Source organism: Triturus cristatus, chromosome 8 (assembly GCF_964204655.1).
Source record: "Triturus cristatus chromosome 8, aTriCri1.1, whole genome shotgun sequence".
Classification (NCBI taxonomy): domain Eukaryota; kingdom Metazoa; phylum Chordata; class Amphibia; order Caudata; family Salamandridae; genus Triturus; species Triturus cristatus.
Genome location: NC_140591.1, coordinates 744,395,998 through 744,468,086, shown reverse-complemented (window position 1 = coordinate 744,468,086; position 72,089 = coordinate 744,395,998).

The window sequence follows — 72,089 nt, the reverse complement described above, 5'->3', positions numbered from 1 at the left end:
AAGCAAGACTTCAATTGAGGACTACAAAGCCCGACATGCACTATTAATTCAAATACACGCCCACTAAGGGCGAGGCATGTATTTAAACACAATTGGAGTTTCCTGCGCGTCGCACTGCCTATGAGGAAGAGGTTGTACCTCGAAACGCGTCAGGCAAGAAGCAGCTCGGGATGTCTATGCCGGTTCTCCATGTAAATAAACCCCTGGTTTTCATCTGCAAGTGAGTGCGTCTTTGCTCGATGGGCATCTTTGGTGAAAATATATTACACGGCAGGCCCTGCCGTGAAAGACAGCACCATCTTCAATGTGAATAAGAGGCTGTGACTGGGAACTGTTCCGATATGTCAGACAGCTTTGCGGATGAGGAGAATTTTAACCGGAGACAAACTGGGACCCACGAGGGTGAATAAAGAATCATTTTAATGTGTGTGACTACGCAGAACTTGCAAAGAGAAAAGCAAGACTTCAATTGAGGACTACAAAGCCCGACATGCACTATTAATTCAAATACACGCCCACTAAGGGCGAGGCATGTATTTAAACACAATTGGAGTTTCCTGCGCGTCGCACTGCCTATGAGGAAGAGGTTGTACCTCGAAACGCGTCAGGCAAGAAGCAGCTCGGGATGTCTATGCCGGTTCTCCATGTAAATAAACCCCTGGTTTTCATCTGCAAGTGAGTGCGTCTTTGCTCGATGGGCATCTTTGGTGAAAATATATTACACGGCAGGCCCTGCCGTGAAAGACAGCACCATCTTCAATGTGAATAAGAGGCTGTGACTGGGAACTGTTCCGATATGTCAGACAGCTTTGCGGATGAGGAGAATTTTAACCGGAGACAAACTGGGACCCACGAGGGTGAATAAAGAATCATTTTAATGTGTGTGACTACGCAGAACTTGCAAAGAGAAAAGCAAGACTTCAATTGAGGACTACAAAGCCCGACATGCACTATTAATTCAAATACACGCCCACTAAGGGCGAGGCATGTATTTAAACACAATTGGAGTTTCCTGCGCGTCGCACTGCCTATGAGGAAGAGGTTGTACCTCGAAACGCGTCAGGCAAGAAGCAGCTCGGGATGTCTATGCCGGTTCTCCATGTAAATAAACCCCTGGTTTTCATCTGCAAGTGAGTGCGTCTTTGCTCGATGGGCATCTTTGGTGAAAATATATTACACGGCAGGCCCTGCCGTGAAAGACAGCACCATCTTCAATGTGAATAAGAGGCTGTGACTGGGAACTGTTCCGATATGTCAGACAGCTTTGCGGATGAGGAGAATTTTAACCGGAGACAAACTGGGACCCACGAGGGTGAATAAAGAATCATTTTAATGTGTGTGACTACGCAGAACTTGCAAAGAGAAAAGCAAGACTTCAATTGAGGACTACAAAGCCCGACATGCACTATTAATTCAAATACACGCCCACTAAGGGCGAGGCATGTATTTAAACACAATTGGAGTTTCCTGCGCGTCGCACTGCCTATGAGGAAGAGGTTGTACCTCGAAACGCGTCAGGCAAGAAGCAGCTCGGGATGTCTATGCCGGTTCTCCATGTAAATAAACCCCTGGTTTTCATCTGCAAGTGAGTGCGTCTTTGCTCGATGGGCATCTTTGGTGAAAATATATTACACGGCAGGCCCTGCCGTGAAAGACAGCACCATCTTCAATGTGAATAAGAGGCTGTGACTGGGAACTGTTCCGATATGTCAGACAGCTTTGCGGATGAGGAGAATTTTAACCGGAGACAAACTGGGACCCACGAGGGTGAATAAAGAATCATTTTAATGTGTGTGACTACGCAGAACTTGCAAAGAGAAAAGCAAGACTTCAATTGAGGACTACAAAGCCCGACATGCACTATTAATTCAAATACACGCCCACTAAGGGCGAGGCATGTATTTAAACACAATTGGAGTTTCCTGCGCGTCGCACTGCCTATGAGGAAGAGGTTGTACCTCGAAACGCGTCAGGCAAGAAGCAGCTCGGGATGTCTATGCCGGTTCTCCATGTAAATAAACCCCTGGTTTTCATCTGCAAGTGAGTGCGTCTTTGCTCGATGGGCATCTTTGGTGAAAATATATTACACGGCAGGCCCTGCCGTGAAAGACAGCACCATCTTCAATGTGAATAAGAGGCTGTGACTGGGAACTGTTCCGATATGTCAGACAGCTTTGCGGATGAGGAGAATTTTAACCGGAGACAAACTGGGACCCACGAGGGTGAATAAAGAATCATTTTAATGTGTGTGACTACGCAGAACTTGCAAAGAGAAAAGCAAGACTTCAATTGAGGACTACAAAGCCCGACATGCACTATTAATTCAAATACACGCCCACTAAGGGCGAGGCATGTATTTAAACACAATTGGAGTTTCCTGCGCGTCGCACTGCCTATGAGGAAGAGGTTGTACCTCGAAACGCGTCAGGCAAGAAGCAGCTCGGGATGTCTATGCCGGTTCTCCATGTAAATAAACCCCTGGTTTTCATCTGCAAGTGAGTGCGTCTTTGCTCGATGGGCATCTTTGGTGAAAATATATTACACGGCAGGCCCTGCCGTGAAAGACAGCACCATCTTCAATGTGAATAAGAGGCTGTGACTGGGAACTGTTCCGATATGTCAGACAGCTTTGCGGATGAGGAGAATTTTAACCGGAGACAAACTGGGACCCACGAGGGTGAATAAAGAATCATTTTAATGTGTGTGACTACGCAGAACTTGCAAAGAGAAAAGCAAGACTTCAATTGAGGACTACAAAGCCCGACATGCACTATTAATTCAAATACACGCCCACTAAGGGCGAGGCATGTATTTAAACACAATTGGAGTTTCCTGCGCGTCGCACTGCCTATGAGGAAGAGGTTGTACCTCGAAACGCGTCAGGCAAGAAGCAGCTCGGGATGTCTATGCCGGTTCTCCATGTAAATAAACCCCTGGTTTTCATCTGCAAGTGAGTGCGTCTTTGCTCGATGGGCATCTTTGGTGAAAATATATTACACGGCAGGCCCTGCCGTGAAAGACAGCACCATCTTCAATGTGAATAAGAGGCTGTGACTGGGAACTGTTCCGATATGTCAGACAGCTTTGCGGATGAGGAGAATTTTAACCGGAGACAAACTGGGACCCACGAGGGTGAATAAAGAATCATTTTAATGTGTGTGACTACGCAGAACTTGCAAAGAGAAAAGCAAGACTTCAATTGAGGACTACAAAGCCCGACATGCACTATTAATTCAAATACACGCCCACTAAGGGCGAGGCATGTATTTAAACACAATTGGAGTTTCCTGCGCGTCGCACTGCCTATGAGGAAGAGGTTGTACCTCGAAACGCGTCAGGCAAGAAGCAGCTCGGGATGTCTATGCCGGTTCTCCATGTAAATAAACCCCTGGTTTTCATCTGCAAGTGAGTGCGTCTTTGCTCGATGGGCATCTTTGGTGAAAATATATTACACGGCAGGCCCTGCCGTGAAAGACAGCACCATCTTCAATGTGAATAAGAGGCTGTGACTGGGAACTGTTCCGATATGTCAGACAGCTTTGCGGATGAGGAGAATTTTAACCGGAGACAAACTGGGACCCACGAGGGTGAATAAAGAATCATTTTAATGTGTGTGACTACGCAGAACTTGCAAAGAGAAAAGCAAGACTTCAATTGAGGACTACAAAGCCCGACATGCACTATTAATTCAAATACACGCCCACTAAGGGCGAGGCATGTATTTAAACACAATTGGAGTTTCCTGCGCGTCGCACTGCCTATGAGGAAGAGGTTGTACCTCGAAACGCGTCAGGCAAGAAGCAGCTCGGGATGTCTATGCCGGTTCTCCATGTAAATAAACCCCTGGTTTTCATCTGCAAGTGAGTGCGTCTTTGCTCGATGGGCATCTTTGGTGAAATATATATATATATATATATATATATATATATATATATATATATATATATATATATATATATATATATATATATGCAGGGCACGGAATAAACTCTTGAAACACAGAATCTGGGTTCGCCTCGTCTTTCCTGAAACAGACGGATTGTGGGCGAGTATTGGAGATATTTACCGAGTGGCTTCCTCGGTATTGGCGAAACCCCTCCTTCGAATTTTGGGTCAAGCGGCAAGAAGCTACCATTCCGACTCTTTTGGCGGGATAAGTACAGTCTTCAGGAAGGAGAAACCGCGGTACCCCCGGGCGGCAGAAACAAGCACCTACGGCAACGCGACAAGGAGCTGGAATCGGAAGGAGCCAGCCCCGGAAGCAAAGCAGTGGTAGGAGCCTACGCAGTGCCCGGTGAAGGAGTGTGCGGCGTTTAAAGGCAAGTGACATTCAATCAGGCACCTTTAAACACCACGAATATTTGCCCCAAGTAATATAGCACCATGTACGCTGATACACTACGTAGCAGAGAGGCTGCAGCGTGTGATATGTTTAATGACTCACCGAGCAGTGAACTTGCACCAAGACTTGTGGCTCGGAGTACATTGGACGACAGTACAGATGTATGTGAACTCTTCAAAAAATTGGAAAAACTGATGAAATCAGAACAAGCTAAATGGTGGGAGCATAAATCCCTCAGCAGATATCTCGAAGTTGGACGTATACCTAGGGGGCTTCGCATTATGCTTGCCCCTAGCTATGAAAATCCTGACCCCAAAATGCTCTCAGAGTGGGCTGAGTGCAACCTAGAATCCTCACGTAGATTGGTTGTTCTCCTCGTGAAATATGCAGAGAGTGACCGTGAAAAAATCCAGAATGAGATTGACTTACTCAATATGGAAATCAACAAAATAGAGGTGACAGCCCTTATCACTAAGTACAGAGAGGATATGATGGGCAGGCTTGCACGAGAGGAAGAGATTATCAAGAAAAGGAAAACATACAAATTTCAGAGGGACAAACTTGACTACGAACATGGTCAGGTGTTCACGTTCTCTAGGAAATACGACAGCGTGAAAGCAAAGAACAAAAGGGTAGCGTTACCAACATCAGTTCCTAGTGGCGCATCCAATGACCTGGTTCCCTCAACTTCAATCTCTGACTTGAGTTCGGCCATTGATAGCGAGTCCGACAACGAAATAATGAGGGCTCAGAGGTCGGGGTTTCAAAAATTCTCCCTGGGGCAGGAGTTGGACTGTCTACGCCAAGACAGAAGACAAACTCTACGCCCTCGTGTTCAAAATGCCAAGGACGTCTCGGACGCAACTTGAAAAGAAGGGAAAGGCGAAAAAAATGTAAACAACGCAGGCAAAAAATACTACAACAGGAAAGCAAAGAAACAGTGGGTTCGCAAGTAATTAAAAACAATGATGACCAAACTATTATTAATCTTTCTAACATCCTTCTAACCGAAAGTGAGAGATCTACACTGTCCTTAGGTTTGTCCTTTAGTCCTAGGAGTGACTTCAACTATACAGAATGTCGCATCGATATGTTCAAATTCGTACGCAAATTGAAACTGTGTAAGTTCCATCTATTACAACCCGCCAGAAACAGACAGGTTGAGGCTTCCGATAAAATCTCACAAGCCTTAACGGTGGGTGACATGGATTTGATGCAGGATTTATATGACCTGCAACAAGAGACTGGCAATTGTACATCATCATTCAGCCAAGAAATAGTGGGACAAGATGTTTGGGCGTTAACAACATTCAAACCCAAATCAACATTTTGCCCCATCATGATTAGGGACAACATTGATCTATTTCATGATAAGGTTGTACAGGAACTGAAATCCCTGTATAAAAAACAGGGGGCCATCAAAAGGAAGTACACTGCACAGGACAATCAATACTATTGCTTGATAAAAAAACTTCAAAACAATAAGGACATTATTATCAGACAATCCGACAAGGGTGGTAACATCGTTCTTTGGCCACGTAGTATGTACATGGCAGAAGCCCTTAGCCAACTAAATGTGACTGATTGTTACAGAAGGAGCGATATGATCACGGTTAAAGCCTTTTGGAAATTGTTCTACTCAAACTTACTGGCATGGAAGAGTAAAGGGTTACTAACATTGGACGAATTCCATTTTCTTAGAAATGATAACCCTGTCATGCCCGTTCTGTACTTTATACCAAAGGTTCACAAGAATGCCCTTGTACCACCCGGGAGGCCAATCATATCAGCCCGTAACAGTATTTTAGAGAATGCAAGCAAGTATGTAGATTTCTTTCTACAAGACTTTATGAGACAGTTACCCTCATTCATTCTAGATACTTGTGACCTCTTGCGCAAGTTGGAAGATGTTGTATGGCATGACAATTATTTGCTCATCTCTCTTGATGTCTCCTCGCTATATACTAGCATTAACCATAGAGACGGACTAAAAGCTGTTGAGTTTTACCTGAGTAAACGCCCTATATGTTTTACTGAGCACAGCAAAATGCTGATGTCAATCATTTCCATGTGCTAGAGAACAATTTATTTTTATTCCAGAAAACTATTTACCAACAGATTAGAGGCGTGGCGATGGGGGCCTGTTTCTCCCCAAGTTATGCCTGTTTGCATATGGGACTTTGGGAGGAACAGGTCCTCATGGCATCCTTTGAAGAAACTGTTTGTAACCACATAGTTCGTTGGTATAGGTACATTGACGATCTCTTGACTATTTGGAAGGGCCCGGAGATTGGGGCTCTCCAATTCATTGATGACATCAATAGCAATAACTTGAATCTTAAATTTTCAGGTCAAATTAGTTGTGACAGCATTTGTTTCCTTGATGTTGAACTTTTTATCCTTGACAACCACCTGCACTCTAGACTCCATAGAAAGACGACTGCTGGAAATTCTCTCTTACATGCTAAGAGCCACCACCCTGCACACCTGATTCACAGTCTCCCCTTTGGGGAGATGCTGCGCATCAGATAATATGCACCACTGACTTAGACTGTTTTAAGGCACAGGCAGAATGCCGAGAAAGGTTTCTGAGACGGGGGTATACCATGGAAATGATAGACATAGCCATATCTAAAGCCAACAATCAGGGCAGGACACAGGCATTAGCTAAAAAATCATCTAGTGTTCCTATTATTGAACCAGGTACCTCAGAACCTCCTAGATTAATCCTGACATATAGTCAACAACAGCATACCATAAGAAGGATTGTTACTAGGAATTGGGCGTTTGTCAAAAGTGACTTAGTTTTGGGGGATACTCTGTGTCGGTCACCCAATTTGACCTTCAGAAAGGCACGCTCGATGAGGGATTCACTGGTTAAAAGCAGCCCTGAGTTGATAGATAACACCACGTGGTTATCCACTAGCAAAGGCTTCATAAAATGTGCTAGTTGTAAAGCATGTAAGCATGGAGTAAATAAAACAGAATACACTACTCCATGGAATGGCAGGAAGACCAGGATTGATAAAAACTCACTTGCAAAACAGAATTTGTTATTTATGTACTTGAATGTCGATGTGGCTTACGCTACGTGGGCAGCACAAAATTACAGGCACATAAAAGAATTTTGCAGCATATTCGAGCTATTAATCATGGTGATCCTACTTATCCAGTAGCTCGCCACTTTGATGAAACACACTCTAGGAGATCTAGTGAATTACAGTATTTTTTGATTGCCTCAGTTCCTCCCCTAAGGAGAGGTGGGAATCGCGATTCCCTGTTAAGAAAACAAGAAACAAGATATATAATCGAGTTGGACAGCAAGATCCCCAACGGATTGAATTCTAGTGAGGACTTCTTTACTCACTTATGATATACTGAATTAGTTAATATTTAATCCAGCTGTCTATGTAACATTTAAATCACTAGCGCTCTCTCTCTTTTTAAACCTATGAAAGTATGAGATTTCTTTTTCTCTTTTTTTACACACACAACTTTATTACTCTTGTTATTTATAGCACATTTTTGCACAATAGGTTTTTTTTACACCATTGAAGATGACACCGGGTAGATTACAGACTCAGTGTGCTTTTAGTATTCGCTATGTGCAATAACCCACTGTGGTAGTTAAATAATAAATATGTAGCAAGTTTTACTTATGTGTCAATAAGGTTATACACAGATGGTTTTAACCCATGTTACAATGTGTATTAGGATTTTATAAAATGTGAGTGTTTATATAAACCCTGTTTTTTAATCCTTTTTAACCATATATGACTTTTTAATGAATATATCTATATATTTATTTATATATTTATTGACCATGAGTTTTTTGGTATTCAGACCATAATACTTGCATTTTTTGCACATAACGCCACTTTGCACATTTAGTACTGTTACAATGTTATAAATACTGAATTGTAAATTACGATTTTGAATTTGTACAGTTGAAAGGGAATTATGCAGCATTAGGCTGATATGTTATCTATGTCTATGACTTTGACACGGCAGAGTCTGCCGTTCCCTTCCCGCGCATTGTCACTTTAAATGGTGTAACGTTAATCATGTGGTGTATCATGTGACCAAGGCTCTTTGGGAGCTGAAACGCGTAATGGCGGCGGTGCAGGGCACGGAATAAACTCTTGAAACACAGAATCTGGGTTCGCCTCGTCTTTCCTGAAACAGACGGATTGTGGGCGAGTATTGGATATATATATATATATATATATATATATATATATATATATATATATATATATATATATATATATATATATATATATATATATATATCCATATACATTTGAATGTTGTTAATTTGGCATCTGGGGGAGCCTTTCTGTTAAAGATCATTCTATAAATAAAACCCTAAGCCTCATTCTAAAAAGATAGCCTTTGATGTGTTTTATTTTATAAAGTGAAACCCCTTTTTGAGGTGGTGTTGTGTTCTATGTCTCCTGTCGTGTCTTGTTTGAGCCACAGTGTGGGGGTAGTACTATTTGAAGATAAGGCGAGGCAAGACAAGCACTAATATGGTCCTGCATATCTAGGCATTTGTACAGGATTAGGCCTAGTGATATAGTGGAGCTGACTACATGTGGGGTGCAGCTGACGGCTGTTAGCTATTTGAGCCATTCCTAAATGGGCGCATTATGATTGTGGGGGCCGAGAAGAGGAATTCTATTTTGAGTGAATTTAGCAAAAGGTAGTTGTGTGATAACCATCATTGTTTTTTAAGAGTACAAGGTTGAGTGTAGTAATGTCTTCCGGTGAAGAACTTTTCATACACAGTTGGGTATCATCAGCACACATATGATATTGAATGTTCGACCATTTAAAAATTTCTGTGAGAGGCTCCAGATACAGGAAGAAAAGAGTAGGTGATAGTGTGGATCCATGTGGGACTCCAATTGAAGCAGGAATACTGTTGGAAAGGTTATTATTAACTTTGAATCTTTAAATTCTATCTTGAAGAAGTTAGATAATCTAATGTAACATTGTACCTGATAACCCCATCCTTATTTCTAGTAGGTCAAATAATTTGTCATGTTTGACTGTAACAAATGCTGAGGAGAGATCCAACAGTATAAGTAGGAAAGGTTCATTCTGGTCTAGTAGTCTTAGGGCATCGTCCACAATGTGTGTTTCGGCGGTTTCTGTACTGTGACCCGATCTGAAGCCAGACTGGTATTGGTCAAGGGGTTGAAAATGATCAATGCGATTACAGAGTTGAGTATGTACATATTTCTCGAGTAGTTTGGCTAGAGTCATGATAGTAGAAATAGGTATGTAGTCTTTAGGCTCAGATACATTTGCCTTAGGTTTCTTTGGTATGGGGATGACTTGACCAATCTTGAGGCAATCTGGAATGAGGCCTTGCTTGAGGGATTCATGTTCATTCTTCGACCAGAGCGGGAAAATGGATGAGGTAAGCTCTTTAAAGAGTTTCGTGGGCATAGGATAATTGAGATGATTTTATCGTTTTAATGTAGTTAATATGTTAAGCAGCTCAAGATCATCTGGAAGTCTGAAGGTATTACATGAAGCATCATTTTTTGGAGTAAACGCAAATGGAGCCATCATAGGAGAGCTCATCCATGGTGAACCAGAGGCTGGGGAGTAGAGAGCTTGATTCTGCAAGTCTGTAAGGAGAGTTGCAAATCTAATTCAGTCTTTCTTGTTTTTTTCAGTGAAATGGGCTCAGAACTCCACACTGCTTGGGATTGCATTTTTAAGTGTCAAGAGTTGATTAGAGTGTTGGTTTGATTGTTGTTTGATGATTTCAAATAGTTTTTATGTCTATTTTTGGCCTTGTCAAGTTGCGATCTAAAGTGATCAGATTTAGAGCTGCGTATATGTTTGTTGTAGGCATTTTGAGTCTTCCCTTGTAGTTTGAGGTTAGCTAGGGAAGGAGAAGTGCATTATCTTTCAGTGAGCATAAGATTACGTCATTCTTCGTTAAGGGCGCTGTTGAACTAAGGTTTAGAATACTTGCTAGGAATTCTTTTGAGGTGTAGAGGAGCAAGTGCAGTGAAGATATCCGTCATTTGAATGGGTGTAATGGTCAGTGAGATCGTACAAGTTTGTCATTTTGTGGGGCGGTTGAAGAAGAATATTGCTCATATTGGTAAGATCATTTATGTTGATGTTTCTCAGATCTCTATTCCATTGTTTTGTTTTTTGAGGTTGACCTTGTCTGATCAGTATTTTTTCCATGAAGTCTAATAAGATTAACAGGTGATCCTACCAGTCACAACGTGCTATCTCGTCAAGTTGAAAGATGTTATCTTTGGCTGTGATAAGATCTAGGGTGGAACCTTTGAGATGCGTAGGCTTGTTGCAGAATTGGGTAAGAGTCAGTTTGTATAGGAAAGTCTTGAAGGTGTTTACTAATGGATCATTTTAATTGTTCCAATGCAGTTTGAAATCCCCAAGGTAGATATGGTTGTGAGATTAATCCGCGTTCACTGATATGGTCCCCATTATTTGTTTAGTGAACACATGGTTATCTCCTGGGGATGGTAAATATTGTGGAGTGTATATATTATTTTGTCAAAGTTCAAATTTTATAGTGTGATTACTTAAAATCATTACAATAAACGAAGAATAAAAATATCACGACATGCACAACAAAAAATAGTCACTAAACCATAACAATGATGTTCATGAGGTAGTAACAAACGACATACAATTATTAAAATGTGAACAGTATAAAAATAAGTGATGCACATGTAGGTCTTAAGCTAAAGTGCAGAGTACTGTGCCACAGGCGTGTGTTCTTCTAAGTGCAAATATCTTCATTATGATTCCTGAACAAACATGTATGTCTTTCTGAGTGCAAATAGCATTATGAGTATTCATAAACAGAAGCCGTCAGTGTTCGCTGTTTAATGAAGCTCAAGCAGCAGAATTGATCTAAAGCTGTTGCAATAACTCAAACCATTTGTTTAAAGTGCTGAAGTGCCTCGAAGAATTGGGCCTATAAGGTATAAGCAGCCCACAATGATTCTTTTATCTTTCTTTGTCTAAAAGCTTTAAAACAGAAATGTCAGTACATTTGGTTTATATAGATACAAATATTGATCTTTCTTCAAAGCCCTGCTGTAAGGTCATCCAATTATTGATTAAACCTGGGACCCTTAATTATGGGATGTATAAAGTTCAGCAGTATTTAGTCTAACCCGTTCCAGAAGCTATTCTTTCGGCTAACTCTCTATTATTCTCTAAGTCTGCTGGTCGGAGTTCAGCAAAGTATTTTACGCCCTGACAGGACAAGATTATTGAGGAGCCTTCCATCCAACTAATTACAGATTGCCTGCATGTGCGGATGTTTAACTCATTAAAAACTGATTTTAAAAGCAATTTCATCAAATCCTTAACTGCGGGGCATGCACACAAGTGAGTTATTGTTTGCTTGGAGTACCACATAATCAACAGTGAGCTGCTTGTTGTTTACTTTTCCATGATGGCTGTAGGTCCTTCGAGTCGTGCATTCCTAAACGATAATGAATAAAGCTCTTTTTTATCTCAATGCTAAAATGCGCTGCTAGATAAGCTTGAGGCTTTATTTGTGTATAGGAATTCATCACTGTCCATGCATGACGTCGTTTGGACAATATTTTTTTGTCTTCCAAGAGAGATTTCTTCTTTGCAGAATCTTTGCTGGACTTGTTAAAGGTTGCCTGTTCTACCATGCTGTCCCATACTGGTAGAATGTCAAGTTCAACCCTAAGATTTTCTTAAGTAAGCTCCCCATGTATTTGATGTTTCTTGATCCATCTGGCTTTTGATCTCTTCCCAGCATAGACTGCTCAATGAGCCGGGCTCTGATGATCGAAATTTATGGCACAGCTTCCAGAAGGAGTTCATGCCTCGGAATTTCTGATTCTTGAGGCCGTATTCCAGCCGTACCAGTGCAGGGGATGCGGACTTAGGGAGATTGAAGACGGCATTGTTCACCTTGGTCTATAGCTCGTTTAATATTTCAGACTCCTTTCCACACCATGTGTCTAGGCCGTATGACAGAGTGCGTAAAGTTTGAGCTGCCATCACTTTTAAGAGGTGGTTGTAGGCCGGACAGCCCAGATTTTTATTCAATAATCTGTAAGCGAAGATTAGTGATTGGGCTTTAGCTCTTAGGTCAGTTTTTTGTTCCTTATGGGTTGTTCCCCGTCCCAGTGTTATGCCAAGATATTCATAGGACACTTGTTCTTCAACTTGCACCCCCTTTAACAAGCCATTTGAACTTGTTTTTTTTGGGATCCACTAGGCGTACAACCTTATTTTTCTTTTTGTTCAACTCGAGGTTTTCCTGGTCGAGGTAAATTGCTAGGTTGGTTATTGCTCTTTGCAGGCCAATCGGGCTTTGACTCAACACCATTATGTCGTCTGCGTACTGTAAAAAAGGAATTGGCTCTTTGGCCAAATTTGACGGTTGACACTTGGCGATTGCATGTATTCAGTTATGTCCACAAGAAACAGGTTAAATAGGCTCGGAACCAGGACGGAGCTTTGTTTTAGGCCGTGCTGTGTTTTTATACTGGCTGTTACTCTACTCCCGTCGCCTAGTTTCACTCTTTCCCAGGTTTTGCTGTGTAGGGCGATCATTGCATCCAATAATTTGATCAGTAACCCCCAGTTTTTTGGTCTTTCCCAGAGTTGGTTTCTGGTCACTCTGTCTGATTTCAGGTTGATGAAGCATGCATATAGTCGGGTTTTTCTTTTTGCTGCTTTTGCTGTTAAAAGTGCCAGGATTGCCAGATTTGTGATAGTTCCCATCCCTGACCTAAAGCCTGTTTGAAACTTTTGAATTATACTCTTTTCGTCTATCCAATCTCGAAGATGGACTAGGAGACATGATTCGTACAATTTGGCCTCTACATCGATCAAGAATATCAATCTGTAGTTTTCTGGCTTGCTGTGGTTTCCTTGTTTAACTATTGGATGAATTATGTTCCCTTTCCAGGAGTTAGGGAGCTTGTTCTGAATATAAATGTAGTTAAAAAGGGGCCAAAGACAGTCTGCCCAAAAATCTGTGGCTTGCTTGAAAAGAGCGTTGGGAAGCCTGTTTGGTCCCGCTTCCCCCTCCGTTTTAAGTTTTTTATTATTCCTCTTAGTTGTTTGGTGTCGGTTAGGTTGTTTTGTTCATTGTTACTTATCTCTTGTTCTTTTTGATTACAGTCTTCCTGAGGCTGTGGGGTAATTTTTTCTGCTTCAAGCCTCTGTCCTCGTGGTGATTCTGAGGCCATTGTCGCTTTAGCACACTTTTATGCTCCACAGTGTTATACTTGTTTTGTACGTGTTGTATCCAGGTCTCTTCCCCAATTCCTGCTTCTTGTTGGAGTCTTGATCTCTTAGTCAAAATATTTATGATTCCCAAGAATTGCCTACTTCTTGGCAAATTGCTTGACCACAGTATTATTTTCCAGATGGTTTCTTTGTACTCTGTTTTTGCTTCCCTTAATTTTATCTTGTATTTTTTCCGCATTTCCTTAATATTTCCATTGTCTGTTTTTTTTTCCCATTCTCGCTGCCACTGCATGAAGTCGTACCTCTCTTGCGATCATTCTTTTTTGATCTCGCAGTTCAATGTTAAACCATGGCTCCCCCTGGTTTCTATTTTCTTTTGGCGTCCGGGATGACTGGGAATTTTTTAATAAGGACGTGGCCCAGGCGTTCCCAGTTTTTTACTATATTTTCTTCTTTTTGCATCCCTGTTTGATTTACGTAATCCTGGATTGTATCCATTATTATCTTTGTATCTGATCCTCGCCACTTTAGTTTCCTAAGGCTGTACTTCTCTGGGCATGGAGTAAGGATTTAAATTTTTGTACCTGAACCAGTATGATGTTAATGTTCGTGATCTGCAGGAAGTGGTTGCTTTCTGGGCATGGTCAGACTTGAAATGAATATATTATTGGGACAAGGTTACTGCTGGTGATGGTGAAGTCTATGGTTGATTGACTTTTTCCACTCAAGTGCATGATAACCGCTGGTCTATCTCCGTTACGTTGCTGTTCAAGATAGTCAGGCCTTGAGATTTCAACTCACAAGTTATTATTTGGTTTCCCGGGTCCTCCTGCTTCTTTCTATTATTCTGTTTATTTGTTATGAGGTTGCTATTAAAATCTCCTGAGATGATCAGATAGTTTTGTTCATGTGTCCTTTGCAGCATCTTGATCAGGTTCACTAATGTTAGGAATTTTTCCTTCTGCGTCTTTTTCTCAGGATGGATATAGACGTTAATTAATATTAGTTGCCAGCTTGACGTGTTAAAGTGAAGCTTACCAGTAAGTTTTAAAACTTGCAACCAGTTTCCCCCCGCATCTAGTTCTTCTGTAGATCAACTATATTTTGTTGTTGCCTAAATTGATAATCCTCCTCTAGAGTGCCCAAAGTTTGAGAATCTTTCTGCGAAAATGTGATGTTCTATGTATCCCGGAATTGGAACTTGGTTCATGTTCCATGTTTCTTGGAGCAAGATGAGATCTTCTTTTTGCAAGAAGGACAGGGTTTCATGGTCTTGGCCCATTTCTCTGAAGCCCTGGACATTCCATGAGCAGATTTTGATTGTGTCCAGACCCAGTCCTCCCGAATCACGGTTATTCCTAGGGCCATTCTTAGATGTGTACCCATTGTTCCTGCCTGGATGCACCCCCATGGTGTCTTCTGGACTAATCCTTAGGTTTTCATCAGATATGTTTTTTGCTTAGGGCCATTGGCACTCAGGACCAGTCCGAACTGTTGCCTGTCTGATGTTCAGCAATGGATGGACTTGCTGTTACGTTGTCCTGGGTTGTATTGTTTTGATGAGTTGGTTGTACTGCCCCTAGTATGTCCGTTAGTATTTCAGGAAGTTTGGCTAATTTATCAATTATTTTGCCGCAACCGCAGTTGAACTCATGTTGAGAGTTGCTTATTTGTGGTTCTGTGCTTCCCCTGCTTTTAAGGAGAGTCGTGATTAGGTCCAGTTTGATATTTATGCCTGCGATGTGTTCTGCAATTAGGTTTATAAGGTCGATCTGCACCTCCATTTTGTCCGATTAAAAATTCAATACCTTTATTGCTTGCTCTAAAGTACCTAGCAGGGATTTACTCCATGGGATGGTTGGTATCTCTTGGGGGGACTTTTCTGATGTCCCCGACTCTAGTTCTATCCAGCTTACCGATGAAATTGTTATTGGAGATGACAGGCTTATCTGGTTTGTTTTAGTTGAAAAGTGTCCACCTTTTGATTTTTTTCTCTTGTGGTCGTTTCTGTGGATCGGGCTTAGGGGGGTGGAGGCTGCCCCCCCGCTCCACCAGATACCCGTCCCGTTGAGGTGGCAGTTGGAGGTAGTTTTTCTTGGATTACTGCTTCTGGTGTGTCTTGTTTTAGCGTGTTAATTTTCATGGTTTGGAGGTGGTTGGCGTCATTAGATAAAGAGAATGAGCAGGTCCAAGCATCGTCAGAAGGGGCTGCCTGTTTGATAACATTCTCTAATGGGTCTTCCGTGAGCTCGTTTTTATTCCCCGAGTTAGATCTTCTTCTGATTTTTTTATTTTGAATTGCTGTGGGAGCGTTCTGGTGCACCTGTGCCGTTGTAGTTAACTGTCTCCCTTCTGAAATTACTGATGTTGTTCCCTGTGGGGTTGGATTCTCTTTTTGAACTTTACTTCTATCCGACTGAATAAGAAGAGAACTTGTTTTAATGGAAGTAGAAGTACTCAGTTCAGGTGTTCCTGGATTGAGATGGCTTTTTTGTCCATTTTATTTGGAATTATTGGGCTCGGTAGACCTGGTGTCTCTTCTGTTGGAGAATAGAGTGCAGCCATTGGGTCCTTTAAAAAGAAAGATTTCCGTTTTCCGGTTTTGCTGCCAAAGTTAAAAAGTGTTGGTTCTGGTGTTGGTGCCAAAACAAGCCTCTCTCTCAGCCCGGACGTCTTCCTTTTTTTGCTTGATGAGGCAGTTAGTACCATTAAGGAAGTGTTTTTTTTTTTTTCTTGTTGCCGCCTGGTGAATTTTTACCGACCTCATGTTCCCTGTGTAGGTTGTTTTCCCTTTAATTTGGCTTGTTTGGTTTTGGTTTTGTAGTCACTTGGTCCTTGTGTATCCTTGTGTGTCCTTGTGTGTAGTATGTTTTAGTATTTTTGGAGGTGTACACTTCCTCTGTTGCGGATCACGTTTTGGAGCCCCCTCTGGGCTCTCTAGCCTGCTGTCCCCTCATAGAGCACTCCCTGTGAAGTGCAGAGTTGAGTTGAGGGGTTGCTCCTCGTGGTTCCCGGGTTTCCTTGCACTGGGGGGGTGAGAGGGCACCCAAGCTGGAACACAGCAGGTGCCCTGCAAACCACACCTAGACCTAGCTGGACTGCATCTGCTGGGAACTGGGCTCGCGCTCAGCGACTGGTAGCTACTACCACTGCAGCTTGGGCCCCCCCGCTGTCCCACCTCTTCTTCCTCGCCCTGTCTTGTCTGCTGTTGCGGCCTCAGCAGGGTCTGGGGTTTAACCAAGGAGTGACAGGAGTGTCAGGAGACCAGATACCGGGAGGTAGCCAGGTAGTGAAAAGAGTAGCAGTGAAGGAGAGGGTGCGCTGGCAAATCAAGCAAATCAGGCGGCAAAACAGGCAGCAACACATGGCACCTGGTTCCTGTCCCGGGACAAGGAAGAAGCAGTCTAGGCAGAGGCAGGCCAGCATCGTCCAGACCAGCACTGCGACAGTCACAAGAGCAATCTGATGCCGCCTCCCACTGGCGCTACTCTCTATAAGTTAAGTTAAGCTACGGGCTTTGAGCTGGGGCTGAGCCTGTTTAGTGTTCAGTGCTCCCAGCCAGTCGAGTGCTCCCAGCCGGTCGAGGGTGCCTGGGCCTCGGCGGGAGGTGCCTCAGTTGAGATTTAACTGTTGCAGGAGCGCAGCCTGGGTTTTGGGACTCACCTGTGTCTCGTCGCCAATTGTGGCCAATCTGCTGCCCAAGCCGCTGCCCAAGCCGCTGCCCAAGCCACCAAGCTGAGCTCCGCGACCTCCACGGGCTCTGCAGGCTCCGTGTAGGCTCAGGTCTGCTCAGTTCTGCTCCCTCACCACCACGGCCACTCTGTCCATGCGCCTCTCAGTCGGCAGCCGTCAGCCGGTGCTGACTCTCGCACTCTCGCACAGGTTCTGCTTCCAGTCTGCTTCCGGTCTCAGCAAGTCTTTAATTTGTCATTGTTCCAGATGTTGATTTCCAGATGTTCGTATATGAGGACATTGGAGCCGAGTTAATCTGTCTCAAGCAAAGACTAGATCGATGGATGCAAGCAACTCCACCTCCAGTTTTTGCTAATCTGTGCATTTTAATTATGTTGTAGTCTGGGGGAACTAGAATGCCCAGGATTAGTGTGGAGGTTTTCTTGAGCCAAGTTTCAGTAAGGATCAGGAGGTGTAGATCATGTGACAGGATCATGTCTGCAATATCAGATGTGTGTCTTACCACTGATCTAGAATTAAAAAACATTAATTTGATGTGAGATTTGATGACAACGCTTTCGAGGTGTGATGTTTAAACCGGAAGAAAGTTTTCCTTGTTCAAAGTTCTGAGGCACCACCAGCTTTTTAAAGAAGGAAATCCCTTAACTGCAAGAATTTGAAGAAGTCCCGATGGCCGATGTTAAATCTTTCTCCCACCTTCCCAGGCAATCATCCTGTAGAACCCTTAGGAGCTGATCATTACCAACCAGAGGGGTGTATCTGCTAAACCTACCCATCCCCATTTTTTTCTGGACACCTGCCCAGTTACAGAATGCAGCAATTAGAATCTTGAACAGTGTTCTTTTAGAATAGCTTGGTTCATACATTTTTAGAAGGCAGCCATTAGCCCGTAATCCAATCAAAATCTCGAAGGTTGACATGACATAGCTGGGATCATTTTCTTCCCTCGCTCTGATTCCAAAGAGAGGCCAGTAGTATTGCAGAAATGCGGCGAGGTAATATAGTTAGGGAACCCCAGGCCACCTCTATCCCTAGGGAGGGACAAAAATGCATTGGAAATTCTGGTTCTACCATATGACCAGATAAATCTAGCCACCTCTCTCTCAATTTGCCTGAACCAATCGATATGTATTTCCATAGGGATCATGTGAATATATACAGTAGTTTGGGTATCATCATCATTTTAATCAAGTTGCATCTACCAACTATGGACAACTTTAAATTATCCCATCGCCGCATGTCATTCTTAATTTTCCCTATTATAGGAGTCAAGTTTATATCTGCAATATTCTCCACATTTGCCATGATGTGTATTCCTAAATAAACTGCTTCCTCCATGATCCTACTGTCAGAGGAAGTAGTAACTCTACTTATTAAGATCTGAGTTTTTGCCTTATTTAGTGAGAAACTCAATTGAATCCCAAAAGTTTCCGCAATGGTTTCAACTGCGGACAGTGCTCTATCAGGGTCAGAGGTGATTATCGCCACGTCATCGGCATATTCCAATAGTTTTGTATCCCAACCCTGTAAACTTATAGGGACAATATCAGGGGAAGCCTCCAACAGTCTGAGAAGGGGATCTATATATAGTGTGAATAGCAGGGGGGAGGAAGGACACCCCTGCCTAGTTCCTCTGCCAATTGGAAATTCTCAGACTCTTACCCCATTATCTGCAATCGCGCTGTAGGGTTAATGTATAAAACCTGTACTGCTCCAACAAAGGAAGCCCATAGGCCATTGGCTTCCAAGATCCTCCATAGATAACTCCAAGACACCCTATTGAAGGCCTTACTGGCATCCAAGAAGGCCGCCCCTAGAGGTTTTGAGAGAGCCTCGGTTGCATCGAAAAGAGAAATTAAACACCTAACATGAACAGCAGTCCCCCTCCCCTAGATAAAACTATGCTGCCATTCTGATACTAGGTGGTGCATTACCTTATTCAATCCGGTAGCAAAAATCTTTGAATATAATTTTGTATCACTGTTTAAAAGTGTTATAGGACTATAAGAGCCCAGAGTGATAGGATCCTTATCTTTCTTCAAGAGGATGACAATGTTGGCGGTGCCCCATGAGACTGGTGGTGCAACCCCATCCCTAACCTCTTTAAATAATTTAAGTATTTCCTGGGAGATCTCGCTAATCAAGGTTTTATAAAACTCGAGTGGTATACAGTCAGTGCCTGTGGTCTTACCCAATGGGAGAGCTTGGAGTGCCAGGTGAAGATCTTCCTGAGAGATTTCCAACCCCAACAGGAGGCCCTCCTTTTGGGAGCCCCTCCCATTTGGAACAAATTCGCACAGTTCGTCATGCATATGCAGACCCCCTACAGGTGAGGGTGTATATAATTCCTCATAGAACTCCCTAAAAGCCTCCCTGATATCTGCAGGATCTGACACTTCTTTTCTCTGTATATTTCTGACCTGCTTGATATGCCCTGCTGCCACCTGTTGGCTGGCCCTGATTGCTAATAATCGTCCGACATTTTCACTGTACTCATAACATTGCAACCTCTTGGGAAGATATCTACCATGGCAAAACCAAAGGAAATGATGGACGGAGTGTTGAACATTGCAAGCACTCACCCCCAGTCAACTGATCTGGGTTTAATCCACCACCGTTCTTTAGCCCACTCTGCCACCCCAGTTCAGACATGGCTATATCCAAATCAGTCTGACCCTGTGCCTCATGGGAACAGTCCAGCCCGAACTGCCAAGCCATGTCTTCCCTGGACCGGAAACAAGCTTCCTATGACCGGTTTCTGGCGTTTCAGCCGTCTTCAGCCAGGCTTGCTTGAATCCAGTGGCAAAGTGAGCAAGGGACTCACGTCTGAGCATACCCTGCCAACTTATGGCGAACAAAGCAAAACCAAAGGAAATGATGGCTGGAGTGTTGAACATTGCAAACACTCACCCCCAGTCAACTGATCTGGGTTTAATCCACCACCGTTCTTTAGCCCACTCTGCCACCCCAGTTCAGACATGGCCATGTGCAAATCAGTCTGACCCTGTGCCTCATGGGAACAGTCCAGCCCGAACTGCCAAGCCATGTCTTCCCTGGACCGGAAACAAGCTTCCTAGGACCGGTTTCTGGCATTTCAGCCGTCTTCAGCCAGGCTTGCTTGAATCCAGTGGCAAAGTGAGCAAGGGACTCACGTCTGAGCATACCCTACCAACTTATGGCGAACAAAGCAAAATCAAAGTAAATGATGGACGGAGTGTTGAACATTGCAAGCACTCACCCCCAGTCAACTGATCTGGGGGTTTAATTCACCACCGTTCTTTATCCCACTCTGCCACCCCAGTTCAGACATGGCCATATGCAAATCAGTCTGACCCTGTGCCTCATGGGAACAGTCCAGCCCGAACTGCCAAGCCATGTCTTCCCTGGACCGGAAACAAGATTCCTAGGACCGGTTTCTGGCATTTCAGCCGTCTTCAGCCAGGCTTGCTTGAATCCAGTGGCAAAGTGAGCAAGGGACTGGGTGTGAGTGTTTGATTGGTTCTGATGCTCCATCCATCACCACCCCCTTTTGTAAGATATCCACCATACCAAAATCCTTTAAAAAAAAATCATCGTCCTAGATGATTGAGGTTTACACTCCTCACTTGATGTCTCGTACCCCTCAGGACCTCCTCTGGATCCATTAATGTTTAAGTCCCCACACACTATATACAGTGCAGGCCAAGAGGGTAGCTTGAGAGCTAAAACAATTAAACACGCCTGGATCTTCTAATACTGGAGCATAAACTGAGCATAGCAAAAATGTATCTGCCCCTCCTCTGCATTCCAGATTTATCCATCTGCCATTCTTGTCCACTGCCTTTCTCTCATGTGTAATGGAACCACCTTTCATTAAAATGCCCCCCCCCTTGAGTTGTATGGGCGACTACTTTTAAGCCTAAAGAATTAAGCACATTGCTGTCATTGCAAACTATGTGGGTATCCTGGAGGCAGAACAGGTCTGCTTCCAGGAATTTAAGATCTTCTTGGATCCTCCTCCTTTTAGCCTTGTCATTTAAACCACAGATATTTATGGTAGCTATGTGTACCTTAACCATAGTGCCAATAAATCATCTTGCCTAGACATGTTTCCTTCCCCCTGTTTGCATATGCATCATACTGTCTAAAAAAACACTAATCTAATCTTACACACACATTGTTCTACAACCTTTAATGCTTCCCAACATTCTAATAAAACAACATTCTTTAGCTGCAAATTGCAGACTTTTCGCCAAGTAACCTCCCAACCTGAACCCCCCTCACAACCCCTCACCTCCCTCATCCCTCCCCTGTCCTTGAAAGCAGCCAGACCAACCAGGTCTGTGTTATAAAGAAAGCAAGCAACACCGTAGCCCCCACCCCCTGAACCCCCATGCACCAAACCATAATTACAACCTATGTTATCTATCGATAACACAAAGATAGCCGCCGGAGGAGCAGATTTCTCCATTTTATAGAGACCCGTGATGTAGAAAGAAGGAGCTGAAGAAAAAGGAGAGAAAAGAAAAAAAAAGAATAAAGAAAAAGATAGGGCAGGGTCTACTTTGTAGTGACTGATAAACTCTCCTATCTTGTGAAATTTAGCCCAAGCCCCTTTGACAAGCTGCTTATACATTTCTATTCCCCACCTGAGCCTGATCCAAATGCTCTCTGGCCTGTATTTCGGAAGTAAAAAACTTTACAGACCCTCTCATAATAGTTTTCAGCAGGGGCCTGCAAAAATGCCTCAAAACCAGCATCTTGATAATGTTTAATTAACTGTCGTAGTCACCATCTGTGCTCGACAGTTATTTGGCAGATATCAGGGCAAACAAAATAAGAGGACCCCTTATACTGCCTTCTAGCCTCAGGATGGGCTTTCTCGAATATCTCCTGTCTCAGCATGAAGTTACCAAAAAACAAAAAAATGGCCCTTGGCTGGTTTGACTCTTGACTAGGGATTTTATGGCGTGCAGATGGAAACCTGTGAACCCTCTGTATTTCCTGCTCCCAATCCTACCCTGTGAGTTCGGGGAAGGCCTCTTTAAGGAGGTCCATAATGAAAGAATGGATGTAATCCCCTTCCAGACCCTCCTTAATCCCCAGAAATTGAAGATTATTTCTTCTCTGGTGGTTTTCCATATCCTCTAGTTTCCACACGGCATCTATGAGTTGCACTCCATGAGCTGTTGCCTGCTCTCTCACAACAGCCAGATCCTTTTCAACAACAGATGTTCTCCGTCCTCCACACAGGAACACAGGTTCTCCCCACTTTCCGTACTGCCCCTTCCAATTACTTTGTGGTCCGTCTTGCCTTTTTCCATCCGCCCAGGTCTCTGCCTGATGTTTTTTAACTGACTCCAGAATCAAACTAAGATCCAGGTATATATTAGCGGCCGCCTCTCCTTGCTGTTCAGCTACGTAGCTTCCAGGCTGTACAAACGCTAGGTCCATAGGTCCCATAATCGTTGTATGAGAATAGTCCCATGTCACCCTAAGTCGATGTGTCTTCCCTTCTTTTTTCGTGCCTCAGCATGGCCCTTAAATCCTTTAGAGCTCCTTAGGCATTTTTGATGTTTAAAGGCAGTCTCGGGTGCTTCAAGCATGCTCAAGCCTGAGGTTGATGCACTGTCCTCTGTTTCACTGCGTCCGGAATCGGAAGCTTCTGAGTGCGAGTCCTCATTGAGAGAGAAAAATGTATCCATTCCATCGGATATAAAATCGGATAGTAATTGCCCGTCAGGGCCTGTATTGCAGATCAACCCTCCAGAAGGACATTCAGCCTGAGGAGAATCATTCCCGGTGCCTCCCTGGGACACCTCTCTCAGCGCGCCTTCTATGCTGACTGCTGCCCCCTGGTCCCCCATCCCAGTTGATGGGGGTGTGCTTGAAGTACCAGGTGAAGATATATCATTGTCTTTCTGATCCTTCCTGTGTGCCACAGTAATGCCACCGCGTCTTCCCTAGAATTTGATTCAAGTGTTTTGGAACCTATTTTAAGTGAGGGTTCATTAGGAATCTGGGCCGCTGGTCCAGCCTTTATTTTGAAGAAGTCCATGATGGCTGAATGGAGTGGAACAGGGGTGGTAGCTACATTATGCCTAACAGGGATTGCCCCTACTTCTTCCTCAGTCTTGGGTGTGATTGTTTTCTTTCCCCCGGCTTGCCCCCGCTTCATTAGGTTCCTTTCCTTTCCTGGCCCCATATTATCATACTGTTTTCTGGGAATATGGGGCTCGCTGGGCTTACCTGCATTAAACTCTATATTCGCCGGTGGGGACTCCTGTCTTGATCCCTGGGGCTGGGCTAGATTCCGCCCCAAGGTCCCTTTAACTTGCCTCGATGTTTTTGGAGGCATTCCTTTAGTCTCCAGTGCCAAAATGGTATCAGTTACAGCAGCCCGTGTCTGCCGGGCAAATGCTAAACTGACAGCAGTAGCGAGACCCGCCCACGACCTCAAGATTTTGTGTAGAGAGCAAACGAGTCCTGCAGCCAAGACGCTACTCACACCGGGACTCGCGTTGAGGCTGCTCCTCCTTTGCTCAGCAGCAGCGAACATCCATCGCAGCCCCGAAGTCTCCGGGGCAGACACACCAAACTCACCTGTGACCGGTAGGATGACTGAAACTCTGATGGCCACCAGAACTCACCGATCGCATGCATCTATGGTCCTCATCTGTATCCCACAGGTAAACCATCCAGCAGGGTGCTTCATGAGGTTGATGGTGGGAGCTCTGCTTCGGTGATCTACGCGATCGCCAGCTTGCTTTCTTTTTGCAAATAACATTTTCAAACGTAATAATTTCTTGTCGATATTTCTGGGTCTATTAAGTGTTGTTAAATCTGTTGATTATTTGAGAGATTTTTGAGAGTTTACACTGCTAAATTGCTAGCTATATTAGCCCTGGTATAGAATGCTTGTTGTTACAAAAGGCGTTATCAATCGAGAGTGTGGAAAACCCTAGATGGAATTAATATTTATTGGTGAGAAAGCTGATGTTCATTGAGAAGTATACCTTTGTCAGGTTTTTAGAGAGATGGCTGTTGTGTCCTGGGCAGAAGCGCTAACTCACACCCCCAGTGTCAGAATGTCAACATCACAACATTGAGCTATTCAGAGATGTGCTAATGAAGCACTATAAGACTGAACGGTTTCAGATTTAAGACACGTGTGCATCCTTTTGTTTTTCTATTATGTATGTGTTGTAAATGTACTCATTTTAGGTATTACTGAGCGCCGGGCCATCTGCATTTTTACCGATAAAGGTTTTGTATTATTGGAACATCTATATAATGTGACTCAGTTGTTTGATAATAGTGTAGCCCTCAGCGATTTTCTCCGAAAAAGTTTTTTTAAACATTTGATTGAAAAAGATGTTCCGATACTTTGTTCAGATATTCACTACTATTTAGCAATTTGTTCCGTGATTGAATGTGTAATCTTCTGGTCCACCCTTTATAGAAGGTTTACTACAGAACCACTGTTTCTTAGCTTTCTGACTGGCCCATGTGTCCTGGGTATATTACTCACTGAGATTATAACAATTTGAATTGAGAATGGCTGGTATAATTTATAGAGGTTTAGCTTCTCTTATCTGGACTTGGAAACGCATTGTGTCAATTACGTGCGCATCTCAGCAAGTTCCTATTTCTGTTAAATTTAAAACTATTAACAATTGCTTTTGATTTTCATGACTAATTGCACATCCCATGGATGTTTTAGTAATTAAAGCTGCTGCCTCAGGCTATACTGGTTGTTAAAGGCCCTAAACCCAATGATTTAGCCTGAGCCTCAGACGAGGGCCTATAAGGAGAGAAAGGGTCTTTAACAATTTATATAGCCCGAGGCAGAAGAACTATAGGGCTATTAGAAGATTCCACCCGCTAGGGGGTAGAATGTCTTAAAATTAAAAAAGTAGAAACCTGAAGATAAACATTGAAATGTTGGAGCTATCAGCTTATACCAGCCATTCTAAGAGCAGATCTTCTCCATTGTAGCGAATGGAGCTCCCAACATTCCAATGTCCTAATTAGATTTACATGCCCCTCATAATAAGCACCACTTTAAAAGCTGGGTAAAAAGTTTGATGACTTCAAAAAGCATAAGGGTCGAATGGCAGGAGTGTGATATTCACCGAGATCATGACTAGAAAGAGCAGGGTCGACGGTTGCTGAAGAGAAGGATACTTGACAAAAACTGGGGTGTATAGAGCGATTTTTTATTTCTAAGTGTAAGTGCTGAGTGTACATTGAGTAGTGACTAGTGTGAGAACAGTCGGGAGAAGAGGGTATTGCCCAGTTGGATGTTGAGGTTCTCACATAGGCTGAGTGGAGTGGAGGGTTTAAAATGAAAATTGCCCAAAACTCTTCATAACAACATTAAATGCAATAATGAAAAACATGCACTTATCTGCTCAGAAGCAAGCATTTGCAATGTAATAGGTCTTGCATTATAAAAGTGTGAGCAGTTGGCATTGCTAATAATAATGCAACACTAGCTATTGGCATTGTAAATGATAATGGCATTTATTTATGTGTTTGTTTTATTACATAGATTTAAAAAAAAGGCATTGTCATGAACAATGCCAATAGCTTAAACGTTTGCAAATGTGAGACCTATTGCATTGCAAATGCTTGTTTCAGTACTGCAGGCTTTTTTAAAGTTTTAGTCACTACACAAAATGAAATCCATTTTATCAGTGTTGCCAGTGCTCCTTTATGTTTAATGCTCAAATCATTCCTTGCCACAGTCCGCTGTGTCAAGGTATTGCCATGTGTACAGCACACACTCTGCAACAGCAAGTGGTTTCAAAGTTGAGGGTGACTTCTCAAACTTTCCCGAGGTGTTCATCGTATTTGGTGACAGCGTATTTATGCTGACAGCCCAAAAAATTGTTTGTGGTTGTGTGTGTTTGTTGTGTGTGTGTGTGTGTGTGTGTGTGTGGTTGTGTGTGTGTGTGTGGTTGTGTGTGTGTGGTTGTGATTGTGTGTGTGGTTGTGTGTGTGGTTGAGTGTGTGTGGTTGTTTGTGTGGTTGTGTGTGTGGTTGTGGTTGTGTGTGTGTGTGGTTGTGGTTGTGTCTGTGGTTGTGTGTGTGTGGTTGTGTGTGTGTGGTTGTGTGTGTGTGGTTATGTGTGTGTGTTTGAGGTTGTGTGCGTGGTTGTGTGTGTGTGTGGTTGTGTGCGTGTGTGGTTGTGTATGTGTTTGTGTGTTGTGGTTGTGTGTGATTGTGTGTTGCTGTGGTTGTGTGTGTAGTTGTGGTTGTGTGTGGTTGTGTGTGTGGATGTGCATTTGTGTTATTGTATGTGTGTGTGGTTGTGTGTGTGTGGTTGTGTGTGTGTGGTTGTGTGTGAGTGGTTGTGTGTGTGGTTGTGTGAGGTTGTGTGTGGTTGTGGTTGTGTGTTTGTGTGTGATTATAAAAACCCAGGATTAAAAACATAACAGTGGGTACCCTGTTTTCATGCAGCGCCGAGACGGGGTGAACTAATGCACAGACTGAGGTCTGTCAGCCTCCGAGGCTCAAAGCATTCCTTGCAACAGTCCGCTGTGTCAAGTTATTACAGCACACACTCTGCAACAGCAAGTGGTTTCAAAGTTAGGGGTGACTTCCCAAACTTTCCCGAGGTGTTCATTGTGTTTTGTGACAGTGTATTTATGCTGACAGCCCAAAAAACTGTTTGTGGTTGTGTGTGTGTGTTGTGTATGTGTGTGTGGTTGTGTGTGTGTGTGTGTGTGTGTGTGTGGTTGTGTTTGTGGTTGTGGTTGTGTGTGTGTGGTTGTGTGTGTGTGTGGTTGTGTGTGTGGTTGTGTGTGTGTGGTTGTGTGTCTGTGGTTGTGTGTGTGTGGTTGTGTGTGTGTGGTTGTGGTTGTTTGTGTGGTTGTGGGTGTGGTTGTGTGTGTGTGTGTGGTTGTGGTTGTGTGTGTGTGGTTATGTGTGTGGTTGTGTGTGTGTGTCATTGTGTGCGTGTGGTTGTTTGTGTGTGTGGTTGTATGTGTGTTTGAGGTTGTGTGTGTGGTTGTATGTGTGTGTGGTTGTGTGCATGTGTGGTTGTGTGTGTTTTTGGTTGTGTGTGTGTTGTTGTGTGTTTGTGGTTGTGTGTGGGTGTGGTTGTGTTTGGTTGTGTGTGTGGTTGTGTGTGTGTGGCTGTGGTTGTGTGTGGTTGTGGTTGTGTGTGGTTATGTGTGTGAGTGGTTGTGTTTGTTTGTGGTTTTGTGTGTGTGTTTGTGGTTGGGTGTGTGGTTGTGGTTGTGTGTGTGTGGTTGTGTGTGGCTGTGTGTTTGTGGTTGTGTGTTTTTGTGGTTGTGTGTATAGTTGCGGTTGTGTGTTGTTGTGGTTGTGTGTGTAGTTGTGGTTGTGTGTGTGGATGTGCGTTTGTGTTATTGTGTGTGTGGTTGTGTGTGTGTGGTTGTGTGTGTGGTTGTGTGGTTGTATGTGTATGTGGTTGTGTGTGTGTGGTTGTGTGTGAGTGGTTGTGTGTGTGTGTAGTTGTGTGTGTGGTTGTGTGTGCTTGTGGGTGTGTGTGTGTGTGGTTGTGGTTGCATGTGTGTGGTTGTGAAGACTCAGGATTAAAAACATAACACGGTGGCTGGTGAAGTCTATACTAATGAGTATTTCTATACTACTTTTAGAGAGTAAGGAAAGATTTACAAAAAAACAGTACATTTCTAAGCCCGTGCATTCAGTTTTTACATGCCTCTTTCTTGCCACTTCATAGCTCAGTCAGCCCTGAGTGGGGGGGGCCCTCCATGTACTTTGCAGGGGGGGCCTCATCAGGTTTTGTTACGCCCCTGGTTAGCTGAGCTCCCCATTCCTCAAAAAATGTTTGTCTAGTTGCTCTGCTGGTTGACAGTCCTTTTTTCGCGCAGATCTGGCCTTCAAGCAATTTGATTCACTTTAAGTAGAGCATGTTATTGCTGGTGTTTGTGGGCGTCTTATGGCTTTTGTACATGTATGAATGTTCGTGTCTGTGTGTATATGTGCCTGTGGGAAGGAGTCTTTCTTTTTGGCAGTGCATATGTATTGGTTTTGTCCCATGTGTCAGTTTGTATATGAACACAGTCTGTATCAGCTCTAGGTTGTGGGTGCGTCAATGTGTGTGTGCGTTTGCCTTAGTGCGTGCATGTCAATGTTTCTGTCATTGTGCGTGCGGAATTGTGCTATGGGCGTTATTTTTTGATTGCTTGTAAGTTGGTGTGTCCGCTTGTACGTGTATATGCTTGTTAGCATGTGTATCTCAATCTGCTCGTCAATGTATGTATTCGTGGGCCGGTATGTGTTTATAAATTGGTGTATGTGTTGCTGTTAGTATGTGCATGCGTAAGGCAATGTGCCAGTGCGATTATTTGCATATGTTCATGTTGAAGCCTCGGTGTATCAAGTGTGTTAGCCGGTGTCAGTGTATGCAGTTGTGCCTGTAAGTGTGCTTCTCCGCGTTAGTCGGAGAGGATACGTGTGCGTTGTGTGTTAGTTTACGTATACGAAGATGTGTCAGTACTATGTTACCAACCAGCCTTCTCTTGAAAAATAGACCGGAATTGTGACATAATTCACCCGCTAACCTTACGAAACAGGGAAGTGAATAGATGGGTTTTACGGGGACTTTCTGGAAGCATCGTAATCAGTGATTGCCCTCGGGCTAGCTGGCAAAGCGTTCTAGGCATTCCGGGGTGTACTGAAAAGCTGTGTGACGGGCTTCCAGTCAGTGAGGCCGTGTGGGCCGGCTCTTGACACTCCAGGGCCTCACCACAGACACGCGAGCCAGAGGGAGCAGCCTCAGCTGTCAGAAAAGAGGGCAGAGCTTGCCATGCACGCCGTGGAACAGGCGAAGAATGTTTACAAGGGGAAGCCTGTAGGATAAAAGAGGTAAAGAATGGGAAATGTGCAGGAGAGGCTGCAAAAAGAGATCTATGCAATGAAAGGGGGGAGAGAAAGAGAATATGTAGATGAGACAATGCTGAGAAAGGAAGGAGAAGGGTGTAGCGGGGCAATATAAAGGACGAAACGTAACTGGTGCTCATGTAAAGCGCTTCCTCCAGGTCGAGTTCGCGCTATATAAATCTGCCATAAAATAAAATAAAAAAGATTGGAGTGTGCCATTGTAGAGGGTGAGTAGAAGAGCTAACCATGAGTAGGGGTTGACACTATACATGGGTCACGTGTAGGGGAGGTGAAGGCAAAGGCGGCATCGTATGGAGAAGGGTTGTAGATACGGAAACGGGCAGTGGGCTGGAAGGTGAAACAGTGTAGGGAAGTATGTAGGGTGTAGAAAAGTCAAAGAAAGGGTATATAAACTAAGCTGTACAGAAAGTTGTAGAGGGGTAGAGATTAAGACGTGGGTTACTGAAGAAGAAATGTGTTGGGGACAGAAGGTGTCATGGGAGGGAGATGGTGCATAGGCAGACATGTTTAGAGGAGTAGATGTACTGGAGTAAATGTTTGGGGGTGCTGCATGGCACGTGCAAAGGACAGTGCACCGAAGAGGTAGTGAATGGTGCGTGTGAATTGTTTTGGGCTATGATATAGAGTGAGAAATAGATCTGAAAGGCAGGGACTCTAGAAGGAACAAAATGAAGGGGGGTGAAGTTATTGGGGTGCAGGAATGATAAAGAGGGAGGGTGCAGTGCAGGGAAAAGGAGGGCACATGGGTATGAAAGAATGAGGTGCAGCAGAGGGCCGCGCTGTATAAAATGGAAGGTTAAGGAAACAAGGAAGTTAACCGCAGGGCCAAAGTGAAAGTGATCGCGGGGGAAAAATGCTACCGCCGGCCACAGCTTGCAGTGCATGTGCGTGAGTGGTGCACCAGCAGCAGTAATCACGCCATATGGTGCCTCTTGTCAAGCGCGCGCACATGCACTGCAAGCTGTGGCCGGCGGTAGCATTTTTTGAAGCCCTTACTGAAAGTCTCGCCAGACCAGCGCAAGCGCTGTGTCAGGCGAGACCTTAAAAGAAAGAATATGGGTGACAGAGATCTTTTTATTGGACTTTGGAGTCCTATTTTATTGTTTGGTTGTTAAAGTTCTATTTGAGGCTATTTGAAGGCTTCTTGGAAGTTAGGGTGACCAACCATCCGTAAATTTCACGGACTGCCCGTAATTTGGACCTCTTGTCCGTTGTCCGGAAGGGTTTCTTCCACTACGTTTTTTGTCCGTAATGTTAGACATTGGCGTGAGCTGCCCCCTGGAAGCAGCCTGCAACTCTCACTGCAGGGGCCAGCTCACACTCCTGCTTTGATCTGTGGCCTGCAGCAGCGCCTTCCCGACCCGGCACAGACTGCTATCAGGCCCATTATCTTTCTGTATGTTGGCTTAATTATCACATACAGAATGATAATGGGCCTCTCTGCCCAGTGACAGCATTTCGGATCGGGTGTTTTTTTCAGTGGGGGAGAGGGGGCATGTAAGATCTGATAAGCCTTCAGCTTTGATCTTTTTCTGCACTTTTTATTTTGTTTGAATATGCAAACGCAGGTGTTCAAGTTTCACTAACATACACAACAGATGCAGTGAGTGAACCTAATATAAACCTATTTTGACTTGTGCTTGTGCTGGTTGTCTATTTACTTATGCACTATAGCACGACTTCCTCTGATGTTTAAGCAAAACATACTGAATTCTTGTCCTGAATTCTGACCTTCTGTCCTGAATTTATGTCCTGAATTATGACCATTTGTCCTGAATTTTTGCACTCACTATCCTGAATTTGTACCCAAGCCAGTTGGTCACCCTATTGGAAGTGGCAAATAAAGGCATAATGCATAATGCTGGCCTCCTATCTTGCCTTAAAATCAGCATTATTTGCACAATACAAAGTAATGATACAGGTGCACATAGGAAGTACATGGTTAATTTAATTTATTTAACCCCAGTTTATTCTCTATGCTCATAACTCCAGATAATCATTAGCTTCACCATCGACACTGCTTAAATTCATGCAACTATAAAACTAGGCCTTCTCATTTGTGCTTTCTCTCTTCCAGTTATTAAGTGTCCCCTAATTATATAATTTCTAATACTACCACTCTGATAATTTAATTGAGTGGGCACAGAGTGCGTGTCTGACTGAAGTTAATCACCATGCTGAGAGGGTAAATTTTGCAATGGAGAGCAGTGTGAGAAATGGTAGGTGCTGTGGAGGACTTCAAGGATTGGTGCTACAAATCTATTAATTTTTTCCAACAATTAATTCCTGAGTCAGTTTAATTAAGCTATACATGTGAGTGCTGTACAGCAAAAATGAGCGACTATTTTCCTCAGTCAGTTGATTGCTCATGCTGAGAGAATCCAATATTCCTTCAATTTGTACTTGTGACTGTATGACAGATGTTAATAGCAAACAATGGAGGATTGTTAGCACTTTTCCATCCTTCCCCTTTACCTTACATGCCATGTGAGATGTGTTAGCCTCCTCTAGGTACAATATGAACTAGTTAAATAAATCAGAATCCCTCCTACCAATCCTCCCCAGTCCCCTGTCAAACACAAAGATAAATAAAGCCAGAATTCATCCACAGCTTTTCCTGCATCCTTGCAGATAGGTCCACCAGATTCTGGCTGGACAGAGACATGTAGACATGTCTCTAAAATTACTTTTCTTTGTTATGTTTTTCTTGTTTTCTGACTTTCCTGGCCTCCGTTTCTGTATGGCAGGAAGCTGGGAACTCCTTTAGGGGGGCCAGGCTGCCACTGTGGGGTATGGAGGACCTATGACACTGCTTCTCTTTCTCCTATTTGTGTGTCCTTAATGACAGCAACAAACAACAACACAATTACAGGAATTCTTAAACTAATTTTAGCCACTGGCGATCACATTTCAGACTAGTGCTTTTAGCCCACTATACCACCCTAGGCAGAGTCTAGTCATATACAAATCAGTCTTGTTCCTGTTCCAATAAGAAAGGTCTAGCCCAAACTGCCAGACCAGGTGCCTTCCAGATAGGAACACAAGCAACTCCAGATCGGTGTCAGCCTACTTGGGAATTATCAGTGAATTATAGTTTGATTCCTGTGCCGCAGTGATCACAGTACATATGTCTGGGTTGGGAAACAACCTTTACAACGCAACTTTTACAACGCACTACCATTACAACGAAACTTTTACAACGCGAATGCATTTACAACGCATGCTTTTACAACGCAAGTCTTTACATCGACTTGCTCTAGATGGCGTGCTAACATTACAAATAGTGTAGTTTACTATCCCAACACCTTCCCTATTGTTACGTGGACTGGAGTTGGAATAGTAAATTACACTTTTCTAATGTTAGCACGCCATCTAGTTCAAGTCGATGTAAAGACTTTCGTTGTAAAAGCATGCGTTGTAAATGCATTTGCGTTGTAAAAGTTTCGTTGTAACAGCATGCGTTGTAAAAGCATGCGTTGTAACGTCATACATCCATCTGGGTTATGCCCTTATACTTAGGATGTCTATTACTGCAAACAACAATGTGTAGGAAGGAATGCTACAATTAATCTCAGGTGCTGGTGATCACTTGGGACGTCAGTCAGTCAGTCAAAATACTCTATTTCGATAAATAAATATCATAAAAAGACATAGGAACAATACAATACAATTTCAAACAATCATCAATTCATAATTAATAAAAGAAACTTAATTATTAAAATGTTTAAGAAGAGGTCAGTTAGATAAAACTCACATCACTTACATATTATATTTATATATATTAATTTCAATAAGTGACCATTTCATATGAACAATTTTAAAAGATTCAACCATTATAAAACCATATTAGTTGGATTATTGGACAGCTTCCTTTTCTTAAGCCTAACGGCCCCCACTAAAAAACTAGCAACATAAAACATAATCCTGGGGGTCTGCAATAACTGTAAATACAGGAGTGCTGGCTTGACCTGTATAAACCCTGCCTCCTTTAAAATCGGGAACAAATATTTCTTTCTTAAAGCCGTGTAGTGATCACAGAACATCAAAAAGTGCAGTGTGTTCTGGGTCGAGAAGTTGTCACAATTACACAGCATTGCATTTTCGGGAGTACACCACGTTGGGAAGTGTCCAAGGGTTAGATGGATCAAATTAAACCGAAAACGGGTTAAGAGAAAACGATGGAAAGGTTGGTTTACAGTAGTTAAGTAAGATTCAGGGCCTACATAAGTGCTCAGGATAATACTAAGCCGAACCAATGGTTTCTCTAGTTCTACTTTTTCCCTTTCTAGAATTAGCAATTCTCCCATATTACCTTTAATCAGACCAATGTCTTTAGCAGTTATCGATTCCGGGGAAGAAAAGAGGTCTGATCTCCCTAACTCAGCAAGACAGTTTTTAATGTAAACAAGCCACGGTATTTTGTTTACTCTATCCAGCTGCAGGCAGTCTTTTAAAATAATATGGTTAAGGGGGATTTCTTGATTCAACCAGGTCTTTAACCAAGCCAGGACAGGAGCCACTCTAATCAGGTCTGAGATATATCCTAGACCAAGTTCGGTGTGAACAATGTATGTTGAGGTAGACTGTGGTACAGAGAGAACAGATCTTAAAAGTTTGTTCTCCATAGTCTGTATACTTTCCGTGGAGCAGTTACCCCAAATCGCACTTCCATAAGTGGCGACGGCAAGACATTTTGCCTTATAAAGTTTTAGCAGCGTTACTATTGGCCTTGCTCCCAATTTCTTAAAAAATCCCTGGAGTGCAGAAGATGATCTGGCAAGGGAGATGTTTCTATTCTTTATCTGGGGAACCCAGGTGCCTCTCTCATCAAATGTGATCCCCAGGTAGGGAAAAGTAGCTACTCTGCACAGCTCTTGCTTCCCACAGGTAAATGTTTTTAAAAGCGTGTTATTTTTACCCTTGCCCATTATCATAATTTGAGACTTTTTAACATTAATCTTTAGGTCCAAAGAACCCATAAAGTCCTCAAAAGCATCCAATAGTCGTTGGAGACCAACACCAGTACGTGAGAGCAAGACGGCATCATCCGCGTATAAAAGAACTGGAATTCCAAGTTCTCCTATACGTGAAATGTCAATGGTTGCAGCTTTTAGGGTAGGTTCCAGGGCACTTATATAGACAGTGAATAGGAGGGATGCCAAAATGCACCCCTGCCTAACTCCCCTTTCTGACTTAAAGTGACTCGTGCAACGCCCCTCCGTGGTAACTCTAACCGAGGCTATTAGATCGGTATGTAAGTCTGCTAAAAGACTAACTAGGGCCCTATCCAGTCCAATATCAAGCAAAATTTTCCATAGCTTGGAACGATTTACAAGGTCAAAAGCAGACGAGAGGTCCATGAACCCCAGGTACATGGACCCCTCTTTGGCCCTCGTATATTTTTCCACTAATAAGTGCAGATTAAGGCCTTGGTCTATTGTGCTCCTTTTTGGTCTAAAGCCGTACTGAACATTTGATAGGACCCCTTTCTCTAATAACCAATCATTCAGTTTTGTTAAAATAACCCGGCCCAGTATTTTCACCGATGAATCAATCAGTGAAATGGGTCTGTAGCAGGATGGGTCTTGCCTGTTACCCTTTTTAAAGACCGGTATGATGATGGATTTTTTCCAAGAGGCCGGAATTTTATGATTTGAGAGAGCATTAAAAACATTACATAGGACTTTAGACCAAAAATTCGGTGCACTTTTAAAAATATCCCCTGGTACCCCGTCAGGGCCCGGGGCTTTATTTTTCAGGGTCAGTTCTATAGCCCTTTCCACATCTGCTGCCACAAAAGTAACAGCGGCCTCAGCAGTACAACGTTTCCCTACCTCAACCTCTGCAATGCCATCAGAGGAGGCAGTACTGCTAGTATCTGTATATATCTGACTAAAATGTTTGATCCAACCCTCATCTGAGATATTTGCCACTAAGGGAGTGTTTGAATCGTCTGAAAAGAGTGGCTGGTTTATTATTTTCCAGAAAAGGCCGCTATTTTTTAGAGTTTCTGAATCAAGAAGTTGGGCCAAAGCATTGTCTTTCAAGTCCCTCTTTTTTTCTAGGATAGTTTTTTTGTACGCAATCCTTGCACTAGCTATATCAGCACGGATTTTGGGAGTTGCTTTCAAAGCTTTTAGTAGTGTTCCATGCGCTTTTGAACATTTCTTATCAAACCATCTTTTGGCCATTAGTGACTTCTGGCTGGATTTATTCTGCAGACTGCGGTTAATTTCCATACAGATATTATCAAATGCCACTATAACCTCTTTGGATTGTGTACTATTCACTAAACATTTTGTGACATCATCCTCTACTTTGGACAAAACCTCTTGAAGAAAGGTTTCAGGGACTATTTGTGTCCATTTCAGCCTACGGTTCTGATCTTTTACTGCAAGATTTACTCCCCCTCTAGCTTTTGCTGTTTTTGAGGAGATTAAATCTGTATACTTCACTACAAGTAAAACAGGATTAGGATCGCTAAAAACTGATACCTCTGTATAATAATTTATCACGTTATTTAGCAAAGAAGAAGACACAAAAATATAGTCCATAATAGTGCCCATATCTTTTCCCTTAAACGTAGGGGACCTATTTTTTCCCTCCCCGCAGCCTGACTCATATAAGTTCCATCTTGCAAGAAAGGTTTCAAGGTACTCGCCACGCCTAGTATGTTCCAAGTGAACAGGTGAGGAAAGGGGGGGACCTTCCTCATCCTGACTAATACATGGTAGGGTGCATGGGTGTATATTGAAGTCCCCTAGTACTATTAACTCAAAAGTATTTACGTTAACACTATAGACTGACAGAAATGTATCCAGTACTTCCAAGTTTTGACTGGTACATACATTTGCATGTGAATTATAAAAATTAACAAAAAGAATCTTGGCCTTGTCTTGAGTTGAAAGTTCGACAATCAAACAGTTATCAGAACCCGACGAGCACTGAGATAGTGTACCTTTAATGTCCAATTTAAAAAGACTTAGCAGGCCCCCCTTAGATCTTCCTATCACACTACAAATAGCTGGATTACAAAAATGACTATAGCCATCCAGAAGAAAGCTATTTGTATGGTCCCAAGTCTCTTGTAGGGCAATAATATCAAAATATTTTAAAGACATTAGCCATTCAGCATTCCCACTTTTATTCTTTATACCGGCAATGTTCCATGTAGCAATTTTAAGGGACAGTGTCGGTAAATGGGTAAAGTTCCCTAGGACAACAGGCAGTCAGTCATTTTCCTCCAATGATGATAAAGCGGTATAACGATTATAAAGAGGTAGGATGTTATCAGACTGCCTGTTAGCTAACTGGTAGCAATATGGGTCCCCACTATTTTGATGCATAGGTATATTCACAGATACATTCGGAACACAGCCAGCCAGCCCCCTTCCAAACCCATTTACGGAATACCTTTGATGATAAGGTGATCGATGTTGGGTATTATCCAGATGGTTATACAAAAAGCCAAGGGGTCTGACACATACCGAATTTTCCAGGGTTGGTAAAGAGGCAGCTCTAAGGAGGACTGTTGCCACATGTTGTGGGTGTTTAAAATTTATAATAATACAATCCCCTCTTGTATTTTTTCTACCAGTGCCAATCCAACTAACTCTACGGGTGAATAATATATCCTTTGGGAAGGCACATGAAAAACCACAGTTCCTATTCAGCCAGGCAAGCGTTTTATTTTTTAGGGCAACATGGGTTTCTAGCCTAGCATCAGTCAAACAAGAGTCAATCTCTGGAACATTTGTTAATACCACAGTGTAAGGAACACACTCCGGTGGGAGGTTGACAAAATTATTCCTCCCCGGCCTCCATCTCCCAACAGTATCTTCCTCTACTCGGTTATTCTGACTATTTTTTTGTAGAATTTGTGGTTGTACTAATGTTTGTGCTATTACAGTTCGCGCTGTTGGTAAGTTCAAAGGTGGAGTAATCAGTACGTTTAAGGCTGAGGGAACCTGAGCAATAGCCCCAGAGCCACCAACCCTGATACTAGCTGGTGCATATACTACGGGTCCCACTGTGCTGCTGCCCAATGTACCCACTGGGCCAGGTTGGGGGCTCCTCACAGTAGAAGACCGGATCATATGGCAATCTATGAGACCTTCCAGTCTAATAACTTTTTGGACAACTAGTTCTAACTTTGCCACCAATGGTCTAATCAGTACCTCTAATTTGGACTCAAGGAGGGTTGCCAAAAGATCAATCTGGGAAGGATGCAGGGTACTTCCCTCAACATTGTTTATGGGCTCAGGAGTGTCTCCCCTACTAAGAGAAGTTGTACCTGCCTTTTTGGTCTTCCGGCCCACCGCCCTCTTGACAGGAGCCTTCCTACATGCACGCTCCATTCTCCGTATGGGAGATTCAGTTGATGCGAGCCTTAGGGAGGGTGTCGGGCTCTGACTTAGAATGGATTCAGTTAGGATTTCCCTCTGTTCCATAGCTACCTCGTTGTTTGTATCAACGTTAAGAGAGTTAGCCAGGCCACTAGTGGGTGACAGTGTGGTGGGCGTACGCAGGCTTTTAGGTGACAATTCTGGGCTGACCCTGCTTAATGATAGTCTCCTATCCTTATTAATCTTACTGACTACCTTAACTAGAAAGTTATCCATTGTCCTTGTGTCATTACTTGCCGCTGGCTTTGAGGACCTAAGTTTGGACATAATTGGATCCGCAAAGACTAGCTATAAAATGATTTAGGCAATGGGAACTTGTCTATTCCTAACAAATAAAGAACTTAAGTAAGGCCAAGGAACATGATATACACTCAAACCAATATTACAAGTGGTGTTTTACTACACGTCCAGGGTCCAAGTACATCAAGCCAAAGTCCGTGGCCCAGCCCGGCCTCCTTTGGCCCCTGACGGCCACAGACGGCCCGCCCTCTGCCCGGGCTCAGCCCGGCGCCGCCCCTGCGCGGACCCGCGACGCGGAGGGTGAGCTTGAATTTGTAGCGCCTCCAGGCGCGGGCAGTGGGCGTGAACTTCCGCCCCGCTCCACCAGGTGTTGCTGGTAAATGTGGTCCCCCTCCTGGCCGCGACCGCGAGCGTGTCAAAACGCGGCGGCGGGAGGGAGACACAGGCAGGAGGCGGCAGGAGTCCTCGGGACACAGGGCACAGGGCAGCACAAACGGAAACCTCCACCGGCACCACAAGCAGGTAAGACACCACTTGGGACGTATTCAAGACCCACAATGCTACTATAGATGGAGATCAGAGATTTTTTGCAAGTATTCTACCCAACACATTTATGTTTTCCTTAGTACAATGCCATAAGTGTGATGGGTCTGACCAGACATGGGTTCTTTGCGCACTTTGCCACACTGGAAAAATTGTGTAACATATTAGGAAGTTGAGAGGAGGGAGGAGAAGGGGAATTACCGGCAATAACACTCATTATCCTTCATAACTAATAACATATCTTACATGGCTATATGCATTTGTGGCAACTGAAACTGTCTTACACTAATTTTACTTTATATTTCAATTCAAGGTTACTAAGTAAATCAGTTATATATTAGATTTGAAAATCATCCTACCTCAGTTTCACAGAATGCAATTCCTCAATTAGAACACTGTTTCATATCATATAAAGTCACACGTTCATAAAATATGATGGGAGTATTAGGAGACTCAACATGATGGTCTCATTGTATAAAATGTTATATTTAGTTTTCCACTTTTTGTTGTTAGTTGGACCGTGTTATCATTATTTTCAAATTTAAACACAATTTAATAAATTAGCAAGCAATAAGATGGGGCAGAGTTTACCTATATTAAATGATATGACATATAATATTTAAATTCTGACATTTAGGATATAGTGCCTGATCTCCCACTAGGAGCAAAGTGATACAGAATAATAACGGAATATTTCTTTTTCTCCCTAATATTGCATCATAGATCTTTCCAGTTGTCCTAACTTCAATGTTCGTAAACCCAGATGCGGACAGAAGCTCATTGTACTCCAGCGCGGTCCTCTCTTTGCCTTCTGTCTGTACCAGCATATTCAAGGAATACAACTGGGCTGTTAATGGTCCACTTTTATCTTCATTCAAAATGGTTTCCACCAGGAGCACTCCACCACCTGGCACAAACAAAATAAGTATTTGTTGGATTTCCCCATATAATATTTTGTGCACCATTTAAGTATATAAACTGTGAATTATGTCTGATATGCTTGTGTCATGAATTAAAGAAAGAAAAATCTAGCCAAGTAAGAAAACAAACAAATATAGATTTAGTGAACAACTACCACATTTCACAAAGGACTTAACAGTTCTATGACTTTTAATAGTGGTTGCCTCTATCAGCATTCTAGTCTGATTACAATGAAGAATATTCCAGTAGGTTTTAAATATTTCAAGATGTATTCTAATTTGTTAAGAGTTTTTGAGCCACGTCCAGGTCAACGCTGAAACAATGCAATAGTCATAACTTTTGTTTGAACATGTATTGATTATATTTAATCACATAAATTTATAATAATAGTGGTCACGTTAACATGAGGATTCTTACTGGATAAATAAGATTCATTGAAGGGAGCTTGAGAGAATGTAAGTGCTCCAGGCTATATTGGGCTAGACAATATTCAGTAAGTCGTGTTTCAAAATTGATGCGAAAATGCTATCTTGGTTACAAAATGCAAAGTTTGCAGTATGATATGCCACTGGTGCTGTGTCTTCATTTTGTAGTGCTCCTGAAATCCAGGTGTAAGCCAGGAGTACTTCTAGCTTACTCCTTAAATTCATGAGTAAGGTATGGGTACCACAAGAGTAGTTTAGACTTACTCATGCACAAATGATTGTAAATCAGGCCCAAGGTGTGTAACAAGCAGACTAGGTCCTCAGCACCCTAGAAGCCAATATAGACTTCTGACATGCCCAAGGGTACATACCAACTGGTTTTGAAGATCGGAGAATGCAATGTTCTTTCCTAAATGTTATTTGAGGTTAAAGGCTAAAGGCATCAAATGCATTTATGTAAGGCCTAACCAGTTTGAGGCTAGGCCACAAGTTGGAGTCAGCCTTTCACTAAAAGCACCAACGTTAACAAAACGTTGTGGAAATAATGCTAGGCACCTCATTTTCTATTAGTCAATATGTATATATATATGAGCACCAAACGCATTCTCCCACTTCCTGACGGCGAGGAAGAAAGCACACGGACACCAAATCGTGCTTCGAAGGATTTTAATGAAGGTCAGCACCCACACAGCACGCCATTACGCTTTTCGGCCACAAGGTGGCCTTGATCACATAAAATAACTGTCATTGTTCTTTTCCTTATATACTAAGCACTCTATGACCTTGTGATGCTTGTGATAATAGACATAGAAAAAATGTATACATGGTAAGTGGAAACGATGGAAAATATACAAATACATTTGCAATCATCACACCATAGATTAAAACAAGAATCCCAAATATTGGCTTAGAATTGTATCTTTCTCTAGCCATACTGATTTTTAGGAGATGTGCAAAGAATGACATGAAATAACTAGTTCTAAAGTGCAAATGCTAATTGTGCAAATACGCAAGTTCTAGTGCAATTTGTTGTAGCATTAAAGTGCAAAATGTTCATAGTGCAAAAGATGTAATAGTGCAAAATACGCAATAATGGTGCAAAATACAAGCAATCGCATAATATATGCACATGGCAACTATGTTATAAAACTAGTACAAAATGTTCATAAGTACGTACAAAGGACATCTCTCTGAACAAAAGGGGGCGGGGAAACCGAAGAGAAAAACTGATCGGCAAACCCCGGATTCTGAGAAAATCAATTACCATTGTATAATTCATAAAAACATTGTCAAAAAGTGAAAAGAGTGCGAATAATAGAAAGGTAGAACGAAGAGGAGGAAAGGAGATGTAAAAATGCTAAATTACTACAAATCAATACATGTGTACATAATATTAAAATCAATTTCAAAAATTAGTTTAGACATCTGTGTAACGAGATAAAGATTTGTGCAGATCCGGTTGGGATGATCTCACTTAAAATATGGCTGGCAAAGATCAGAAAAGCCAAGCTGATTTGGTCATCAACTTTGGAAACCGGAAACCGCCAGCATCGGAAAATACGTTTTTTTTTTTCTTTATATAGAAAAACAAACGAGAAAAAGGCATGTTACAACAAACATTCAACCCAAATTTTCGTTATCAAGTACTCATCAACTGGTGACAAAATATTTTATAAATACCTTTATGGAGGATAAAAAATAGAAAATGAACAGAGCAATAAAAAGACTGCAAACAGAAGATCCCAGCATGAATTGTCAGTGGATGATCTACAGTTATCTAATGAAATACTCAGAAATATTGTGTGAAGTACACTGAAAGGTTTTAAATAAAGTTATGCAAGTCTTCAGTGTTATTCAACCCTGTGGGTGCTTTGCTGTCAAACTCGAGTATATATTTTGTTTCGAGCTGTCTAAGCAGCTTTTCTCTGTTGCCCCCTCTCCGTTGTACGGGAATGCTGTCAATGACAAAATATTTGAGGCAACTCAGATTATTGTTGTGATGTTTCTTGAAATGTCGTGCTACCGGGTAGCTGGGATCGGTATTCACGATTACCCTCAGATGCTGTAGTATTCTAACGTGGGCTTGCAGTTTGGTACTTCCTATATAGTTCAATCCACACGTACAGTGAAGAACGTACACCACAAATTCAGATCTACAAGAGAAATGGCCCTTAATTTGTCTGATGTTTGAACTGAAAGGAACAGAATAATGAGTGGTGTTTTGGCCAAATTTGCATGCCCTGCAGCTGATACATTTGAAAAATCCACTTTTGGGTTTGAGCCATGAGCTACTAGCAGAGCTTTGAATATTGGACCTCATAAGTTCTCCTTTCATAGTTTTGGCCCTTCTGAACGTGAGCACTGGTTTGGAGGGCAGAGTGGGAGCCAGAACACCATCAGTAAGCAAAATGGGCCAATTTTTGTTGACACTGGCCCTGATCTTATAATGCTGTTTGTTGTAAGTTGTAATAAAGCGTGGTGTATTGGTGGTTACATTATCTGGCCCAATAGCGGAATCATTGACACTCATATTGATAGTTTTGTCATTTAACAATGTGTCTCTAGAAATAGATTCCACTTTCTTATAGGCCTCCCTTAAAACCCTCTCAGTGTAACCTCTTTGCCTCATCCTGATTATTGCCTCCTCTGAGCATTTAACCCTCTCCTCCGTCGTGCTGCAGATACGTTTAATGCGGAGGAGTTCCCCGTAGGGGATACTTTTTATAAGGTGTGGCGGGTGGGCGCTGCTGGCGTGTAGAATTGAATTGCCAGCAGTGGGTTTTCTGTGAAGGGTTGTCTCAATCTTGTTATCAACAATCATGACCTTTGTGTCTAGAAACTCAACAGAGATTTTGTCAATGTGGGAAGTGAACTTGAGATTAAAATCGTTGTTGTTTAAAATCTCAATAAAATTCATCACGCTAGTAAGATCACCATTCCAAACCATAAAAACATCATCAATATATCTGAGCCACTCAACAACATTAGAATTGAATACATCAGCGTGGGTCCCCATGAGAACCTGCTCCTCCCACTAGCCTACATGCAAACATGCATAGCTGGGGGAGAAGCAAGCTCCCATGGCGACGCCCCTCTTTTGGGAATAAAGATCATTTTCAAACAGAAAATGGTTGTTATTCAATGCCCACTTAATAAGTTCTAAAAGCATGACATTATGGCTGTGAAATTTAATAGGTCTGCGGTCCAAGTAATGTTTTGTTGCAGCCATCCCAGTACCATGTTCTATACTGGTGTACAGGGACTCTATTTCTAAGGTCAACAGAAGAAAATCCTCTTGCCATTGAATGTTACTCAGTTTCCTAATGAAATTGCCAGTGTCTTTTATGTAGGTAGACAAATCTTGGACTAATGGTTGTAAAAAATAATCTACTGGCATTCTCACTGATGCTCCCGATGGCCGAGATGATGGGTCTGCCCGGTACCGGCTTCACTCCTTTGTGAATCTTTGGTATAAGGCGCAGCATGGGGATGATGGGAAACTCATTGAATAAAAAATTGAATTCATGATTCGAGATCAGTTCCTGTCTTTTGTAGTGATGCAACATTTTCTTCAAGGACTCCTTGGAGGTGTTATAAATTTTCATGTTAATTTTTCATAGCAGTCTTCATCAGAGAGCTGCCTTTTAGCTTCAGTCCTGTACTCATCCTTGGGCCATATGACCACATTGCTCCCTTTGTCAGACATACAGATCATCAGGCCAGGATTGTTATTCAATTTACAAATAAGATTCCTATATTGTAAATCCTCTTGGTTTGTCTTCTCGTTTTTAGAGCTTGTAGCCCGGTAAAGGATTTTTAAATCATTGGTAACCATCTCCTGGTAGATATCGATGGCGTCCTTGGGCATCATGGGAATAAAGCTTGATTTGCCTCTGAACGGGCTGAGGCCAGCACATGAATCTGTGTTGATAACCGATGCAAGCCTGTCCTGCGTAGACCGTGTGTCATCCGACTGGTTGGAAAAATCAGCCTCCATGTTGTTAAGTTCAGCCAGGGTAAGGAGCAAGTGTGCATCTCCTGCTGCCAGATTGTATTCCCTGATGGTGGCCGTATTTTCAGAAGAAACAGAAGCAATTGTTTTGTTGCCAGCTTTAATAGTAAAGAATTTTTTGAGTTTTAATTTTTAATTTTCTTGTGAAGCTGAACATGTCCACTCTGGTCTTACAATAAATGAAATTGTTGCCTGCGCAATATGAAAGACCCAAAGATAAAATGTTCTCTTCTGCAAGAGTGAGAGCAAATTTGGACAGGTTGACTATAGTATTGTTGATACTGCCTTTGTTTAGCGTCGTCGCCATTGTGTTTTTCTGCCTCTTTGTGCCACGGGCCTTTCTTCTGGCATTCCTTTTTTTGTTTTGCTTGACCCTGCAATTGCTTGTGGATTCCGCGGCCTTAGGGTTTGACGGCGATCCTCGGCTAAAAAATTCAGCTCTTCTCCCAGTTGTAGAATACTGGATTTCATATTCGATCCTCCACGGACTATTTCTTCTCCCTCACTGCCACTGGTCAAGGAGACAGAATCACCTGTATCAGATTCTACTGGCGTACATTGACCTCTTGCTGTTAGTGCGTCTCTTGTGGTGGTAGCCAATTTATCAGAGCGTCTTTTCCTAGCACTATCATAGCGGCGAGCGAAAGTGAAGATCTGTCCAAGCTCGTAGTCTTCTCTGTCCCTAGTAAATTTGCGTATTTTTCTCTCTTTAATTTTGTCTTGTTGTTTGTTGATCCTGTCCTCGATCTCTTTTCTCTGTTTTAGAGTTTCTTCTATTTCAGGCCGTTTACTGAGTTGCTCATTGATTTCCTCAATTTTCTTTATAAGCAAGTCACGGTCGATGCGGGCATATTTAATTAAAATTTTAACTGCATTCATAGAAGCACAGAGATTATTGTCTGCCCATTCGACAAGCATCTCTGGGTGAATATTGTCGAAATTGGGTGCTAGCATGATCCTCAATCCTCGTGGGACCCGACCTCCTTCCACATATTTGGTCAGTGAAATCTCCTCCCACCATTTCGTCATCGCGCTTCGTTGACATTTCTCGAGTGCTTTCAGTAGAGTTTTTAAATCAGGGTTGGGATCTATTGTTGAATTCGTGCCCTCATCTGTCCGTTTCGTAGATGCCGTCATCAAGTTTCTATATATATACATATATAGGGAAATAAATAGAGATCATCTCATGAAACTATTTCTGCATGTAGTCGTGTCTCACACATGCAAATAGCCATGTTTTAGAAGCATAAAACCACGTTTTGGATTCTAGAAAGTGTGTTTTGCACTCCTAAGAGGATTTACTCATGTGACTAGATCTGCTCACAGAACAACATTAGGGACAACATGGGCATTCGAAGGCGTATGTGCACCCCTGCAAGTTTGTGCACTCCCACAAATGGCACACAATGTTGTGGGTATTCATAAACTCCTCTCTGACTCCTTCCAACCCGAGACAAGATCAGCAGTGTGGTGCTGATAAGGGCAGGATAAAAGCCTCCTCCAGGACAGGATGGAGAACAGGAGATCCTCAACATTGGTAGGGTGTAGGGAATGGGTTTCACTACAAGAAGCATATTTTCTAAAATAAAAGTGCTATTACACCAATATGATGTTTATTCCCATGTCCTATTCTGGACTGTGTACAATTCCACAAGCCCGAGACTGTTGCTTGTTTCGTTTATATAACCTGGATATTGTTTGTGCATTCCACACATTAGTCATCTACATTCGTTTTAGGTAATTAATCTCAGACTATAGAAATATTCATTTCTTTGAGAAACAGAGACCATGTTGTTACAAAAGTAACAGATACATAGTTGGAAACATTTGCTTAGAAAAACAACTCTATTCAATGAAGTGGTTAAAATAACAAAATGAAAATGCAATGAAAGATACAAATTGCTCGAAAAAAGTTAAAGAGAAATGGGAAATGAAAACAGTTTCAGATGTACTGTCATGTAAAAGATAAAAGAATAAGGGCCCGATTCCGATCCCTTTAGAAAGGCATGCCGGCCAAATTGGTTCCGAAATGCATATAGTATGACTTGGATGGGGGAGTCTGACCGAAAAAGTATAATGTATCCGTATGTATTTAGATCCGATTCGGTCGGACTCCCATTGACTTTAAAGAGGGCCTGTGTTCCAAAAGAGAACACAGGCTCTCATTGAATAAAGGGACGGCTGGGGAAAAATATGCGCCCTGTGCTAGGCACTCAATGGTGCCTGCCACACTGTGCATGAATGGGAAGAGGGGCCTGATTCGGAGTGCCCCGGTAAAGGGGGGCCTGCTACGGGCCCCCGAATACCGATTCTGGCAGCCATTTTGTTCCAGGCAAACTGATTTGGAAAGGCTCGTCGAATCGGTCATCGTAATCCCTCATTCGGAAACCGTGTCCATATAGCTGTACGAATTGGCTCCAAAAAGGCTTGACCCATCCAAATGCCTTTCGGAACTTATTCAGCCAGCCCTAATAGTTTTGTTGCATTGTACTCGGTCGTTCAGAACTGGGAATGAGCTGGTCGGAAACAAGGGATGCAGATCGGATTCGGCAAACCCGAATCGGATTCGGAGCCCTTTTGGAATCGATCCCTAATTTGGGAGGTAGGTGATAAATAATAACAATTTGAAAGAAAGTAACCTGTGCAAAGTAAAGAAGCCAGTTATATTTTTTTTTAGCAGAACAAGTAATGAATAACATACAAAAATAGTGCCATGTCTGTAAGGAGTAAAAAACTGAGAAATTCTTAATAGGTATGAGAACCATAACCTACATAATCATATTAGTATATTAATGATGACAACAAAATAAAAACATATTAGGGCTACTATATTGAATAGAAGCAGAACATTTTGTAAGCATTTTAATACATTAGAGCTGCTAATATAGGAGTCTTGAGTATACAGAATAGTAGAGACAAGCATAGAAGAATATTTACGAGCACATAATAGTGAATAGTGACCATGTTTGAGAAAAGTTATCAAGGATCACCAAGCATTAATAGATAATAAACTGGCATCTTTCCAATTTTAATTGATTGATTGGACGTCAGTAGATATAAGTATATCAAAAAGCTTACATTCAGCAGGAGCTATTAGGATTTTAAAAGCATGAGATTTATAAATATGTATATTAAATGATAAAGGAACTTGAAGATGAAAAATCTGTAGATTAATATTACATTCTTCTGTACAGAAATTAAAAATAGGAGGGCAATCATAAAGTATATGTTTTAAGCCCAAAAACAATCACCCCTTCAACGCACCATGCACCATGCAGCCCATTGTGCGCCAACGCAGGGGAAAAGGACAGGAATGAGCTGTATCTAATAGATACGGTACATTTCTGCCCTTTTCTTTTGACTCAGGGCAGTGCCACAAGATTCCTTGTGGCGCTGCCCTGTGTCAAAACCTCGTAAATTAGGTCCTGTGTTCTAATAACTGCCATTTAGGAGTATGTATATGGCCAATAACTGGAATCCATGACAAGCTTTGGCAATGAGGAAGCCATAATGATATTTTTAAAGCACAGGTAATCCAACCCCACCAGCTTTTTTAGGCACTTGTATTATTTAATGCCAATGAAAGCCGGTTTGTTATTCCAGATAAACTTCTAAAATAATTGGTGTACTTTAGTAAAGAAAGTGGAGGGAAAATAAATTGATAACATAGATAATGTGGATAGAATTTAGGGATTAATAACCATTTTATTTGCTTCGATACATCCCCACCAATTGAAGTAAAGTGTTGACCATTTATTAAGCTGCTTTTGTTGTGGTAAGCATCTTGAAACAATTGATTTCAATTGTAGGTTTGATAGAAGGAAAATACGTAATACTTAGGTATTTTAGAGAAGGAAAGTTCCATAGAATGTGTGTAGCTGCAATCGTAGTGGGAGTGCATCATATATTTTGTGGGAAAAAATCTGATTTGTTGATGTTTAGAGAATAACTAGAAATAGTAGCCTATTGATGAATAATATGTAATATAATAGATTCTGATGTAGCTAGATCATTAACGTATAAAAATACACCGTCAGAATATGCTGAAACTTTGACAATAGTATTTTTTAAAGCAATTCTAGTGTAGTCTGTATTATTCCTGAAAGAGCATAAGAGAGGTTCAATGTCAATTAAAAACAAAAGGGGGATAATGGACAACCTTGTCTAGTGCTTCAATGTAGGTTAAAAGTAGAGGAAAAGGAACTATTGATATGGATTGTCGCAGATGGGGGACTATATAATGTTTTCAACTTATAAAATTGGGACCGAAATGAAAAGCTTCGAATATGCAAAAGAGAAATAGATAATTTATTTTATCAAATGCTTTTTCAGCGTCTAATGGGGAGTGGATGTGGCTTAATGGCTAGAGCAGCTGACTTTGACACTGGGGAACCAGGTTTGAGGCTGGCTGGTGGCTCAAGCATCCTGTGATTCTTGGTGAATCACTTAATCTCCCCGTGCCTCAATAAAATTGAATGTGTCCATCTGTAATGCAACTGGTGCTAATGTAATGCAATCTGAAACCTTTGGATTGAGTTTGCGCTATATAAAATTACAAAAAAAGAATTCTAATATACCCCCTGCACACTGGATTATATCAGCCAAAGATATGATATGACACAAAAGTCGGGTGATACATGCAGCAAGTCTACCGTTCATAAAACCTGTTAGGCCTGCTTGCTTAATAGAAGTAAAAGTGTTATTCTGGTACCTTGAATTTTGGCATAAATGGCTCAATCCTGGGTAATGAGAAAGATAGGCCGAAAATTGGAAACCGAATTAGGGTCTGGTTTCAGAAGAACAATAATAATGGCTTCTTTAAAAGAGCCATTTGCTGTAGATGGAATTCAGTAATCAATGAAAGTAGACTAGGGGAGAGTTGACTTTGAAAACATTATTTAAAATTCTGCGAAGAGGCCATCGGAGCCAGGAGCTTTATTAGAGTTCAGTGTCTTGATTGCTAAATGGATTTCTTGAATATCAATTGGATTTTCCAATTTGGGTCTATCATCAATCGAAATCTGAGGTAAATGGCAACCTTGTAGAAAAGTATCAAGAGTATCATTAGGGTAATCTGTAGACTTGTTATAAAGGAAAGAGTAGAAGGATAAGGATTATTGTGCTTTCTCTTCAGTTTTAAGAAGCAAAATACCATCAGGTTTCTTAGTAGCTTCCATGGGAGTTATGTCTTTTTAATACGTAAATAATTGGCTAAGAGTAGTCCAGATTAATTAGAGTTAAAGTGGTAATTTGATTTGGCTTTAAAGATGACCAAACCTGCCCTTTTAGTTAGTGGAGTATTATATTCATATCGTAATATTTGATGTTAAGTTTTGTATTGATCATCTCGTGAAGAGAGAAAAAGTCTTTCTAAATCAGCTAATTGTTTTTCTACTATAGAGTGATTAGCAATAAAAGGATTTTTTTCATGAGACATAAGGGATATTGTGATGCCTCGCATATATGCATCCCAGTTATTAACTTGAAAGGTGTCATCACGGTTATTGTGTAAAAGGTTGTTGCTAATGGCAGTTGAAAGTTTGACAGAATTAGATGGATTTAAAACAATGTCAGAGTTCATTCTCCATCATGTTTTAGGATAACAATTTTAATTGAGTATCAGGAAAAAGAGATTAAACCATGGTCTGAAATTGTAATAGCTTTAATGGTTGAATATGTAATCATACTACATAAATGTCAAGAGGTAATCAATCCTGGAAAAAGTAGAATGTGCATTTGAATAAAAAGTAAATTCCTTAGTTGTAGGATGTGTAACTCTCAAAAACTCAATCAACATAGTAGTAGAGGAATATAAATAGGCTGTCCGGTTTTAGGTTTAAACCTATTTAACTGATAAAACCCTACGAGAAGGAAAATAGCCCTCACCAGTGTAAATATATAAACACTAAAAAAAAAACCAGCAAAACCACAAACTAAATGCCATTCAAAGAAAGGAAAAGGAGAGTGAAAGAGTAATTTTTATTTCTTCCTGAAGGGGCCAATACAATGTAACTTTGTTATATAAGGTAGCAGTAAGAAAGACTGAGCTAACGTTATTCTGCTTAAGTTTTGTTGTTTAGGGATGTCACTAAAATATAGTTTCTTCTTCCTTTTTTCAGTTTTATGGTCTTTGGTCTACAGATACAGGGGTTAGAAGCATGTTTTAGGTGTTGTTTATTTATTTTAGAAACTGTAAAGAATCAAGAAATATCAAAATCACATTTGATTTTTTGGTTTCATAAGAATCTTTCCCAATATGTACCATCACATTTACCCACAGAGAATGGGCAAAAACCCTTAATACATCAGCCCCCTTTTCTAGTGAGTCAGTATTGATAGTAGGTGAATTGCCAAACACCACAGGCTTTAAACATTCAATGCAAGGTATAGTGACAGGTATTTGTAAAAAGAGTGCAGTCACAAAGCATGTGGGATACTGGTGAAAACATGACACCAGTCTTTTGGAAACCATGGAACGTAGTGTCACTTGGAATGCTGCTGCAAAAAGGTCTTACCAAGTTCAACAAAGATTTGAGTGATTGTGTTTGTATTTGCAGTGATTCAGCTATGTATATGAAAAAGTTGTGTGAGGACCTGTCAAAATCGATACCTATATTGAAGTGCTTCCCTGTAAGAGATCTTTGCCACTTGTTAGATGGCATGCTGAAAGCATCTTTACAATCTTCAGATTTAATGAAGAATGCTATTGACTTTTTAGTCCATTCTGGTGCACTGTTTTGTTAAGCACAGAAACTAAAATGTACATATTTCTCATTTTGTGCTTTGTGTGGCATTAACAAAAGAGTCACCCCAACTGTGTCACTTAGCTGGTGGTTCTCAGTCCTAGAGGCCATGAATGCTATATAATCCAAGTGGCAACTGATTACAGAACTTTTGCTGAGTGATGATGCCAAAGTCAAGAAATGTGAGGATCTTTGGTCACATATTGATAGTGATTTGTAAAAAGATATACTCTATTGCATTCTTACATTTTTACAGGAAAGCATGACTGCTATAGTGGACATAATAAAAAACATACTCATCTACCAAGTATTTAGCATAATTGGTAGAGACGTCAAACATCTCCTTGAGAGTAGCTGGGCGACACTTTTATTGACTTTGGCACTGCAGCATATTCCATGTTAGAGTGCTTGCCTCTTGGTAAGCAAAGAAATGTTGAGGAGCAATTCAGGAACTTTTATTTTACAATGTATGAGAAATAGCCCTTCACCAACCATGGCATTTGAAGTCAACGAAGCCTCACTGTGGTACTCTTCACAAGATATAGATCCCTTCAGTAAAGGGAAATTCTCTCCAGAGTTTCAAAAGTGCTGCCTCGTTTTTGACCGCTGCAATAACTCTGAGGGCATATGCGCCCATTTCAACGTATATGTTGTAGAATCCGTCTCAGAGAGTCACAATTTTCAGGTGCACCAGTATTGGCATGGAAAGCTATGTCAGTGGCCAGAGTTAGCAAATTGTATACTGACTATTTTGGCATTGCCTGTCTCAAGTGCCAATGTTGAGAGGGTCTTTTCAAAGATAAAAGTTTACATGGGAAGGAAAGAGCGAGTGTGCATGACCAAAGACTCACTGAAGAAGTATCATATGGTGTACTACGATAAGTTTGATTTGTAAAAATGTATTTGGACCTCATTTACACTGTACGCACAATGTTTATATAGCATGCACTATCAGTGCAGTAAGCAAGCAATAATAAAAAAAACTTCCAATAACACTGGAAAAGCACTGTTTCTGCTGTTTTTAATGGCGCGAAAATGTGTAACCACGGATAACCACTGTTTTTTATGGTATTAAAATCACTTGAAAACACTGAATAAAAATCACCAGAATTTACTAAAAATATGAACTGAAAACAGGGAAGCCTAAATATAAACTTCAACAAGTGAAAAGAAATATTGGGTCTAAATTTGAAAATAGAGTAACAATCTAACCGTGTATCAGGAATCAGATTAAAGTCTCCCCCATTATCAGAGGGGTAGTATCTAGGTTGACAATTTCCGTACTGATATTTTTTCCAAAAGGAAGAGTCATCTAGTATTGGAGCATATATGTTTACTAGATTAAGATTATGTTTATCAATTTTAATTTGGGCATAAATAAATCTACCATGTGAGTCGTTATAGTGATTCAACAATTGTGTATGAGATTTTGTGAAAAAGGTGTGCAAACACTATACCACAGCGTAGGTACAATAGGGCACACATACGGACTTGAGCCATCATAGAGCGCACTTTTGGTCTGTTGAAGTCGCGATTCAGATGTCTCGACCGTACAGAGGGGGTGCTGCAGTACTCCCCAGAAGTCGTGTGCAAGATCATATTAGCCTGTTGTGTCTTGCACAACATTGCCTTAACGCATGGCTTACACATACCGCTGGAACCTCGGCTAGCTCTGAATCTGGGAAACCGGGCCATGGCACATAACCGAGGTCTGGGCATGGAAGTCCGTGAGCAGCTCGTTGCCACATTTTTCACATGAGCAACCTGTAGTGGAATGGACTAAATGTGGATTGCTGTCTGTTGTCAATGATGAAACTTGGATATACACGACTGTGTCAATAAATTCTTTCCTGAGACAACTTTGCAAGCCACACTAACTGCATGTTAATCACAGCTCTTGACAGTAGTCAAAAGGTTGAGCCTGCTTCAGCACATGTGCCCATGTCAGAGATCAGTGTAGTGGATGTCCCTAAAGAATCTATTGACGCAGATGGAAAATGATACATGTACTGAGAAACCTCGCCGGACCTCATGAGGATGGGTCACTTAATCAGAAAAGGCCATAACCATAGCATTGTCGGCCCTGTGCCATCAACAGATGTGACTCCCCCACAAATGATGCGCCCATGAGGTGAGTGATGTCATGGGTGAATCAGACACCATGGGGCAGATTTATGTGGGACTTGCACCCCTTTTACGCCGCCGTTGTGTCACTTTTGTGACGCAGCGGCGGCGCAAAGCCAGCGCCATGCTGTGGGGTATGTACAACGTGACGCATCTGGGAGATGCATCACGTTGTAAAACCCTGCGCCACATGTAGGCATTCTGGCGCGGGGGGGGGCCTTCCGGCGCAGGAACGCCTCCTAAAAGTGGCTGAGTGAAATCTACAAGATTTCACTCAGTCACTTTTAAGGCCATGATGCGTCAAAACCCTGCGCCTGCTTGAAGCAGGCGTAAGGATTGACGCAGCATGATAGGGATAGGGCACCCCCGAGCCTTGCTGGAGCTGCGTCGTGCTTGCGACGCAACTCCAGCAATGCGCCGCCTTTCCGACGGGGGATGCGTCACGCATCTGCCCATCCGAGCGCCACGGTGCGCCGCATTGTAAATGCGGCACATCAGTGGTGGCGCACGGGTGGGCAGATGCATAGCAACTCTTCTGACGCATCTCTGCTGATTAGCAGAGATGCGCCAGAAGTCGTAAATCTGCCACCATGTGTCTGTGATATATCCACACTTCTCCACCCCAATGTTACGTAACACATCACACAACTCTGCTAATGAGCACCTAATATGGACTGCATGTACCATAATGCAAAGCAGGAGAAACTGAAACAGGGGTTTGATGTTGTGTCAGCCCCCCCGCCCATAAGTGCAGAAATGTCTTTAAATGGTCTCTTCCCCCTCTTGTTACATTTTAATAATTCTCACATGCACTGTCTTTTCTTTTTATCCACAACAGAACAGCAGGATGGCAGTAGATTTGATTCCTGATTGTGGATGGATCTGGATGAATACAAAATGGCTGCCAACTATTTCCTGTGATGTATTTCCTGCCTCCCACTACCTGTCAAACATATCCTGTATGAAATTAAATGTTCCGGGTCATTTTCGGAGTTTACGGCCGAAAAGCGGAAGTTCCGATTACGGAGCGTACGGCGCGTGTGTGGACCCTCCGCTCCGGAACCGGAAACTGCGCTTACGGGCCGTAAACTCCGAAAATGACCCGGAACACATTATTTCATACAGGAAATGTTTTACAGGAAGTGGGAGGCAGGAAATACATCACAGGAAATAGTTGCCAGCCATTTTGTGTTCATTCTGAGTCATCCTCTATCACAGATCAGATCCTCTGACATCCTGCTGCTCTCATCATTCTTATTATCCCCATAATGGCTGAGGGTTACAAAGAGAAGGTACCCCCTTTCACTGAAAGTGAGTTAGACATCTTGGCTGAGGGGGTGCTGGCCAAATTTCCTCAGCTATATGGGGACCCTGAACACCAGCTGAGCAATTCAGCCCGGGCCAGGCTGTGGGCCAACATCAGTGAGCGCTGCAGTGCAGTGGGAGTCCACACCAGGAATGCGAGGGCATGCCGCAAGCGCTGGGAGGACCTAAAACGGTGGTCCCGGCACAAGGCTGAGGAGCTGGTGGGCCAGTCTTCCCGGCACCATGTGCATCATCCTCGCCTATCCCCACTGTACAGGAGAGTCCTGAGAGCAGCTTGGCCGACCCTCCATGCTCAGCTGGAGGAGCATGAGCAGCAGGGACATGGTAGGTGCATCATATGCTAAATGTGTCTGGGAGTATGATGTGAGTGAAACAGTGCTGTACCATTGTGTTTCCGATGCCTCCATTCACAGATTCCGTGTCCATGCAGCAGTCACCAAGCTTAAAAAGGCACACTGTGGCATATGGACTGTACAGGGCAGAGTGCATTTTGGGAGTTGGAGTTTCGTCATGACAACTGGCTAAATGAGCCATAAATGAGCATTTATACTGAAATCTGCTCTTCCCACACCACTACAATTGGCACTAGGAAATCATGTGTGCATTGGATGAGCAATGGTACAGAAACTGTCCGGTGTGCGCATGGCAGGCCAAAGGGTATTGGATGCTATGACTTGCATTGCATTTGTAGAGTTTGGGTTCCAATTGTGACAAATCATCATGTGCCATAGAGTCAAGACAGACTTTGACATCCTTGCATCACTCTTAAGCGCTTCTAAATTTGCAAGGGGTGTCCACTGACAGACGTCTCACCCTCAGTGGCCTGTTTGACATTTCACATGTACAGGTAGCTGTCACAAAATTCCCCCAGTGTTCAGCGGTTTACTGCATTACCATATCAGTCACCAAAGCCAATATGTGCCACTGGATTGTCAGATCATGTGTGGGGACAGCCAAAGGCTAGACTCACAATGTAGCTACAGAAATTGCCCAGAGCCTCAGTGGATGTGTGACCCACATTCGCCACTTGTCTTGTCCCATACAATGCTACAAAGCAGATGACACTTGTCCAGACCTTAAATAGCTGCGACTCCCTATGAATGGCCAAAATCCGAGAAATCTGGACTCTTCATGTTCTCCATTGGTGGACTGCTTTTGGAACCTGCACATGTAGCAGTGGCAGGACACACAGATCACCAGAATGCCAGGTTGAGGGTTGGCCAATACAGTTGTGTAAGCCACACACATCCACGTGAGATGGCCATGTCAGACTCAATCCAGTAAATGACGGTGAACATACAAGTAATGTCAGCTCATAGACACTGGCAACTATTGAGTGTGATCAGAGGAAAATAAGTCTGACCTTGGCTCATCTCTGTATGTGTCTCGTCCTGCATGACACAACCATAACATTAGGATTTTGCTTACATTTCAGCAGGCACAGCTGGCGAAACGGAAGGGCAGCAGGACCAGGTCCGGAGCGCGAGGGCACCAGTGCGGTGGCGGCTACACCCTCTTTCCACCAGCGAGGAAGAGGAGGATGAGGAGGGACCCTCAACATCAAGAGGCAAGGGGATGGCGCCCACCCGGACTGACAAGGGACACCCTGATGCTGGTGCTACATCCCGGGTGGAGGCTGCGGACATTGAAGGGGGGGTGAACACGACGCCTCGGACCATGATGTGTTGGAGAGCTACTCTCCCCAAGACTCTTCGCCTGTGGGCCCTGAAGAGGTGCCCTCGGGGCAGGCCAACAAACAATCTGGGCTGCCATCAGCCCCTCCCTACCTCTAGAGTCCCCCATTCCATCGGGGGCCCCAGCTGCATCCCCTGCAACCAATCCCCCTCATCGTAGCCACCAGCTCCACAACATAATTGGCTCCGGACCTCAGGCACCACATTCCTGCGGTCCCCCCCAGGCCCCTCCCGGTGTTGTTCCTCCTGTGGCTGTGCCAGTGGACTTGATGTGGATGTGTGAGGGTCAGCCAGACATGTCCGCTCGCATCATGCTACAAGTGTGTATGGAGGTACGCATGATGCAAGAGGACATTCTCCGATCTCTGGCCACCCTCACCACCAGCATCAATTCAATGACCGCAGCCATGTCGTCTGTTGTCTCCCAAATCCCTTCCCATACCACTGTCAATGTCTCCCCCTGTCCGTTGCCCCACACTGTTTCCCCCCGTACTCCTCGTGTGTCACAAACACAAGTGGTGCCTGTTCCTGCACCCGCCAGACGTGTGCCTGCATCGGACTCAGAGGATCTGGACATTGTGGTCCTAGAGGATGACCAGAAGGACACTTGACTTGTGACAGAGGCATTGGCGTGAACAATTATTTCATTTTCCCCTTGTAAATAGACTGTTCCCTGACGCGTTATATTTTTGTTGCCCCACCCCAATCCAGGTTCCCTTCTCCCTCTGCATCAAGACCATCATTTGTTTTCCTTCCTCCCTTCCAAACGGACGGTTGTTCATACATAACTATCTTTAAGGAATTCTAATTACTTCAACTTGTTTGACTTCATTTTGAATGTCTGGTTCAGAATATGGACACATATTTGGTGAGTCATCTGCTATGCACATAATGGCTTGTTGCAATGATGGGTTACACTTGTAACTGTGTCACACACACACATACCTTCTCACATCTCGAGGCCACCTACATCGTTACACAGGACATGATACACAACAGATTTTTATTTTTTGTAGGTCTTTAATTGGTCAACACACATTCACGTGGTTACATTGTCCTGGGTTCCTGTCACTGGCGATCGTGATTGCAACGCCGCAATTTGGCGGGGGGATGACCGCTCGGAGTGCTCAGGTCTGGCTCGCCGCCTACGTGGAGGTGGGTACTGTCCAAAGGACTGTCCAGGGTCATCTACATGTGCTGGGGCAGATGGTGTATGCACACTTGATGGTTGTGCCTGGACAAGGGCAGGTTGTGCACGTGGTGGGAGTGCCTGTACAGGGGTTGATGGTGGTTGGGCAGGTGGTGGCAGTGCCTGTACAGGGGTTATTGGTGGTTGTGCACGTGGTGGGAGTGCCTGTACAAGGGTTGATGGTGGTTGGGCAGGTGGTGGCAGTGCCTGTACAGGGGTTATTGGTGGTTGTGCAGGTGGTGGCAGTGCCTGTACAGGTGGTGGTGGTGGTTGTGCAGGTGGCGGGAGTGCCTGTACAGGGGTTGCTGGTGGTTGTGCAGGTGGCGGGAGTGCCTGTACAGGTGGTGGTGGTGGTTGTGCAGGTGGCGGGAGTGACTGTACAGGGGTTGCTGGTGGTTGTGCAGGTGGCGGGAGTGCCTGTACAGGGGTTGCTGGTGGTTGTGAGGGTGGGAGTGCCTGTACAGGGGTTGGTGGTGGGAGTGCCTATTCAGCCCGCTGGTGTGGATGTCTCCCTTTGCTCTGTTGCTGTGCAGTTGGTATAGGTGTGGGAAAGTGCTGTCCTGTGGGCAGATATGATGGCTCCCCTCCCTGCGTTGACCGTGAAGGGATAGTTTGGCTCACTCTCAATATGCCCTCCATCATCTTCATGGCCAAGGCATGGTGTCTTGCACCCTCTTCCCTTTGGATGGATAGCATGTCTCGCATATTTCTGGACATGTCCTGCCAAGTTTTATCAGTCCTATCCAACACTTGGCTCAACCTGTCCACCGCCTGAGGGAAGTGGACCATGTCCTGCAGGGACTCCGACATGTCGGACAGGGTAGCCCCTATGACACAAATATCCTGCCTCACATCGCTCTGCTGTTGGTAGAAGTCCTGCTCCCACTAGCCATCATAGCCAGGTGCAGGCCCTCTCTGCAGCTGTCTGCCATGGATGGGGCGAGCAGGTCCTACAGCAGGGGGGGGTGGCAGGTGGGAGCCTGTGGGCAGGAGAATTGTGCCCAGGGGATACCGGCACCACAACAGGGCTGGTACTACCCCCAGATGGTGGAGAGGATGCCAGGGATAGACTGTCTAGGGAAGAGCGGGTAGGGGAACCACCATGTTGGTCCTAGACGTGAGGACTGTGAGGGAGTGATGTCTGTTTTGTGATGCGTGGGTGCTGTGGCTGGTTTGCTCGAGGCTGGGGACAGGCCATGATATGCTTGGGAGGAGGCTGACGAACGTTGCTTGGCAGAAGATGTGATGCCCTGGCCGATTTTGCCAATCTGGCACGAAAGCCCGCATTGGCATCTGCATCGTCATCAGACATGTTGTCCTCATCATCCACCAAGTCGACGTCCTCAGGAAATTCATCCTCCTCCTCTTGAGCAGTACTTGCTGCCGACATCACAGCTTGGAGGATCAGGGGATACTCCCCTCTGATTCCCCGTCGGCCCGCACTGGTCATAGGCCTGTCATCCTCGTCCTCAGCATCCCCTGGAACAGAGGTTGCAAACGTATTAGGGTTTGACCTGGTATAACATGTGGTGCAACACAAGGGTTTGTATTAACTGTACTTTGCATCAACAGATGAGGATCATGTGACCTGTGTAGGGTACCACCACAAATGACAGCTCACACCATAGCACTGAGGTGTTACACAGAGATGCACATGATACAGGCAAACTCACCAGCTCCAGCCACAACTTTCTGTCCCTTGGTGTTCCCCCCTAGTGTCACCTGCTGGACCGGTCTCCTCACAGCTTTTGTAGGCACAGCTGTCCCTGATCCAGCAGCTGTAGAGGGAAGTGACAACATTCTCAATGATCTGCATCACTAATTGACAGACAGGCACATGACACTCCTGAATTGTATTTCACTTTGTAAACAACAACTGCTGATTATATGCAGAGGGGAATCAGGATCTCTGTCATGGCTTCGGAGTCTAAACCAGTGACACACCTCATGCCAGAATTACCTGAAGGACAGGTGCACGACTTTTTCAACGCTGCAGCCAGGCTGTCATGCAGTCCCCGGGATGGTGCACGCTGCTGTGGCGTCAAACTGTCAGCAGCTGTGATAAGACATACAGATCTATATTTATAAACCACAGATGGTAGCTCTGAGCCAACATGTCATTCTCAATGACCATTTGTGGGTAATCCACAACAATGTGCAGCATGTTTATCTCCTGAACTTTACATTTGGGCACCTGCTCACATGCAGCAGTTGCCAGCCGTTTCCTCCACACAGCACTGACATCAATAAGATGACACATCAACAGACGCACCTCATGCTAGAATTACCTGTAGGACAGGTGCGCGAGTGTTTCAACGCTGCAGCCAGGCTGTCATGCAGTCCCCGGGATGGTGCACGGTGCTGTGGCGTCATCCTGTCAGCAGCTGTGATAAGACATACAGGTCTATATTTTTCAACCACAGATGGTAGCTCTGAGCCAACATGTCATTCTCAATGACCATTTATGGGTAATCCACAACAATGTGCAGCATGTTTATCTCCTGAACTTTACATTTGGGCACCTGCTCACATGCAGCAGTTGGCAGCCATTTCCTCCACACAGCACTGACATCAATAAGATGACACATCAACAGACACACCTCATGCTAGAATTACCTGTAGGACAGGTGCACGAAGGTTTAACTGCTGCAGCCAGGATGTCATGCAGTCCCCGGGACGGTGTCCGCTGCTGTGGTGTCATCCCGTCAGCAGCTGTGATGGCCCATACAGGTCTATATTTTTCAACCACAGATGGTAGCTCTGAGCCAACATGTCATTCTCAATGACCATTTGTGGGTAATCCACAACAATGTGCAGCATGTTTATCTCCTGAACTTTATATTTGGGCACCTGCTCACATGCAGCAGTTGCCAGCCGTTTCCTTCACACAGCACTGACATCAATAAGATGACACATCAACAGACACACATATATGAGAAGGTTACTGATAGGAAGGGATAAATGACCCGGAATCCTCCCCATTACACTGCTTTCACCTTTGCCATTAAGACTTACATATTTTCAGAGTCTAATGTTGTCTGTTGACAAGTCAGAAAGGGTTTCATGTGTGAAATATGCAATAGTCAGGGACATGATGTTGCTAATTTGTACTTCCCCACGCATGAAGTCACACATTTTTGTATGAGAGAACACAGATGTCTTATGTCCATCCTTTGATTGTCCTCTCTTTGCATACTCAATTTCCAATATCATGGTACTACTTAGCTGACGACGATTGATGTCTTGTACAGCAGACATCCAAACCTCATATGTCAAACACTCACCTATACATGTGAATACGGTAGGAGAGGAGGCAAGCAGAATGCAACATTTGGTTATGATCACACATTGCGGATAGGCTGAGAAGCTTTGATGCTTTCCGCCTGCACTGGATTAGCGTGTTGCTCTTCAGCCAAGTCATTTTGCATGTGTGACTGCATGATGATTCACCTTAGCAGCCCCTACATCCATCTCAAAGGTACACAACTGGCATCAGTGTTGGCCTCATCCATACAATTTTCTTTATGATTTTTTCCTATCATTGAATTGCAAGCCGGTTGTGTTCTGGTCACCTCTTATGACTCATTGTACTATTGTATGTCCATTCTGCACTCACTTGGCATACATTTTGTGTCATCCTTTCATTAGCCACCAGGGTCTGATCTTGCATGGGTTCAAATGCCATATGTGAGCATATTGTGATGCAGGACAACAGTGTTGTAAAACACATACAACATACGGCGGACGTGAAAGGCACATTTAATGAGCATTCAGCCTGATATATTCTTTGGTTTACTTCCCTTGGCCCAGCACCAGAACAGTGTGTGGGCCCTGAACAGATGTCACAGCCAACCTTGTAGCAGAAGTCAGTGTGTGTCTTTGATTCTGGGAGGACCTAGTTGTACCTACAATGATAAGTGTGTTTTGCTACTTTACATTCCTGCAGCCACATGTGATGCACTAGATTTCTGGCACAAAGGATGAGCACAAGCAGTTGTGGGCACCAGCGTTGCTGAAGTGTGTTATACGTAATATCATGATTGCTCCCACATAACTGCAAATGGGCCCACTACCTGGATGCGACCTATGTCACAATGACATGTCTATGGATCATGATGTGAGGTCCACTATCGTGTTTTGTTGATGGACAACACAAAAGCCAGCCAATGTAAGTGGTACATGACGAGCTGTGTGTACTGGGCATTTGATCTATATTGGAAACATTCAAAGTTGGACAGTGTATGCATTGTCAATACTAATGACCCTGGGATCTCACTTCTTGTTCATCATTGCCATATTTCTGCAAATTAGATTTATTGATTACGTCTATAGACACCATTACAACATAGTGGGGACACCCTTTTGAGTAGTTGTAGCACTCGATAACAGGATTGGATTCCCAGGTCTGGGGTTCTTGCTGAAAAACATGTCATGTCCCACAATTACAAAGGTTTGATGAGCCAAGGCATTTAATATATTGTCTTTAGCTGTTCACAATTATAATTTGCTAAAGGTAGATGTCCATTGACAACTCCAATAGTAATGCAGCAATTTTTTCATCTCTGGTTGACTTTCATATGTGGGCACTATATGTCCCTCAGTCACTCCTGACAATTTATGCATTTTGACCATCTTCTGGCCACTTTGACTTACCAGTCGGTGAGGGTGGTATGCCTATCACTGTACGGTGGCGATTCCTCCCAGTAGATGCAGGGACTTCTGCTGCGGCAGTTGTCTGTGCTCTGGCTGAATGTGTCAATGGGTGAGAAGAGAGAAAACTAAACAAAAGGGAAATGTGCTTGAGGAACTTTTCTGTGATTTCCCCATTTTTCTGCATGCTAACAGTGTTGTGCAGTACTGCCGCAGACTGGGCAGGTAGGAGCAGTGGTGCGTTGGGGATATAATGGCGTGGCAGGGTGGGAAATGTACAACAGAATAGGTGTAGACTTTTTTGATGTGATGATTCTCTCACCTTCTGCTTTGTGCTTTAAGCTGGCACGGGATGATTTACTTCTTTGATATTTTGTGGCAGGTTTACACACCCCTTGTAATACATTTACACCGCAGTTGCGTCACTTCTGTGACACAGCGGTGGGGTAATACAGGTGACACATTTAGACTTATAAACAACGTTATGCATCTATGGGGATGCATCACGTTGTGCAGTCCTGTGCAACAATAAACATGCATCAGCTGTGATGTAGGCAGGGTGTGCGTTTCTTTGGTTATGCCTCGTACAAGTGATGCAGTGTAATCAACGGCATTTCACGTAGTCACTTTTCATAGGGTGGTGCTATGCAAACTTACGCCTGCTTGAGGCACATGTAATGAGTGGGCCAGAACGTTAGGTGTAGGCGGTCCATGGACATTGTTGGAGTTGCATCACACTTGCGACACTACTCCAGCAGAGCACCCCCCCTAATGCCATCAGTTGCGACACACATCTGTCTATCCCAGCCCCACAGTGCACCGCATTGTAAATGTGACGCATCCGCGGTTGCACAAGAGTTGCATTGCGTGTCGCATTGTTACTGGCGCATCTCTGCTGATATTTGTCAATTGCTACTTAGAGGGCTGGTGTATTACTGCAACAGTACAGTGCCCATGTTTTCTAAAGTGGGGGAGGGATTTGCCATTTCCATCGCTAAGGATTGTGGGACTTGTGGTGCTACATACAGAGGGTGACAAATGAGTCTCTGACTGACTATGATTTTTATATACACTTTGGACTACTTCCTTATTCACAATGACAGTGCCACACAGACAATCTTTTCATGCACTTTTTCTTTTCATCCCACTTACCTGGTACCACGTAGCGGACGTCACTAACAGGCAGCCCATGGACCAAGTGGGGGTGTATCCTGGTCAGGATATCCTCCTCCAGTGGGGTGAGGCGGAGGCAGGGTCCAGAGTATGCGGCAGGGAGGATCCAATGTAATTCAATCCGGGAGTATTTCTCCTTTACCCTCAGCCGCTCATCCTGCCACTTTTTTTTTATGTCCTGGACTGTGCGCCTCTCCTCCCCCAATGCTGTGACAGCAGTGGATAATTGCTGCCACAGGGCTGCCTTCTGTGTCCCACTGGTGCAGTAGGGTGGGAGTCCATAGAGGCGTTTGTGGTGCCTGACTATGAATTCCACAAGCATGGTGGTCTCCTCTGCTGTGAAATTCCTCTTCCTTTTCAGTTGCTCCATTGTTCTCAGCCAGTGTCAGCTTGCAAAGACAAACTCTCTGAGGCCAAACCTGTTCATTCACTGTGTGCTGCTTTTAAATGTTTTTGGCTGCTGGTCAATTAGTGTTAATTGGCTTCAGCTGGATCATGGTGGGGGATGGTAGGCACTAGCAACATGATGGCAAACTGGAGCTGTTGGCTGCTGATTGGCTGAAGTGTGTCAGCTGATGCATGGTGGGGGGTGGCAGGGACTTGGACAGGTGTTTACCCTTGGCTCACATGATCAATGGCCACAGTTAATGTAGTCTGGCCCCAAATCTGATCTTCCGGCTCGAGAGCAGAATTTCCGGCCCGAGAGTGGAACTTCCGGCCCGTAACCGGACTTTCCGGGCCGTAACCGGACTTTCCGGCCCGTAAGCGGAACTCCCGCTCCGGGTGTGGAACTCCCGCTCCGGGTGCGGAAATTCCGGCCCGAGTGCGGACGTAAGTTTAGTAGTCATAAATCCATTCTGTGAATAGCAAAAGTTGTAAGTTCAATCTGTTAATAGCAAAAGTAGTAAGTTCATTCAGTGAATACCAGAAGTAGTAGGTGCATTCTGTGAATACCAGAATGGTAGTAAGTTTAGGATTTTGTCTTAAGTTTGATCTGTGAATCGGGCCCTTTCTCCTTGTTCCCAGACTACACGCCACTGGTACGGGCTGCCTGCAAAGAGTTCCTGCTGACCAAGAACACTCTACAGTGGGCCTTGATCCACTATACCATGCTTTACATTGGAAAACTAAAATCACGCATGCCGGGCAGTCTCACTTCTTCACGGACGCCAAGGCAGAATTAAAATTCACCGAACACATAAGCGCCAAGAAGCAGTCCCCCCGCCCCTCTCAACAAACTGGATCCGAGCAGGCTTTAAACAACAGTGATTGAAGACACTGTAAACCTGTATACCTTAGTCTTCCACAGTTTTTAAGCGCAACCAGAAACTATATCTAGTCAGTGGTCCACATGAACAAGTGCGCGATAATCAATAAAGGTAGCAAAGGTCACTTATATAGAGATTCCACAAACCCTTAACACAACCTGGCAACACGGTCAAAAGGTAGGGATGTATGCAGCGACCCAGGCCCCACCAGGAGAACTCCCATGATTCACAATGTTTATTTGCATGGGGTTAATACAGGGAGGGGGCCGGGCAGGGCAATACAACCTAGTTGGGGGGTTGGTGTGGGTGGTGGGTGGGCCAATGTAGTTATTCAGTTCTTGGGGTGGGGGAGTTAATTTCACTACAATTTACTGTGACAGACTGCAAAATTGAGAACTCAGGCAAGATACACAGGAGACATCTATTATAACGCGGGCATTGCATCGCAATGCCTTTAGATCGTGGTCATTACAACGCAAGTCGTTACAGCAACTTGCACTGGATGGTGCTCTAACCTAAGGAATAGTATGATTTACTATTCCAACACCTTCCGTACTGTACGTAGACTGGACTTGGAATAGTAAATCATACTATTCCTAAGTCCAGCGCTCTCCAGCGCAAGTCGTTGTAACGGCTTGAATTGTAAAAACCGGGATGTGACATACCGCGTTGTAATGGAACGCGTTGTATCGTCATATATTCAAGCTATAAAGTTTAAACTACAGTTTATGTCATTGTGATTGTGCACTTAAGAGATTAACTGATCATCCCATTGTGTACGGCAGCACATCACGCAGATATCCACACAACACAGCAGCAGGTACATCGCAGAGGTAAATTTCCTCACCTGGAACATAAGAGGACTGAAAGATTACAGGAAGGCTAGGCTAATGCATTCATATCTAATCAGGCAAATAATCGATATTTGCTTCTTACAGGAAACGCACCTGAGAATTTGGGGCAGACTCGAAACTTAACAACAGACACTGGTATGAGACACATTCAGCGTCATACTCCAATTATACTAGAGGAGTGATGGTATTGATCAGGCGAGGGTCTGGTTGGACAACTTCTCACACGCTAACAGATCCAGAGGGGCACTATGTCATATGTAATATGGGGGGGGAATTTTCAATACATTCTTGCAGGACACCCTAGATAGATTGGGATCGGCCCGCAAAATGCACTGTTAGACATATGGCGCAGTTGGCATCCGGACATTAGAGAGAGCACCTGTATCTCATCGCACCATAACGCCTGGTCCAGACTAGACTACTGGCTAGTCTCGGGCGACGTAGTGGCCTGGGCCACTGATGTTAGACACCTGCCACGCATGCTATCCAATCATGCCCCAGTATTGCTAAGTTGAAATGTACCACAAACTCTGCCCCCTGCATTTGGCTGGCGACTCCCCCTGCATGCCCTACATGACACAGCCTTCAGAGAGGAGATACATAGGGAACTCGCCCAATACTGTTCCGTTAACGAAGGTTTAGTAGATTCCCCGTCCACTCTATGGGAAGCCTTTAAGGTTGTGATAAGGGGAGCATGCATAGCTAAGCAATACAGGGTCCTAAAATCCATGAGATAGACATTGGTGAAGCTGGAGAAGGACATCCGTGACAACAAACACACACATCTTGCAACACTGAGAGGGAAAATCTCAGCGTTTGGTGAAGAGGTGGAGAGAGAAGCGCGTTTCCTGAGCGAAAACGCTAAATCCCGGCGATACGGGGAGGGTGACAGACCAGGCAGGGCTTTGGCAAATACATCTCAGCCTACATAACTGAACTTTTAGTTGAGGATTCCACCCTCCTCAGAAGACAGTCGGCCACCCACATACGCCTCACCAATGTTTATTCCTCTCTCTACACAGTCACACAGGACGGCCCTCACCCTGGGATACAAACCTATCTGGATTCCATTGAGCTGGTTTGGCCTAGCAATGCCCACCGGGCTTATCTGGACAAACCTTTTGCTATGGAGATATTGTACTTGTCATAAGTAATATGCCTGGACAAAAGGCCTGAGGACTTGATGAACTGACAACTTCATTTTTCATAAGACCCATGTGGTTGAGCTTGCCCCCCACCTCCTAGCAGTCTATCAGGCATCTTGGCCATGGATCGTGGCTCATTGCCACCCACAATGAGGGGAGCAGTGATAATATCTCTCCTGAAGCCAGACAAGCCAGCCCACCTGAAGGAATTGGCCCTTAGGGGTCATTCGGGTTACTTACAAACACCTGCTATGACTTCCCAAGAATGAAGAGTCGGCCAGACAGTAGAGAATATTAGCAAGCATTTCATTAGCAATACTCTGCAGAGGAGTACAATCTGAACTGCACCCTAAGATGTCTGCCGAGGGACTGACCCCCCAACAGCCCACAACAGATAATCATTACTCCCAGAAGCCTACAACCACGCCCACAATGGAAAGTTACCGGCCTGGGCCGAACATGAACAAAGGAGGCACAGAAGAATGGGTTACCACCTGCCAGATGGGTACATGCTATCTGCAACTCAAGGTTACCGCGCTGAGTCTCAGCGTCTTCTAACGTGGGAGAAAACTTACACACAAGGATAGGAACGCGAGGGCAGAATGGCATATTCATTAGTAAATACGACTATCTGAGCAAGTCCGATAGACAGGAACCTAACTGGGAAAAAAACAGAAAAAAACAGAAGGTGTAGGAAACAATTTGATCCTTAAAGACACCGTTATCTGAAAGAGAAGTATTATCTTTTTCTATAGTCCCCTCACTCACCAGGGTTTCCCCACGGTGACATGCTTCATCATAGGGGTCCTCCCAGTCCTCTACGGACTGAGGCGTGCTGCGACTTGCGGTGTTACGTAGGAGCACTGAGAATTTGTGTAAACTATGTGTGGTGTGAGTGAAATAGTGGTGGAGTGGGAAAATTAAAATAATCAGCTAGTGGGCTACAAAATAAACTTTATTGGTGCTCTAAGCTGAGAAAATTAAAAACGGGGTAATATGACCAGGGACCCTAACTATGATGGAAAGGTGTGCCTAGCATATTATGAAGTCAACTAGTTTCGAGCTCCCCAGCTCTTCGTCAGGACTACACTGGGACCAGCCCAGTGTCGAGAAACTTGCCACTCCTAGTCAACCTTAATAGGGTGAAATAAATGTGATGCCACAATAGTAAGGCATGCGTTTTAAAATATGTATACATACGTTATGTACGTCGGTATACTGATCTGTAAATTCCAAAAATCACAGTTAATTGCGAGAAAAAATATATATATATACATATATATGCATAGCGTAATGCATGATAATTATTAAAAATGTGAACACACTACACACAGGTGGATGCACACTTCCATGACTGACGTGCCGCTAAGTGAAAGACAGAGAAAATGCAGTTATTCACTCCATGCCGGCGTGGTGGTGGAAAAGTTGTGCTGGAATTAAATAAATTATTAGGTCTGACTAAAACACACAATAACATACAACATAAAACATATAACCTACTTAAGATAAAGCAACACTGTGCCTCATGGTCACTGGAGGGGATGCGGGGATCTCGTACATCTAATGGACGAAGGGAATCGAGATCGTTAGGAAAAAAACGGCGTGTTCCATTATGACGGATCGCCCAGCGTGATGTGGGGGGGGAAAGGAGTTTCCACGCTGCATTTAGGAGGTGAGCATGGCAGCACTTACTTGTACGTTGAACCCCACATGCTTCTGACACCTACTGGAAGCCAAACCTCTTGGACCGCATTCTGGCGTGTCCTCGTAGTCGCAATGTTTTTATGTGCTGGCGGGCCTGTCTTGAGGCTCGAAATAGAAAAGGGGAATGTTCCGGTGTGCTAGTGGGGCCGCCATCTTGGAAAGGGGTGAGACAGACGGTTTTTGATACTATTATGTATCCCAATATGTTACCGTGCGGACTTAATGTTCCAGACAGGGTAAGAGATCGCTCACAACAAGATTATGAGGGCGAAAGGTGGTAGTCTGATGAAGCCCATATTTAGAACTACAAATGAATAAAAATCGAACTACAATTGAATAAACAGGTTGGGACTGTTCAGGCCAGGGTCAGGGGAAAACGACTACGATGGAAGCCGGAGTATGGGACCACCCAACCTGCCATCAACAAGCAACAATCAAGTCTAGCAGTGAACCTATCAAACATAACTATTACACCTATACAAAAAAGCGTGTTAGAAAAAGGATTAGGCTTTGTCCCCACAGCAGCTTTGGACAAATTCAAGCTGATATGCGAATTAAAGGAGTTTATTCGCAGAATCAAACTGGAAGTCTATTTCAAAGATAAAGAACCAAGCGACAATGCCACCACCGACACTGGACTACATAAAAAATCTACTTTCACCCCTCCACCACATAACCTTCCGGTTGAACTACTGGCTTTTGAGAAAGCAGTTATAAAAGAGGTGACGGAGATAGATCCAAGAACAATTAAAGTCTTTCATAATACGAGCAAAATTGAGCAGGAGGCGATCTACCAACTATCTAACAACAAGGACCTGACTATTAAACCAGCCGATAAAGGCGGAGCTATTGTTTTACAGAATACTATTGATTACCAACACGAATGCCTACGACTACTATGTGATGAACGTAACTACCTAAAAATACAACAAGATCCCACTGAACGACTGCGCAGAGAGATCGCAAGTCTGGTGGAAGAGTCTCTGACTAACGACTGGATCAGCAAGAGAGAGGCTGATTTCCTGGAAAACAAAAAACCAATAACACCTTACTTCTACACGATCCCGAAGATACATAAATCTATGGAAACTCCCCCAGGAAGACCCATAGTATCAGGGATCGGTTCGATTTTGGAACCCCTGTCTAAATTTGCGGATGCCTTTTTAAGACCTTTGGTTCAGGCTACAGAAACCTATCTACAGGATACCAAAGCAGTCCTTTGTTTAATCCAGGATCTTGAATTCAACCCCACAACTAACATTTTGATCAGTTTAGATGTGGAGAGTCTGTACACGAGTCTCCCTCATAAGGAAACCTTAGACATCCTTGAAGAGGTACTTTACCTAAATGATTGGGGTTATCACACACCCAGACATGTGGTCCTTGAGTGTTGCCGTTTGGCTTTGACTGAGAATTTTTTCCAATTTAACGATGTCCTGTACAAGCAAACCCACGGTACCAGCATGGGAAGCACATTTGCGCCGAGTGTGGCAGGGTTGTATGTGCACCATTTAGAGAAGCAGAATATTCTCCACCAACACAATCCTCACATTGAACATATTAAACTATGGAAAAGGTACATAGACGATGTACTGTTGATCTGGGAAGGCAATGAACAGGAAGCGGAAGATTTCCTAGTCTGGCTTAACCAACAAGACCCGTTTCTGAAATTCACCTCCTCGATGAGCCGATCCACCATGGTCTTCCTAGACCTTAATATATCAGCACAGAACGGACGCCTCCACAGTACCACTCATTTCAAACCTACAGCAAGGAACTGCCTGCTGATATATGACAGCTTCCATCCTCGCAGCCTCAAGGACAACCTCCCTTTTGGCCAATTTTTGCGCCTCAGAAGGAATTGTACAACAACACAAGACTACAACATTCAGGCAAAAGAACTATCAGAGAAATTGATACAGCGTAATTACCCACAACACCTTGTATCCAGATCCAGGAAAAGGGCTCTCAATAACAACAGGGAGGCTCTTTTAGAGACAAAAACTGTAGCCAGACAGGATGAGCCACGGAGACAAATTTGTATCACTACATACAGTATTGCATCCAACTTGGTGAGCAAAATAATCAAGAAACACTGGCGCACCCTGAACAGCGGTGGCCTAGACCTACAGGAACCTATGTTCAGCCATCGAAAAGCACGTAACTTAAGGGATCATCTTGTCCACACACGACCAACGACATCTAAAATCGCAGGTCCCCAACGCCTGCTCCAACCCCTACCAGAGGGCCATTTCCCATGCAGTAACTGCAGTGTGTGTCATCTGACCAAGGTGACTAAGACAGTGGAATGCAACAATGGGATAACCTGGAATCTTCGGTCGTTCACTAACTGTAACACATCAGGTGTTGTTTACCTAATAACTTGCGTGTGTAATTTGCACTACGTAGGCATGACCACCAGGAAAGTAAACACCCGTATGATCGAGCACCGGAGTAATTTTAGATGTAAACGGGATAACACTAAGATGACCACACATTTTCTGGAAAAACGTCACACCCCCAACGACTTCAACTGGGTCGTTTTGGAACACGTCAAGAATCATCCCAACGTAGAGAAACAGCTACATGAGAAGGAACAACGTTGGGTGTTCAAGCTACGTTCGGACGACAGGGGTCTCAATGATGACATACCCTGGGGACAGTTTATCTAAACTGTTTACTTGTACAACAATCACTGGAACATTTGCTGATCTAGCTTTTTATTCCCTACAGGTTGTACTTTGCTAAATAACCTCTCACATTGGTATCCATTAAGACAACATTCTAGTCATTCCATTAACCATTATCATTTCCTCAATCTGTATCTCATATGTGGCCACTATAATTATTTCTTCACAGCCCGACAGCCGATTATCACTAAGCACTAAATCGGAACCTATTCCTAGTGACAATTCATCCGGTTCCCTTTTCCATTCTAACATGGCGGCTTCCATCGTAGTCGTTTTCCCCTGACCCTGGCCTGAACAGTCCCAACCTGTTTATTCAATTGTAGTTCGATTTTTATTCATTTGTAGTTCTAAATATGGGCTTCATCAGACTACCACCTTTCGCCCTCATAATCTTGTTGTCAGCGATCTCTTACCCTGTCTGGAACATTAAGTCCGCACGGTAACATATTGGGATACTTAATAGTATCAAAAACCGTCTGTCTCACCCCTTTCCAAGATGGCGGCCCCACTAGCACACCGGAACATTCCCCTTTTCTATTTCGAGCCTCGAGACAGGCCCGCCAGCACATAAAAACATTGCGACTACGAGGACACGCCAGAATGCGGTCCAAGAGGTTTGGCTTCCAGTAGGTGTCAGAAGCATGTGGGGTTCAACGTACAAGTAAGTGCTGCCATGCTCACCTCCTAAATGCAGCGTGGAAACTCCTTTCCCCCCCCACATCACGCTGGGCGATCCGTCATAATGGAACACGCCGTTTTTTTCCTAACGATCTCGATTCCCTTCGTCCATTAGATGTACGAGATCCCCGCATCCCCTCCAGTGACCATGAGGCACAGTGTTGCTTTATCTTAAGTAGGTTATATGTTTTATGTTGTATGTTATTGTGTGTTTTAGTCAGACCTAATAATTTATTTAATTCCAGCACAACTTTTCCACCACCACGCCGGCATGGAGTGAATAACTGCATTTTCTCTGTCTTTCACTTAGCGGCACGTCAGTCATGGAAGTGTGCATCCACCTGTGTGTAGTGTGTTCACATTTTTAATAATTATCATGCATTACGCTATGCATATATATGTATATATATATATTTTTTCTCGCAATTAACTGTGATTTTTGGAATTTACAGATCAGTATACCGACGTACATAACGTATGTATACATATTTTAAAACGCATGCCTTACTATTGTGGCATCACATTTATTTCACCCTATTAAGGTTGACTAGGAGTGGCAAGTTTCTCGACACTGGGCTGGTCCCAGTGTAGTCCTGACGAAGAGCTGGGGAGCTCGAAACTAGTTGACTTCATAATATGCTAGGCACACCTTTCCATCATAGTTAGGGTCCCTGGTCATATTACCCCGTTTTTAATTTTCTCAGCTTAGAGCACCAATAAAGTTTATTTTGTAGCCCACTAGCTGATTATTTTAATTTTCCCACTCCACCACTATTTCACTCACACCACACATAGTTTACACAAATTCTCAGTGCTCCTACGTAACACCGCAAGTCGCAGCACGCCTCAGTCCGTAGAGGACTGGGAGGACCCCTATGATGAAGCATGTCACCGTGGGGAAACCCTGGTGAGTGAGGGGACTATAGAAAAAGATAATACTTCTCTTTCAGATAACGGTGTCTTTAAGGATCAAATTGTTTCCTACACCTTCTGTTTTTTTCCCAGTTAGGTTCCTGTCTATCGGACTTGCTCAGATAGTCGTATTTCCTAGATATATTTGTGGAGGGTGAACCTAACTTTTACCTCTACTTCCCCCTTTTTCTGAATTTGAAATATTCATTAGTAAGTCAGAATCCAACCTAGA